Genomic DNA, 72,089 nt, shown 5'->3' on the forward strand with positions numbered 1-72,089 from the left:
GGGGACGTGTAATCTTATAATACCCGAAAAGTTACCTCTATTATAACTAATCCTTCGCGCTTTTTAGTCTCATGCAATTTTATCTTATTCGGGTCGATGCAACTAATTGTATTTTTAATGCATGACTCATTGAACTTATATGATCAAATTAAAACACACTGCATATGACTGAAGTGCAGATAAATATATAAGCGATATTTTGGCATTTTGAAACTGGGAAATATTGTCATTCAAACAATTATTTTTGTCATTGTTTTTGTCTACAAGTATGCAGAGTTATTTATTTTCTGACCAATATAAATAGAGCAATAATATATCATACATGTGAAGTTAAAAAATTCGTGATGGATATATTAGACCGGAAACAAGGTATAGCATATGATGAAAATCAATGATGATTATATTGAAGGCGACTAAAGATCTCGTGATACACAATGTCCTGACATAATTGAGTTGTATATTATAAATCTACAATTTTGATACCGTAAGCACATGAACTATTATGTGATACACTGATGAATTATTTCGTTTAATCTTCATGTCATGTGATACACAACATAACGTTATCCGTTTGAGTACTACGTGTCCACCTTTGACTTCCTAGCAATCCAAACTCCCACGTTAAACACAGGTGATGACATTTCAACCACATATCATGTGATAAACCATATACATAATGGCGTAATGTATTGGGATACCATGTGGTAAATAGCTTTATTGACGTATGCAACAGTTGTAATGTTATGTTCATGTGTTTAACGTCAATGATACAGTTAATCGTGTGGTCGATTTGTGTACCACATATCAATTAATGAAATGAATCCTTATAATTTAGATGTTTGAATTTGAAACAAACGGTGCTGTAGATATATATCAACTATATGAGGATAATACTAATTTGAGTTTCAAAGTTCAAGAACATCACGTCAAATTCTCGTAGAAGGAAGATTTGGTTCAGGCAAAGTTTCATCTCCACTGAGGCTCCAATATACAACAGAACCGTTTTCGTCTTCAATTCTATCCGTCATAGTCTGGTTTAATTTATGTCTCATGCAGACAACTTTGATTTTGCTCGTATCTGAATTGTCTGCAAACAAAACTCGGATGCTATGCATAATCACTGTCCTGCATACAGGACATTTGGCCATGGAAGGATGCAATGCACATTCCTCACAACAAACGATGTGTGCACATGGTAGAAACAGCATTCTGGATGTCTGTTCAAAGCAAACTTTACACCTCGTCATTTCCTTTAGGCTCCTATTTTCCTCTTCGATGGTTTTTGACATCTCGGCTATGCTCATCTGCAAGAAAACAATTCGAATGCATTATAAGGAACGGAGTATGAGCATCCGGTATTTATTTGTAAATTTGGCTGGTTGCAACATTGGAAATTTCAATTTGGACATTCATTAGGGAAAGTTTATTAAATATTTGATCGTGCCAAATTTATGTTTTTGTTTATTTATTTTAACTAGTAGATTATTAAACAACATTAACTTTCAGAAACATCAAAATTTCTTTTGTTTGAATAAGCTTCTCTAACTGGAGGAATATCTCTATTGGAAAATTCCTCAGTCGATTATATATACTGGCCCAAAAATTAGAGTTTTCAAAAGTTAGGGTTTATGAAATTCCATTATTGGAACTGCTGACGTTGATGTGTTTGAATATGTACATTAAATAACAAAGTTATGACAGGGATATTAAATCGATAGTTCAAGTAATTAATATAGATAAAGATGGGATATCAAAACACAAGTCCACTGGCGACATGTCTATTGTCGAAAAATGATATCATATATTATATGGCTTTGTGATTTTATGTTTCGTTTGTTGAATTAAAAAACATGTAATAAATTAAAAGCAAAACTTTAAATAAGTTTAAAATACTTATTTAAATGATTATTTGTATTTCAAAATGCACTATGTATTGAACTAACTATTCCTTTAATTGTTCACAATTTAATAATTAATGTACTATTGTATCTCCACTAATGCATTTACAATGAAATAACAAAAACTGTTTAGAACGTAAACAAATGGTGTTCATTATCCTATTTGATTTACCGTAATTACAGTTCATGTAATCAAGTATACAAGGAAATGTTAAATGTTAAATTAAGTTAGTTATCGTAAATAAAAGTCTGCAATGTTTGTTTTTGAGATTTTAGATCATAAGGCCTTAGAAAAATGGATAACTAACCATGAAATCTGACGCAGTTGTTTATGATACCACTGTTCCAGATGAAATAGACATCCCAAAGAAAATGCGAAACGTGAATTCGGTTAAATTATTATTGTTTTTGTTGATATTTTCTTGACATTCAAGTTAATAAGTGATGTCAGGAATATATATATAATAAAATACGTTAAAGACGTTATATAACTAATAACTATTAAAGCGTTAATACACATATTTTACATTTCAGTAAAAAACATGTTTTACAAAATCATAATTATATTATCATTATAATATTCAGAAGCGAAAAATTCTTAATATTTTGAAACGGCGATTAATTTTACTATTTTGGTATTGCAAATCAAAGAAACAGAATTTGTCTCGCCTATGACATCCGGGGTTATGCTTTGAGTAGGACTGGGTTTTGCAATTAATGGGTACCTACCGGCCAGGAAAAGAACAATAAGAAATTAGATATTTATTTCATGCTTAACGATGAAATATGGGGTTTTAACAGTGAAATAACGACAGTGAAAATTTCAACTGCAAAATAAGGAGTGAAAATATCATCTTTCAGAACTACTTTTAAATTCCTTTGTTGTTACATGTACTTGCCTTGATCAAAACAGAATACTGGACTTCAGTAAATAATGTCAAAAAATGTTAAAAAAGATAAGGAAATGTTTTATAGATTTAAATAGATAATTGGAAATTAACAACTTACCGTTTATTACCGGTTATCCCGTTTATCAAACATTTTACTGATCTTTAAAGCTGTTTGTTCGAACATTCATACCAAACAAATTACAGACAAAAACAACTGTTCGAACATAAATAAAATTGTATATCATCGTTCAAATGTATTTTGAACTGTTTGCCGTTATAGTACGTAAAATGAGCTTCCTGGAGAATTCACACAACAATTTACAGATAGATCCGGTATTTTTTACCCCACCCACAACCCATAATGTGTCAATAAACTAGCGTGGCATTTACTCTTTATCTGGAAAACAAACGAAACAGACTGGTCTCTGACAGTAAGATGACTGAATATTAACTTACTATTAAAACACGCGTACATGCAGGCTTAAACTAAGAAGAATGGTTAAAATCCAATGCGTATCCACATTTGTATTGCTAACACATTTGACCTTCCCAATTTTCATTCTTTAAATAGCGGCGTAGTTATTTGGTTATGTACTCATGCCCATCTTAAAATAAAAATTGTTTTCATTATTTTTGGGAAAATATGTGCACTAATAATACTTCATTGTTTAAAACTCCGAAAATAAGCATAAAAGAAACAGAAAATTTGTTTATTTCAGTGAAAAATCGTATTTAATTTCACTCGTGATCATAAACAAAGTGGTTTCTCAAGTCGTGAAAATATGTTTTTCTATGACACTCGTGAAATAAAATACGATCTTACACTGAAATAAACAAATATCCTCTATTTATCTATTATTAAGTCAATAATGGTTGGAGCTCGAAAATGCGACCAGGCAATGCATAATATAAAGATGAAACACTATTCATCTGTTAATGGTTATCATGATTATAGTTAAAATCACGATAATAATGTATTCATAAATGCAGGTTTCCTCGTAATAGTAAGTTCTTAAAAAAACTGTATTCTGCCGATAAGCCTGATAATGCTTAATATTTAACGGTCCAAAGTCGAGTCTCATTTATTTTCTTATACTCGAGTGACTATAAACAAGTTTGGAAACTTAAACGTATGATAACTGCTAAATGTATATACACTTTTTTGGAATTTGAAGAATTGGTTGCTATTCATTTTGGGTTAATACATATATCAGTTATAATGTACAATATCGCAAAATACTTGTCATAACTATTTTAAATCATTTGGACGCTTAACATTCACTATATATCAAAATTCATTTTTATTCGAAAATAATGATCGCTTTAAACATGTAATTAGCGCAATTGAATACTTAATATATGAACTGCGCTTGCGAATATGAACTAGTCCCTACCGTTTCCATACCGATCTCCAGATAAACAAAACATAATAAATGATTTTGTCGATTAACTACTTTAAGGAAAATTATTCGTTGAAACACTTTTTATTATAAAATTATTTCATTCTAAGATGTTTATACTTTTGTTTACAAATTATTTTAATGGTTTTAATTATTTGATAGTAATCTCACATTATCAAAACACAGTAGTTATCTGCGTATATTATCTGCTGTAAGTGTGTATATGTTCGAAATGACTCCGCTTTTGGTGATAGCATATAAACTTTAATAAAAGTGTCATAAATGACATGACTCAGTTTTGGTGATAGCATGTAAACTTTTATGATAGTGTCATGTAACGATTTTTCTCGGCCACTGACAGGTAACAATTTAGTACTGCGCTACATACACATGCTTTCATAGTGAAGTAGACGATGTTTTTTTATCAAAATTCCATCAAAACAATTCAATGTTTTAAACATGGTAGGAATTTAACAGCATTTTATTTCAAAACTCCATATTTGGCCATTCGAACAAATTTTCAAACCTTTTTACCTCTGTTATAGACTAAATTTTAACATAGTTTCTAAAAGTCTACTTAATGTTTCAACCCGACGGAATGAATGCATATGCTTGCAACCAGTTAAACCATTGACAAATGCTGTACCAATAAAAGAGGATAACCAGTTTACCAAATATTTAAAGAAAAACAGTAAAAGGGTGTCTTGCTCTTGTTCTTGGAATTCTTAATTGACTTAATTTCTATATGTAAAACTATATAGTTTATATGTGCACTATATGGAGGAATACAACAAGGAACCGTTTTTGCATAAAAAATGAACCTCTTTAGATAGTGTTTTTTTCTGTGAGATCGTTTAATAAACGTACACAAAAAGATTATGGCATAACATTGCTTCTAAAATACATATCATGATTCAGATAACAAGCATGCACACTTTACTTATAATACAGGTAAAAAATATCAGTCTTGGTTACCATAAATGAGCAGCAGATTTCGTTGTGCAACCCTTTTATTATGTTGTGTTTTATACTATGACATCAATTGATTTGTTATTTGTGGATAAATACATTTTAAATTTTATTTACAACAGGCATTCAACCAGTTAAACGTTGGGAAATTCAATTCTACTCTTGCCAATAATTGAATCACATTAATATAGTTAATATAGTTCTCACATTGAATTATATTTCAATCTATTGTTTTGCGATGACCTCTAATTCGCTTTGCTTGTCCCGATCTAACGTCAAAAACATGATTTGTTGACTAACAGTTAGGTACACAACCATGACGAAATACATTGTAACCATCAAGTGTTTAGTGTACGTGTACTTATCGCTTATCATGCATGTTTTCTAAGTATGTATTTCAATTATTTTTAATAAAGTGAAGCAATTTCATAAAATTAACACATTTTGATACACAATTTACCTTTATATCTCAGCCTTTTGGGTAAAATATTTCAGGTTGACATTTCATATCTCGTCTGTATGTGGTATAATTATTTTATCTCAACGCCCAATCGTCACTGTGGGGAAACTAGTTCACATTATTATCTTGCTTGATCACAATCCCTTTATGATGATTTCGCAGGTCATTCAAATTATTGAAAAAAAAATGTACCATGCCGTATCATTAGATTGGTTTTGACATTCATATTATTGTCTGCACCTCTAATTGTACTCTGAATTATAAAGATAATATGTCAGATATAATATTGACAACCGGTTTATATCCTATAATTAAATTGAGAGCAGGGTGTACGATTATTTATTTATTAACTATCGATATAATGGGGTAGAGACTGTTTGTATGAAAAGAGTAGTGTTCTTTGGTATTTTCTTCCATGGTACGTGTGTGCATCCATGTATGCAAATAGTGTAAACCTATTCCACATAAAATATATTTATTTAGATTATTTTCCTTTGTATAACACTGCTACTCCCAGTAAAGCGCTATTATTTTTGTATTGCTACAGGATCGACAAATCAGGAAGACGTCTATCTCAAGCACAAATTTAGAAGAAGTCTATGATGCATACTATGTTCCGGATGACCCCATTTTCCAGTCGCAAGTATGGCTTGATAGTTCAATTATATAAGTAGCATAGTTTAACTTTCTATACTAATACATTACTATCAACAACATTCCTTATCGACGATTTAAATATTTTTTATTTATTATTATATTAATACGGCATTTTTTCAAAGAAAAGTAAGAACAAGTAATGGCACTTTTGTGATGTAGTCACCTTGTCATGCAAATGCAAATATCTAGTCTGGAAATGATAGAAAAGGCCATTAACCAACCAAAATGTGTTGTCAGAAGGATGATGAATCCGTGAAGGAGCATGGAATAAAGGAAGATGTTTTGAACACGGCGGACAGGAAGGAGGGAAGAGCGAAGACGAGAGACACTCCTAGTGGGCCCACGTGAGCCAAGACTCAATGATGTTGAAGAAGACTACGTTAAAGAAGAGAATTCATCATCACCAGTATTATACTTTAATTAGTGACAGTAATTATTATAGATTATTTTCTAAGTAAATAAGACAAAATAGTTCTTTACTCTACTGCAAGAATTTGACAAGTCTGTTAGTAAGTAAAGTTAATATATAAAACAGTGGAATTGATAGTTGAAAAGTTTGTATTGCTAGATGTGAATTATATGGAAATACATCATGGTGATTGCTATTAAAAAAGTAATTTCTGTCCTGTGCTGAATGGTTTTTGTCGAACCAATGAGCTGACTCGTCAATGATGCCAAATGTGGTATTCATTGCCAACTTCCAAGCCATTGTTTGCCAAAAGGCTTCCGAGTAACATAGGGCAGTGACAACAATCGTTTATGGTTGGATGTATTTTGACTTAAGAATATTTCTGCGAAAATGTTATGATTTAATAAATCTAGAGTGAGGAGCGTTGAGTTTCTGGTTTGCAAAACAGAACACAAATGTGAAAATGGTTTTTCACCATTTCTTATTGTTTAAATTCTTTGATGAACGAAAGGCTTTTGAAACTTTCAGGTGATGGCCGAATGGATTGTCCTGTGTATTAAGCCAAATACTGTACCTACACAGTGATAATTTAGGCAGATAAATCAATTCTAGCAATTTAGTTGGTTGACAAAAGACTCAAACCTAGACTGATAGAGGCCAAGGTTTTTACCAGGGCAATATTATATATATAGGACGCAGCTGAAAGAAGTTGTGACAGACGCCAATCGTTTATGAGCTTATGAGTGAGTCTTTATTAAGAACACAAGAATAGCAACCATGACATTCGATTTTATGAAGACGATAAAACTCAACAAAACCCCTGAAAGCAGTATAAAAATAAATTGTTGTGTTTTTTTTTACTAGAAAATACATGTTTCTGATGATATTAACAACCATTTCTTCCATAATTCTGAAAGTTGCAGTGAAAACGCCTTTCTAGTAAAAATAAGTAAGGATATACAATTGACATTTTATTGTCAATCGAGTCCTTTGGTTGACCTTCAAGGATCTTCGATAAAAGTATTGTTCTGGATGCAACATAATGAAATGGATATACAGTCGAACCTCGCTGTGTCGACGTCGGATAAGTCGACTTTCCGGTTATGTCGACTTTTTTTTCGGTCCCGAAATTATTCCTTCTTATTCTATATAAAACAAATATGTTTGTGTCGATTTCGACTTTTTCGCTATGTCGACCTCGTTTTTCAGTCCCAGTGATCGAATTTCACACATTTCCTATGTTCTTTATGTCTTACTGTAGATCTAGACGTAGGTGTGAAAATATTCATGACGGTTTGCGGCATGTTGCAAAGTGCCGTGCGTGTCAATATAACAAACTGTCATAATTGGGCATAAATGTAATTGGTAAGTGCGAATAATTAAAGTTGTTTGTTTATAACATAACATAACATAACATAACATAACATAACATAACATAACATAACATAACATAAGTTTTATTAGCATTAATGTTGTGGCAACATCATAGCCATACAAAAGATAACATACAATGAAATACAGTGGTACAAGTACACAATAACACAAACTTTTACACAGAAGAAGAGTGAACATTTAATTTCCACCTCTATTGCAAAATGAAAAATAAACAAACTTTGATAACTTTAGGAGTAATTTTGGCGATTTAGTTGTCATAAGGTTTTCGAATTTTGTTAATGTTGGCCATCTGCAGTAAAAATTGCTTAAATACTTTTTTCGCAGTTCTCTGTGTTTAGGGCAAACTAGAAGGAAATGGTATTCATCCTCAATAGTTCTCATGTTACAATTATTACATAATCTTTCGTGCCGACGAGTATTAGTATATCTGCCTATTTCTATTTGTAGATCGTGAGATGAAGTTCTTAGTTTGGTTAAAGCAATTCTAAATGTATTTTCAGTGATATCACTAAGGTACGTTTCCTGCTCAAACTCGTGTTTAATTAATGAATATGAGCAAAGTTTAGGTAGGTTGTTTATTTGTCCATACCATGTCTGTTTATAATTGTCGATTAATCTTATCCTAATAGGTATTATATCAATAGATAACGTATCTTGATTAAGCCAAATGTTAGTCATCCCAAGGCGATTCAATTAGATTTGTATATGATAAGCCCAATTATTACCGTTATACGTAGTGTCATTGCTAATGTCATCACGTAGCATATTATATACTATTTTGATCAGGCTATTATTCGAGGAGTTAAGAATTTTTATCCAGTATCTGATCATTATAATCGTTCTATTAATTTTCATTTGGACCCTTCCTAATTCACCATACAAACATTCTAAATTTGTTGATCGTTTAACACATAATAATTTTCTGCAAAATTTAGTATGTATCATTTCAACATCTTTGGCATCGTGAAAACCCCATACTTCTGCCGAATAGTTAAGAACTGGTGTCACTAGACTATCAAATATTTTTTTTTTTTATAGGTAGGTGCAGTTGGCTGAATACAATAAACAAATTATGCATAGAATATGAGGCGTGCTGTGCTAATCGCTTTTGTGTTCTGTTCCAGTTATTGTTCTTATATAAATGCGTCCCAAGATATTTAAAGGAAGTAACCATTTCTATCTCGGCGTCGTAGAGATAAAATTGGTAGGCTGTGTGACGGCCCTTTTCAAAAATCATAGCTTTCGTTTTTTTAGCATTAATTTTTAACCCCCAGGTGTTACAATAATCTTGGAGAACATTTAACATGCATTGTAGAGAGTTTGGGTTATGTGAAAATAAAGCTGCGTCATCAGCAAACATTAGGAGAAATACCTTTATGTCGTTTATAGTAAATATTCCTTCCTGGTTACTGTTAATATAAGACGTGACGTCATTCACGAAGAATAAAAATAATAAACTTGAACTCGGGCAGCCTTGCTTCAGGCCAGTGCCAGATTCGAACCAGTCTGATCTTGACTGTTTGTATCTAACACAACATTTGACCGCAGAATACATCGCCTTAAGCGAAAGTACTATTTTAGAGCTTGCATTTTCTTGTATGAGCTTTGTCCAAAGCTTAATTCAATCGATTTTGTCATATGCCTTTTCAAAATCAACAAAAATGCAATACAGTTTTTTACCACCATTAAGGGTTTTAGCAATGATAGAGAATAACACGAATATACAATCAATAGTCGATTTTCCTTTCTGGAAACCAAATTGTGAATCGCTTATTTTTTCATTGTTAATTGCCCATTTAGTCAGCCTATTTAATAATATCTGAGAATACACCTTACTTAATATATTGCTTAACGTAATGCCTCTATAATTTTTAGATTCACTAGCGTTACCACCTTTAAATATTGGTGTTATGATACCTTCTCCCCATGACTGCGGGTATTCTGCGCTATTAAACATTCTGTTATACAATTTGAGCAAATATGGGGAAGTAATTTCAAATGAATTCTTAAAACTTTCCGCAATTAACATATCATTGCCGGGACTTTTCCCGCTTTTTTGAGAAAATATAGCATTCTTGAGTTCCCATTCCGAGATAATCCCATCCAGCGATTCATCCGCCAAAAAGGGCACATTAAAATCTTGTTCATTATTTGTAGCACCAAAAAGGTTATTAAAATGATCATACAAATCATCAATAGATAAACCTTTAGAGCTGGGTGTATTTTTCTTGTACTGGTTTTTGATATTTTTCCAAAACTGTTTTGGTTTTGTTTTTGCCAGCTTAGCAATTCTAACACCCTCATTTTTAAGGAATAGTTTCTTTTCTTTTCGTTTAATCCTATCATATGTTGTTTTTTTTACATTAAAGTATTCCTGACGTAACTGGATATTGTCTTTATTTTTTACGAATCTATTTCGAGCCTCCTTAAATGCTTTTCTAGCATTGTAACACTCTGAGTTAAACCATTTCTTTTTGTTTGCTATATTCTTATTATTATTAGTAGTAGTAGCAGTAGTAGCAGTATTACAATCATTAACCGTATTTCGGTTTTTACCCATAGTGTTTTTTGCACAATTTAGCAGTATTTCAGTAAATGAATTAACTGAGTCATCAATGTTTGTATTGTCGATATTGTCACACAATGAGACTAATCCGTTACTGTGCGACTGTAGTAAATTTATGAATGAATCACGCTTATCGTCCTCCCACGCGATGTGTATACTGGGGATATCCGATAGATCACGTGATTTAGCTTCCGTTTGAAAACAAATACCCTGCAAACATACTTTAATTGCCGAGTGGTCAGAAAATTCTGTAGGGAGGAGTATTTCAAAATCGCTCAAATAAGAGAAATATCGATAATTTATGATAAAATAGTCTACCAAGCTATTTCCGTTAGTATTATGGAAAGTAAAGTCGCCTACTTTACTATCCTTATGTAATCGACCGTTTACTATATGAAGGTTTGATGCCTTACATAAGTCTAGTAACCTTTTGCCGTGATTGTCCAAACATTTATCCTTACTTATTCTGTTTGGAACTTTTGTCAACATTTGTCAAATTCCTCATTGTCTATGTAATAGTCAAAATTTAAGAAGTCAATTTCATCCGCAGTGCGGCTGTTAAAGTCGCCATTTAGTGCAACTATTCCATCAGTGCTATATTTTTCGATTCCCTGTTCAATTAGATCGAAAAAATCTATATCAAATTGTTTTAAAATAATAGAATTACTTGGTGGTAAATATACACTGCATATATATAAAGCTTCGTTTCCTGAAAGGATACTTCTACATATCTTAATCCACAGAATACCATTTTTATGCCTTTCAATAATTGAAATCATATCTCTTAAACTTTCCTTAAAATAAATGGAGATACCCCCACTAAAACGACCTTTTCTTGTATTTTTAGACTTAGTACCAAATAAATGCTCATAATAAAAATTTCCTATGTCTAGATTTATAGTGTGCTTTTCTGATAACCATGTCTCTGTTAAAATAACTATATCATATTCACAAATAATGTCCAAAAAGTCAGTATCACCAAGTGTTCTACCAAGTCCATTTATATTCCATGATATAATGTTAATATCTTTCCTACGACGCCCCTAGTGTGTAGTCGTCTGGGCTCTCCCTCTCGTCTGCTGTCCCCCGGCGCGCGCGTCCGTGGCTCGTGGCACCGGTCCGTTTTACGCCTCCCCGTTTACGAATAACTTTTTACCAACGAAATATGTCCGTTTTCCCTTCCGTTCTTCCTCCTTTTGTATATGATACAATGCTTTTCTGGCATCCCGGATTTTCTTGGGCTGTTGTATCCCCACTCCGTAACCGGCTTTTTTAATGTCGTCCCTTTTCTCGTACGCCATTTTTCTAACGTCCTCTCTCTGCCTATAATAATGGAATTTTACTACTATTGGCCGTGGTTTTCGTGTTGAATCCTTTCCTACCCTATATGCATTGCCAACTACAATCTCCCGGACCCTTTCTTCTTCCATATATTTATTAAGAAAATCTTTAACTAAGTGTTCGCAGTTGAGACCTGCTTCTTTCTTTGCCAACCCTGGGTCCTCTTCAAACCCATAGAACATTAAACTGTCCCTCATTGCTCGTGCCTTGTTTTCAAGTGATTTATTTGCGTAGTCGTCCATTTGTTCTTGCACAGATTTAAGACCATTTTCTATATGGCTAATGTTCTTTTTTGTTTCTTTTAGATCAGTTTTTGCCTCTGTAAAAATAGTTTTATTTTGTTCTACTATGTCGCTCATGGTTTGGCAGGACGCTTCTATTATGTCTACCCGCTTATCCAGGTCCGACACTTTTTGTTCAAGATCTATGACCTTTGCGTTTATCCTAGTAACTGTCTTGTCGATGTTGTCGATTTTTGGCAACGCTTGCTTAAGACACTGAATTTCTTCTAATATCGTCGTCGCCCATGGTGGCGGCTGGTTGGGTGTGGCACTCGCTCCTGCCGGTTGGTACATTTGTGGACCCGGTGTCATGTACGGGAAATTCTGTGCCATATTCATAATAGGTGAAGTCATTAAGTTGTTCATTGTGCTCAGATTTTCATTACATCAGGGACCAATGTACTGACCGCTATGACCATTATATTGGCCTAGATTAACTCTCTTGTTTATCTCCGGGGCGCTCGGTACATGTTTATTGCTATAACCGGTTTGACCACTATTGTCCAAAGGAGAATTTGCTTTCCGTTTATTTTTCTTATTTTTCTTTGAATTTTCGGTCTTCAAATTATCAGACATGAATGCATACTATAAAACACAATTAACTAATGCAAAAAACACACTTTGTAATCCTTTTTTAACCACTTTATGTCCATTTTGTTTCGGAGCTAAATTTCCATGATAAATTACGGTTCTCTTCCTTACAAATAATGTACTTTCGAATCGCCTGCCATCTTCCGTTCGTATTCGGAAAATGCTAATTTGCATAATTTATGCCAACCGGAAGTCATAAAGCGAAACGACAACTCTCACGAAAGTAAAACGCAAAAAGACAGAAAATGGACAGATCGTCAGTGTCGGTAAATATTTGTATTTTGTTTGTATTGTATTTTTGAAGTTTATATAAAGAATAATTAATTTGAGCTTTCATTTTTAACTATAAACGTTGATTTTCGTGAATATTCGTGAGCGTCTAAGTGAATAGTAATCGGAAGTGTCCGAAAGCGTCACCAGTTTAAACTTTGTTATCTTGCGGTTTGTCAATAAAGCAGCATGTTTATATGCAAAACTTGAAATTAACTTCTCGCACATTATTACTGATTTTTTTTATTTGTTCTGATTTTATTTTGTAAAGGCCTCAAAACAGAATGTGTTAGATTTGGGACCAATAACAAAGGCATTTTTTATTCTACTCCCAATCCCATGTAATGTTTAACTTGCAATTCAACATTGTAAGCAGAATGAAAATGAAGTTTAGTTTGTTGTTGAATATTTTAGAGAAAAACTACGGTATCCGATACCCTTATTTAACTGGATCAGCACCCATTTGAAAAAATGATTTGTTAATGTACCAGGCAATGTCTTTTGCTATGGATGACTTCTTTACTCAAACACATTACAAAAATGATTATTTTAAATATCTTGCATCCCCAGTTCCTTCAAGTGAATCATCTACACAAAGCCCTTCACGAAAGAGGCATCTTGAAGAGCCCTGCGCGGGACCATCTAAGGAAAGGAAAAGTATGACCCATAAATATCAGTAAAATTCCTCAAATGTTATTCATACAAAAACTGTGCATGGTTTCAGTAGAATTTATTAGAAAATTTAAACAATGACTGCCAGAGATGGTTGCGATAACTATGGAAGTGAACCTGAGACTGGGCGGAGCTAGGTGTGTTCACTAGGTTTCAAACCAATAATGACTGGAACACAAAAACACTCAATGTCAACATGTCAACAGCATCCTGCCAGTGCCATTTAGTATCATTGTATCAAATGTAAGCCAGGTTTAATAAAAACAAGGTTAAATGGTTTAAGTTACAAAACTGGTTTCAAAGATCTTAATATCCTCATATATTCTGTAAACTTATTAAAATATGCATGCTACTTTCAAAGAGAAAATGAAACCCTTATTAAAAGGAAACTGCTGACCAAATTGAATTAGTGATGATAATAAACTGATATGCAACCTTCTCTTTATTTCCATTTCAGAGCCACAAGCCCCAGTGCCAAAAGGAAAAGGTGCCAGCCGAGGGAAGGGGAAAGGAAAGGGGAAAGCCCCTGCTGCCTCGGCAAGGCGAAGAAAGAATGATGATGAAGAGTTTGAGGAAGAGCAGGTTCTTTTGAAAAAAACAACAGGAAACCATGAGGGTATGTCATAAATATTCTTGACTAGTGATGTTAAAACTGTTTGAGACAACAGTAAGTTGAATCTGGTCAATGTTATTCTATAATGAGAAAATTCAAAATCAATGTAGAGTAATGTGAAAAAGGGTGTCCCCTTTAATTGTATACATGACCTAATTACAGGCTGAGGTTGGTCGACTGACCAAGCGGCAAATGGCAGATATTCTCTGCCAAGCCATCAATTTTGACCCCCGCCTCATGATGCATGTGATGCAGCCAGCCGCACGCCAGCCAGGAGGATATCACCCTCAACCAGGTGATGCTGTTCCAAATTGATGCATTTGCGGGAGGTGTCGAGAAATGCCCACACAATCTGAAAGGCGGTGCTGCGGAAAGGCCAAGTGCCTTTCTCTTTACCCAGTAAGTGTTTCCTGTCATTGGTTGCAATAGTATTTTTCTCACGATCAAGTCTACTTCATATTTAAATAGCAAATCCAGTAAAAGAATATGGTTTTTTAATGCCTTATTAATCATTTTATTGTTTTTGTATTTCATGTTTAGTATGTGTACCAATAAAAAAGAAATATATTTTCCATTATAACCTTTGACCTTCTTATCCTACATGAGAGAGTCCTTGCCCTGGCCCGCATCTTCCGGAGGGACCTGCTTGTGTTTGAAGATGACGTTGACCTTATGAGGGCAAACAGACACCAGGCTTACCGCCAATTCACACTTTTGAGTTATGGAAGGCTTGGGGCTGGGGACAGGAGGGTGATTCCTTCATGCTGTGTCTGGCGAATCAGGGACAAGTTTCCTGATCCGTTTGGCCAGTACAAGGGATATATTCGCAGTCGCCTCGGCTAGAGTTATGGAAACAGCTTGCTGCTTTTTTTTCTTATTTATGTGAAAAGCCATTTATAATTCCATAAATCTAAAATTGAACCTGTAGTCTTTCTATAACATCCTATGGTAACAATATTAATTTCTTTACTTTTGAATATCTTTCTGTTGAAAATGAATCTTATATTTGTCTGAGACCATGCTGGAAATCATAAAGTTGTTTTGTATTAAAAGGATCATCAATTATCAGCAAAGTCACAACATCACAAGTCAGGTTAAAGGTTTATTGTTCAAACAAACTAACTACTATTTCAAAAAATAATCATGCATACCATTTTATATCAGCTCTTCATAATTATTGCTATTTTTTCAGATCTGCTCTGTGACACTTTGCTCTCCTTTTCATAATGCCATTATGTTATGTTGACTTTGCCTTCAATCATTAAAGCTGCACTCTCACAGACTGAACTTTTTCACAACTTTTTTTACTGTTTGTCTTGGAACGAGGCATTCTTTGCTATATAAGGCTGTAAAGAAGTTTTTTTCGCAAATTCTATATTAGGCTAAAAAAAGATATTTAATGCATTTTTTCTTGAACCGCTAGTAACGGGTTAGCCATTAAACATTAATTTTGGAGGGGAAATACGAATCTGTGGTCTGATCTTTTGGCAGCAATCTTTTATCATTGGTTTGCAGATATTTGTGCCAAAAATCGCTCTTTCAAAGACAAAAAAAAATAGTTGTAAAATTGGTATATCTTTGAAAGTGCAGCTTTAATTTCACTTTCAATATCTTTGAATAACAGTTATTGATATTACTTTGTCTGACTTTGAGATTCCCATGTGCCATGTACATACACTTTCTTTTCACTTTTTTTTTACACATTACAACCGACTTGTTGTTTTGCACCAGCATGACCCTAAAGGTACTTGCTCATCTTTTATACCAAACATTAGTTTTCTCTGTTATGGGTTTAGAAAATTGTTTTATCATATTTTTTCTCTATAGTATTGGAATTGCAAAACAAATATCTTCAAAGTATAAATAAAAGTATTTTGTTTGAAATAAAGTGCAAACCCACGCCAATCAAGTCTGAAAAACCGATGCCTTAACCACAAGGCCACAAGGAAGTAACCAAAGAAGTTGATATTTTGATATCCTAACACTGAATTGATAATATCCAATGATAATGTCAATAAACCAATCACACAACAACAAAGCTGTAATAAAGGAACAAAATGAACTGATTTTGATGACACTTTATTTCTTCATACTAAAAAAGTGCATTTTTGCAAAAACATGAGCGAGTTCCTTTAATCATTGTACATAAGATTTTCCATTAACCACATGTACATTATTGAAGTATTTTATGTACAGTGTATAAAGTAAATCAAACTTGTTTTAATTTGCCTCTACAAATGCTCAGTTAAGTGTTGTGTTTGTTTTTATTCTTGAACAAGATTATTCGTTTCAGTTAACTTTGGAAATCTTTCTTTTGTAAAGATATTTACATTTTTTGAAGTGTAGTATAGTCTTGTATAGAAAATAAAATATTTCAACTACTTTTTGCCTTAAAAATTGTTTTTCAGTGGATCAATGGAGTATTAAAATGCTATTATCTAGAAGCATTTAGATTTTTCCTGACAATAATTTATTGACCAAATATATAGTGTCTCAACTCAAAATAAAAGTGCTTTCAGTGGATTTCGGGTCATATTTATCACAGTGAGCAATAAGGAGCCATTACTTTAGGTGTTTGGCAATATGCTAAACTTCACACCCTGGATCATGACACCAAATGACATGTCATTTTAACTAGAAGAATGACTTATTGTTGAATTATGACAATGACTTATTTGATTTGGATGACAAAAGTCACTGCACCTTGCATAAATGATAACAAATTTTGGACATGACTAAACGAAATAAATAAAAGCTAACAAACATGACTTGGAAGCAATGAATGAAGGAATCAGGTTTCCCTGAAATAACTATAACTGTCTGCAGAAGGTCGGGGTATCAATAAATAATATAATTTATTTGGCCAAGTGCAGCTTAGAAATTCTATGGTATCAGTTTTAAAGTTGGTAGTAATAATTAAAACTAGTAAAACAAGAGATGTTTGTCAAACATTATGCCCCCCCCCCCAAGCGCCATTATGTCAGGATTATATTTGGGCAATTTAATAAAATATGCATGGACCTCAAAATTAAGTTTTAGGGCCATGGGTGCAGGCAGTGTCAAGTTATTACACAGACAAGCTTTTTGCATTAAAGCTCACTGTGACCTTGACCTTATGACCCCTTAAATTAAAAGGAGTCATCTACAGGTCAGGCCCAATCCCCTAGTCATTTCGATGATCATAGGTTTACGCTTTGTTGAGATATCACTGGGAGAAGCTTTGTTACCTTTTTCAAGTGAAAGGTCACTGTGACCTTGACCTTTGACCCGATGAAACCCAACATCAACAGGGGTCAGCAACTGGTCAGGCCCTACCTTCCTGTCAAGTTCTCCAGGAATTGTCAAGTTTGCTTTCAAGGTCACTGTGACCTTGACATTTGACTTGATGACCCCAAAGTCAATAGGGGTCATCTACTGATCACACCCAACCTACAAGTTTTAGGGCCATGTGTGCAGAAATTATTACTGTGACCTTGACCTTTGACCTGATGATCCCTAAAAGCCATAGGGGTCATCTACTGGTCAGGCCCAGCTTCAATGTCAAGTTTGATGACCATAGGTCTAGCCATTGGTGATTAATCACTCGGACAAGCTTTAATATCCTTTTATCATTATCTTCAGGTCAAGTTTGGTGCCCATCCTTCAAGGAATTGTCGAGTCATCACTCGGACAAGCTTTGGTCTACCGACGGACTGACATGTGCAAAGCAATATACCCCTGTTCTTCGAAGGGGGGGGGGGGCATAATAACACAATTTCTTACAAGTAGTCATAGCTAAATGATTTCTATAGGAGAACAGCTTTATCTGACTTTATTTCACACAATATAAAAATGAGATCAAAAAGCAATAACTATAATTGTCTCTTAGTAAAAACCAAATACAGGTTCAGATTCTGTCCGCACGATTATCTATGTCTACACTTCCTGCCCTTTTCGTCATTGCCTCAAAACATCAAATGTTCATTGTCTTCACTTAAAGCGTGACTTCTGCTCTAGAACGATCTCCTTTGTGGCCTTAGGGGGTAGTTGGGCCAGATTCTTTGAATTCCGCCTGGGGTCCCCCTCCTCCAGCACCCTTTTCTGGCTCATCCCAACCCGGTCATCCAGTCTCAGTCTCAAAGACCTCTTCAGCATTGTCCTTATATATTGGTATTTTTTTGTTCTTTAACTGGATACACTGACCGTCGACCGCTTTTTTTTGTTAAATACCCGTCTCAATCTGCAAAGTTAGTCATAACAAAACCAGAATGATACAGGGGCCAAATGGATAGCATGCAAGGCAGTGGGAGTAAAATGCTTGTAAGAATAATGATTGAAGTGTCAGTTCACAAACGCATTCAAAAAAATGATTAGCATGTTAAATTGTGTAAGTGAACTTTTGCTATGAAAGCAAATTTACTCTGGTTCACTCCATCAAATATTAAAGCTGTGATATTTGATTTTGATAAAAAGGCATGTTTATTCCATATTGGTTTTGATCAATGAGAAAAAACATTACATTTGTTAAAATCTTACATTCTGAATGACCCTGAATTTTATGCAAAATCTAATGGCATACCTCATTGATCCATTTTTGTTGAATTGTACTGAGCGATCCTGATGCAGGTTATGATCCAGTGCAGCTAACAAATTTCTCATTCGGTACACAGGTGGTGTGTAGGCGAAGCGCTTTGCACAATACATCAAAAGATGTTGGTGAAAGCCTTCCAGTTCTGCAGTGCTTCTGGAAAATCAGATACCATATTTATATACAATTGTTCAACCATATATATACAACAATGTGGCTTTTATGTCAGAACTATGTGAACAGTTCTGGGTCATGCCACAGATGCTACATGGAAAGTGTATAATTATAGAGGCTGCCCAGTTGTTTCAGAGGCTATGTCGGTTAAAATGAAAAGGTTTAAATTGTATGGTCATTGGCCATTGGATCTAATCATAAGGTAATGAAAATGAAGTGAACTTTTTTTACCTGAACTTCAGATAGTAGGCAACTTTCTTTAGTAGACGTTTGTCCATCACCACAGAAGAAAGGTCCTTCAGAACTGCAGCATTTTTTATCCTGCGCAGCCATGGCTTGTCAAGATCTTCTGCAGCCAGTGGACCGTGGTGGTATTCATTACAGCCATCATCCCCATAAGATATGAGCCATTCGTGCTCATCTGTGACATGGTGTAGCACATTCACCCATATTCCCTGAATACATAGAAAACAAAAGCTTAACATTCTGAAAAATACTATGAATTTCAATTTCACCAAGATACATGAGTTTTTCTGCAACACAACTTTTTCTTTGACCTTTTTATCTATGATTAATTTCATTCATTTGCCATCATTATTTTTTCTCAGTATCCAAACACAAATAAAGTACATGTAACACATCAAGAAAGAACTGCACAAATTACCATGCGGTAACGGCTAGCACATTCAGGAGCCTGATGTGCAAAATTCACCATGATATTTTGATCAAATAATCTGAGGACTCACCTTATCTCCCAGTGCTAATAAAAGTGGGTAAGCTGTCAGTTGCTTGCAGCAAAACTAAGGAATGCACTGGTAATGGAGCCCAGGTAGATCTGTTTTAGACTGACAATGCATTAAAATGAACAAAGCTGTCAATAAGGCTTTTGATCCGACAACACCAAATTATCTTGTGCATGTATCTCTCTTTAAAGTGATCACAGAGGAAAAACATTTTAAGCAGTCTCTACCTTAAACTGGGCCTCAGTTTCCGCAACCTTGCATGCATACCAGAAATGGTTCACTATGTCTTTGATCCAATCTCTCAGGATGCGGTTGTCCTTCTTCAAAGAGAGAGCTGAAAGGAAAATATTATAAGATAATAATGTTATCAATACATAACAATTGAAATTCAAACTTAGTTATATGAGTCAATAAATGCATGTATATATTGAGCAAACTTATATTGTATTTACCTTCGTCAGTTTTTTGCCTAAATTTTTGGCCACATGCCAAATATCATGCGAGTGGAAAATACCCTTCTGCTCTTTGTAATCTGTACCTGAAAATGTCATACAATCAATAAAGTTATAGAAATAGCATCGAGTTAGAACATACATTACTTTAAAGGTTAAACTTGACATTAAATGAACTTAAACACTTGGAACATATAAGCAGCGAACCGCTAGATAATGCTTTATAAATCATTTAGAGCTTTGTTAAGACGCATTAAAAACAATTTTTAATTTCTTACTCATCATGGCAGTGATTCCCAAATGTCCATCAGTCATCAACTCCTTTACACAAACATCTTTGTCCAGCAGCTCTTCAAGACAGGCTTTCAGTGCTTTTTTCTGGCAGCAGATTTCCTATCAGTTTCACGTTTGTCCATGGTATTCAAGGTTAGAATTTTCTTGGAATCATTCTCCATCAAGGTGTAGGAGCAGTACTGGGCACAATGGCCTGGGCTGTCATTATGTCCATCTCCTGAAAAGGCAGAATACATATGGACATTATGTGTGTGTCCTTATTACTTTTTTGCCACATGTCTAAATTAAGCAACATACCCTTTAACTGTAAAATTGAAAGTTAAGTGATATGCATTTTTTATTGAAATCCTTGTGTTTTAATCATGTTTAACAAATTTCCCAAAAATTAGGGTAATACAATCTAAATGGTTTGTTTCACTGGCCCAAATAAAGGATTGACTGTTGTAATTGTCTCAGATATAGACTGTTTCTGTCAGATTATTTATATGCATAAATCAAGATAAAACATTTGTGCACATATTTATTAGATATTCATGGCAATTTTTAATAGTGTTGATAGAAACATTGAAGCTAAAAATCAAATTGAAACAGACAGCCAAAAAAACATAGAGTGACATAAAACGACATAAAATGTATTGTATAGTTACCAAGAACTATGACATCTTGGCCATGAAAGGACTGTATTAGATCCTGTTGATGTTCTTGCCAGTAACTGTCAACTGTTGGTACCAAGTAAGCCCCCTGAACACGGAAGAACTGTTGTTCTGAAGGAAACTTTAACTTAAGCATATCAGCCCAAAGCTTCAGTTTGCTGAAGTTGTTCCCTGACAAAACTGTAGTGGCAGATATCAGGAAGTCGCCACTGTGCACTCTGCGATTCAGAAGGGGCTGGGAACACCATCGGCCATTGCTGTGACCCTCTTTACAAACCTGGTTGTTGAAAAAATGAACAAAACTAAGCTTACATTCAGTTTTGTTGATCAGTGACAACATTTGAGGCTAAAGTGTATCAGGGCATACACAGAACTAAGCAAAATCGAACAATTTAAAATCATGAACATGTAAAAAATCTTGATTATGTTCATGTTATGTCTCGAGTGAAATCTTATAAACATGAAGGGTGTGACATGAGCCTTTTACTATGTGTTTTTTAAAGCTGCGCTATTACAGATTGAACCCTTTGTTAAAAAAAATATTTTGTTGTGGAACAAGCAAATTTATGCAAGAAAGGCATGGTTACCAGTGATATAAGACTGCTGACAAAAACAATCAAAGCACAACTTTTCTTTCTTAAGTTTAAAAAATCTGTGATCTGCTGTTATGTCAGCAATCTTATATCAGTGGTTTACAGATATTTACACAAAGATTTGCTCATTCAAAGGCAAATAATGTTGTCAAAATGGTAAATCTGTGAGAGTGCAGCTTTAAAATACGAATTGGAAATTATAAACAAGAGCTGTCACAGAGACAGCGCGCTCGACTATTCCACCGCTTTTCAGTGAAAGGACTGAAAAGTTTTGGCGAAACATGCATGGGTCACTGTTAAATAAGATTTCAATGCAATACATGATGTGCGTAGATATTTAACATAAATGTGGTTACATGCAAAATTTCAACTAGAATTTTTAAGTGTAATAATAAAGGGCCATTATTTGCACAACACAGTTATCTAACTTGATTATTCAATTAGGTTGGGTGGTTGAATACCATTGTATAAATTCTCAATACAATACATCAAGTAGTTGCTGAGATATTATCCTATGTGAGCTAACATGCAAGACCTTAACCAGAATTTCTTAGTCGCATAATAAAGGGGAAAAATTATATAATAAAAAGATAGAGTTATCTTACTTGATTAAAAAAGAAGGTTAAATGGTTGGGAGCCTGTGTGTAAAGTTACAATGCAACACATGATGTATTTGCTGAAGCATTGACTTAAAAGTGGTTTCATGCAAAACCTTAACCAGAATTTCTAAGTCAAATAATAAAGGCATATTATTGGCATTAAATGCAAAGTAGAGTTATAAAACTTGGTTAATTAATTAGGTTGGAGGGTTGAGTACCATTGAATAAAGTCTCAATGCAATACCTGAAGTAGTTGCTGAGATATTAACCTATGTGTGCTTGCACGCAAAACCTTAACCAAGGGGTGACGCCGACGCTTGGGTGAGTAGTATAGCTCTCCTTATTCTTCGAATAGTCGAGCTAAAAATGACATGTTTTGTCATGTGTTGGCATGCTGTGTAAACTTACCCATTCAAGATAGACAGCTGATCCCTTGTAGGTGTCTTTAATCTCCACCTCATGAGATTTACAGGTTCTGCATGCAGGCACTGCTCTGCTGGCTAGAATCTTCAGCTGGTCCATGAAAACGAGCAAAGTATCATCTCCACATAAAACACCAATGTCACCATCTGATTGTATGTGATTAACTCCATCAATCAAATCAGTCAGATCTTCTTCATCGCTGTCTTCAACCATCTCCACAATATCCCTATCAAGCTCAATTTCTTCATACGAGACATCTGGACAATCCTTCAAATAAGGAGGGCTGAAACAAAAATATAAAGACATAAAATGCATAAAAAGATTGCTTATTTGAGAAGGAAAGGACTAATAAAAGTATAATCTCAAACTGTACAGGCTGAGGGGTAAAGAGGGGTATGGTCAGTACTTTACACCTTACTTTGATCAGTTGTACCAAGATTTACTTACTTGGATAACATTTGCAACAAACCAACCATTCACCCATATGATGACTACCAATCCCCCTTAATTACAATACTATTTGTTGGCATTGCTTGTTTTTACATATTCTAACATGTTGTTCTTATTCTTTTTGCAGATGAATCATTTCTGTATTTCATAATAAAAAATGAACTGTCTATATGAAAACTTAAGAACTGCAGTCAAACGACCCATGATCAAAGCGCCAGAAAATACCTCGTCCAGGAATTGAATCATGAATGACAACAATGTTCCTGCGAACCAGATTATGTAAAAATCAGGACACAAGAAAATTGCATCTTTAAACAACCATAGCCACATAAATCCAAATCAACACAAGGAAATACCCAACATCCTGTACTCCAATGAAAATACATGTACAATGCTCAGTCTATGCACACAGTTCGCCAGCAAGGCTCAAGTTCACACAGTCACTGATTCCACATGAAATCTCACTTTTTCTGTAATACCTTTACAACATTTTGTTGCTCCAATTCATGGAGGTAAAACTCACTGTGCATATCCATCAAAATGACAAACATCCATGATGTAATCCAACAGCTGGAAAGCGAGTTCGCACTACTGAAAGCGACTGTGATGCTGACTAACAGTATTTTCAAACTTCAACCGCTAAATGACATGTACACACTCGTGTGATTACTAATGACGTCACGCAGTTGTGGTATTGCTCTAACTATAATTTGCTTGATTTAAATGGATTGATATATGTCCTTTTTGTTTTTAAGGGAAACCTTTGAAAATCGATTGATAATTGAGACATGAATTATGTATTTTATTGTTGAAAATATGTTGTACTATTTTCCTTCCTGTGGATGAGGCATCCTAAAACATGTGTAACACTTAATGTAAATTCTTCGCTCTAGGACACGAGAATGTGTATTGAATAAAATTTGACTTAGATTTCCACCGTAATTGAGTTATGTTAAAAAAGCCTCGTTTTTATCGTTTTAAAGTGAACTCGTTCAATAAATTTGATACAAAATAAACACTCATTTCAGATCCTCTATTTATTATGCTGGAAATCATTCAATGAACAAAGTACAAACACACATACAAAACAATATGCAGTATTTCAAATATAAAGGTAAGAAACATACATATTGCTAATATTCTCTTTAAAATGCATGTATTATCAAGGACAACGGATCATTCTAATGCACTCAGTTTGTTGCATATCATTGAAATAAAAAAAATACAATAAAATGAATTAATATAGACTGCAACGCCTTTTGCAATGGATATGCATAGATTAAGTAGTGGTTATCGATATGTGATCGGGTCGTGCCGGAAAACCGTTACGGCCCATCGAAATTTCACAACTTAAAAAAAACACCCTAAAGTAAAATTATATTATATTTATCCGCATCGTTTTCGACATGTCGTCATGTGTTTCAACATCATTATGTTAAAACATTGATTAAGATCGTCGTAAGAGTGAACTAGTGGTATATGTATCCGCTGCTCACCCTAAACATTTTGGGTTCAACAGGAATACTTTCGCATGACCTCTCAAAATGGAAACAGTACTGGTATCTTACAAGGAAACGTATTCAAAGGTTAATCAAATCCGCTTCCAGCCGTCCGCTCAATCAGGCTATAATAAGATAGTTTGAACAAGTGATATTGTAGAGCAGATATTGTCCGGATGGAATGGAAATCGATGCATCCACCTTTGTCGTCGACGAAACGTTAACGGTAATAATATTTCTTTTCCTTTGTGTTAATATTTTGCTATGTAAGGTCAGATAACTCTTACAGTACACTTAACTACCTTACAAACTAATGTACACAATGAATACAGTCTGAATTGGTATGACATTTATTTGAAATTAAATTTCACCACAACAATTATTTATTCCAAACAATACTAAATTAAACCCACAGTAAAAGTGCAAAAGTCACTAACCACAATGTTAACACTGCTCAGAGAGATACAAACATGCAAAAATCGCACATCTAGCCAACGCAGCACACTAGATATACTGATAATTGATTGGACTTCCGCCCTGGGACTGTCAGTGAGACATTAACTCACCGGTATAACAGGCCACTGGGAGTTTTAACCATAACCTCACATATGTCTACATAGTATATAGGTTTAGCACAGTTGTAATCAAAGTCCATAGCTCATAAACACACGATTTATCATGAGATAAGTTACACTTTACCCTAGCTTACTTATGAGCTAATTAACTTACAAGAAAGTTAACATAAAGAGTCACTGGAATGACATAAACCATCCTTATATACTGCAAAATTTACCGATGGCTATTGTGATTATATGGCAAATGGTCATAAAACATCACCGTTGACCACACGCATGGTTAAAGAAAATGCATCTGTTTTTAGACACAAACGGTTTATACAACGTTTGAATAATAGTTTAATCAAGCGCAAGTTGGATAAAAATATACTGTCATTAAATGTGTTTTTCTGTAAAAAATATTAAATAAATACCAATAATAATACTCTCAGACAAGCTTGCACACATAATCATGGAAAACAATCAAAGTATATCCTCTAAAGAGCAGTTATCATAATAAAATTTATGCAACCAAACAAGAATCGCATATGAAAATAATTCATGAAAAAAAAGAGAAAAAATAATGAGACAAGTAAAAATTATCAATTTAAAAAAAATATCAAAAGAAGATATACTCAGCAAAAAAATTCATGCAACAATGCGTTTTATTTGATACGGGTAGTGTCTGTCAACAAAGCCACAACTAGTACCTTACTACAAAATATCAGCTGCAAAGCGACTTTTCACGATTTTATCATTTTGTAAGACTATTTGGAGATCAAATTTCAGTTGAACATACAGAGGAACCCCGTTGGCTCGATATCGCAGGGATCGGCCAAAATACTTTGAGCCTCGCGAATATCGAACCAAGCGGGTTAAGAGTTAATAAAAATTGATCCTTTAACATAATTCCAAGGCAACGAGGAAATCGAGCCAAGCGATATCGAGCCAACACGTTTTGACGTTTTTACCGAAACGCGCCAGATCTAACAAATCGACGAACATTTTCACTTTTCCAGGTTAACCCCTTTGTGCTTTAGACATAACGATAATTATGGCATTTACTTGAAACTCTTTTTAATTTGGAGCAGAATAATCGCTAAAAACCTCTTTTGATGCGATATAAACCTAAAAAAATATAAGATCTCAAAAGCTTTACATATTTTCAAGTGATGTACCAAGTCACAATCCTTTCCTGGCCGAGTATATAATGTTTTGTTAGAATTTTCACAGCAGAACAATATTAAAATTTCGTTAAATCTGTTTTCCTTCACGCTTAGATTTACGTCCAGTAAACAATGAGATTGGTGAAGAAAATGGCTGTTATGGCAATACTACTCCAGGTAGCTGATGTCAAGCCGGCTGCATTGCAAAGGTTGGCGTTACACATGCAGAGTTCCCCGGAGTAACCGAAGGCGGAAGCCTGTTCGCAAGTATCACCGCCATATACGAAGCTGGTTGGTAGGCAATCCCTAACAATTTCTGCAAGTACAAAAAGTTAAAATGTCAGACTATGTTTGGAAACGGATGTTACTAAATGATCTTCGTAGCACATACTGATGCCACAATAATAAATAAATATAGAAATATATTGTGTCCTACGTAATATTTCAGTCAGTTATTGTTTGTGGTATTCTCCTAGTTTGAGTCTCAACCCAGCCCTTGAAAAATTTAAGTAAGCACTTATGAATGTTTTTTTTCCGGTTCCAGCTTCGGGATGGGATATGGGACGTCGGGAATACAGACAGAATACAGGTTTAAACTGCAGCAGCCGATTTTATAAACCATGTTGACTGTTCGGTTTGGAGACGTTGGGATGTAAATTGATTGGTCATTAGTTGTTTAATTCTTACTATGAACCAATTGAGGAGTTTCTATAATAAAGCTAGCCAAAAGATTCCCTGCCTGCAACATCTCATAATTTATACAGGTCGTTGAAATCTCAGTCAAAACCCATTGGATGTGTAATGTGGCTAATGCTAATGCTAATATGGCATACACTATAGTATACAGAACCACGACGTTGAAGTTTTCCGTGTGGAAAAAAACGTTGGAAAAGGTTATTTTAAGTCAATTACTAAATTTTGCTATACATTTGATGATTGTTATGGACATTTCAATGATTCGGTTTTCTATTTCTGAAGAATTACTGCCTGATCTTGGTATTAAAAGTATGCCTGGAACCACGGGTCGTGGTTGGCTGGTATTTAAATGATTTGTTGAATTTAAATATTGAGAAGGTTTTTACTTGCCTATTTATCTTTATAACATAAAAAACTGACATTTTATGCTATGATCGTAACGGTACCGCCTTTGTACAGTCACCAGCCTCCTTTGGCTTGAAGTAGGAAGCTGAAGACACCACATATTTAATAAAAGCCTACGAGACGCTTAACGTGTTACATCCAACGTCACAACACAAAAGACCCAGATGACGTAACTGGTAAAATATCCTTATTGAAACATGCTGGGTGACCCCAAGTAGGTCAATTATATTTTAAAAAAATATCATGGGACATACATACCTCCCCCAATTAAAAAGTGTTCATCGTTGATTTTTAGTTTCGAGCAAACGCCGATGCAACCCGAGGTATTTACTCCTTTGGAGCTGAATGGGTCCCTACAGTTCGGCGTGGTTATCGAATTGCATTGGTAACAGGTCAAGGACAGAACCTCTGACACTGAAAATAAATAATACGCAACTAGTCACAATTTGATGTGCATAGTTTTGTTTCATGTAAAATTATTTTACGGTATGCTTTCAGGTAAGCCATTGTTTTATGGTGAGGATATATTGCTATAAAAAAGCGAAACTTTATATATAAAAAGAAATAGCAAATCTGTTAACGTAAAGAGGGTATCTACCTATTATTTCGCAGATAGGCCATCTTGCATAAATTGTTTTTTAACATCAAGCGTATATTTACAAAATGTAAGGTGAATACGCTCGATCCCTTTTGAATTTGAAGATCCCCATGTTGCTGACCCATGATTCAACGTGGCCCCGACAAAATTGTCAAACAATGGACATAGAACGCTAGGCTTAAAGTTGTTATGCTTTGTTATTTATAATTTCATAAAGAACCTTCAGACCTTTCTCTTCTATAGATTCTTGGTTTAGAACAAAAGATCCGGTTTAGATAAAATATTTTCCAAGGTAATTAAAATCATCAACTGTTTCAAGATATGCATTGTCATATGATCATTTTTCATTTTCACATAAAATGCCCTTTTTCCAAAATACCAGTATCTTCATCATTTCTATGTTAACTTCTAGTCCCCATTACAAACAACAAACATGCAACAAATGTAAGCTATTTTGTTATTCATCAACAGTTTTGCCTTAAACCACAATGTCGTCCGCAAATAGCATCAGTATAACAGTAATATCATCTAAGGTAAGTCCGCATACAGACATATAGTAAAGATAGCTCAAAATCATCGAAGAAACCGGCAAATAAAATCGGGGACAGTATATCCCATTGTTTAAGGCCGTCAGCACAATCAAAGTAATCAGAAAACGAGCTTCATTTTAACGCATGATTTCACATGGCAGACATATTCGTAACAATTCTAAGCATTTTCCCACCTACTCCTGCTTTATAAAGCATGTCAATAAAAGAGCAGTACAATAGTTTCTTATCATGTTACAGTTTTTGCACAACTGCATTTAATATAATTATAACATCTGAATTAGACCGACCCTCTACGAAACACAAAATTGAGAATCGCTTGGTATATTCTTATTTTCGATCAAGTCAGTCACCCTTTTATTTAATTTTCCGGTAGAAATCTTTGCAAAACAACTTACTAATGCAATTCTACGTCAATTACTTGGTTATTCGGATCATTCTTTTTGAATACAGGAACAATCATGTCTTTCGACCACCCCAATAAAAAGTGTTTAGAGTTAAGAATAGCATTAAATAAATCAACTAGATGAGACGAGAAAATATCAACTGCCTCGATAAAATACTCATTAAATATTTTTTACCAAACACCTTACCCCTCTGGTGTGATTTAACTACCTTTTTATTTCTTCAGAAGTAGTAGGATTATCTCGTTCCTCGAACCTACAATTGCTAAAACAGCCTGCTTCATGGTTCTTAGCTGAAGTTATATAATTTTGCAATGATGAAGAATAATTGTAGAAATCATTCATAAAAACATTGCTATTTGCACAAGGTATGTTATGTTAAAATAGTTTCAATAATCTGGTGGCTTAGAATGCCTCAATCTTTCAATTTCCTTTATTTTACTGTTTTCGTAGACTCTTCGTTTACGTTTAACTACACGCTTGTAGGCTATATTATATCCAATTGTAATTGATCTGTTATTATCATTCTTCTCACAATTAAAGACATATAAAGCATTTTTGCACAACAATTTGGCCTCACGGCACGTTTGGTCAAACCAAACGTTGTAAAATGCAGCGCCCCTTTTTAAACATATAAAATCATGAACACTATGTTCAATACTTTCGGCACAATATAAATCAAATCTTTGTAACACGTTATTAAAGTCAGTTAGCTTGCCAAATAACCAACGGCGAAAATCTTTTTTAAATTCGTCACCCCATTGTACTCTTATACGCTGGGATGAAGGCTCAACAAAACATACAGCATTATTGTTTTGGATAACAAATGACAGTGAGCAATGATCACACCACTCACTAAACACATCGACATTAAATGTGTCAATACACGTAAAAGTTCCATCGTTCAGTTAGAGACTATATATAACGATAGAGCCCAAGTGACTCATGAACGAGAATGTCGAAGTATTTTGACCTATTCTACTGTTGGCTATTCACAAAGAACATGATTTACAAACGTCAATCAATTTTTAATCGTACTCATTATAAACCTTGTCATCAGTTAATCTAGACGATGTCAAATCAGGTATATAGTATTCATGGTCTATAAAAATAACAAAATTATCGCACACTATATAATAATGTATATTTCCTATTCGGGAATTCATATTACCTGTTATTAAAACTTTTTCCTGAGACTAAAAAATATCAATATCTTGCTAATGAATATGAAAATGATCGACACTGACAATATTTAAAGCAGGAAAATGTTATAAAGGTTGAAAAGTCCTGCTTCATTAGCATTTATTTTAACCCTGTATACAAGTTGGTAAGTATCCGATTTCAATATCATTTAATTCTACCCTGTATAAATGCTGATAAGTATCCGCTACCATTATTATTTAATTCTACCCTGTATAAATATTGATAAATATCCGCTTGCAATGTAATTTTATTCTACCCTGTATATGTTGATAAGTATCCGCGTGTAATATCATTTATTTTCTACCCTGTTTAAATATTGATAAGTATCCGATTGCATTATCATTTAATTATACCCTGTATAAATTTCGATAAGTAACCGCTGGATTTCCTTTGATTCCTCCCTGTAAAAAATATGATAAGTATCCGCTTGCAATATCATTTAATTCTACCCTGTTTAAATGTTGATAAGTATCTGATTGCATTATCATTTAATTCTACAATGTATAAATGTTGATAAGTATCCGATTGCATTATCATTTCATTCTAACCTGTATAAATGTCGATAAGTATCCGCTTGCAATATCATTTAATTCTACCCTGTTTAAATGTTGATAAGTATCTGATTGCATTATCATTTAATTCTACAATGTATAAATGTTGATAAGTATCCGATTGCATTATCATTTCATTCTAACCTGTATAAATGTCGATAAGTATCCGCTGGCAATGTCCTTTAATTATACCCTGTATAAATGTTGATGAGTATCCGCTTGCAATATCATTTAATTCTACCCTGTCTAAATGTTGATAATTATCCGATTGCATTATCATTTAATTCTACCCTGTATAAATGTCGATAAATATCCGCTGGCAATGTCCTTTAATTCTACCCTGTATAAATGTTGATAAGTATCCGATTGCATTATCATTTAATTCTACCCTGTATAAATGTTGATAAGTATCCGATTGCAATATCATTGAATTCTACACCGTATAAATGTTGATAAGTATCCGCTTTCAATATCATTTAATTCTACAATGTATAAATGTTGATAAGTATCCGATTGCATTATCATTTTATTCTACCCTGTATACATGTCGATAAGTATCCGCTGGCTATGTCCTTTAATTCTACCCTGTATAAGTGTTGATGAGTATCCGATAGCATTATCATTTAATTTCACCCTGTATAAATGTTGATAAGTATCCGATGGCAATGTCATTTAATTCTACCCTGTATAAATGTTGATAAGTATCCGCGTTCGTTATCATTTATATTTTTCCTGCATAAAAGTTGTCGATAGATATCTGCATTCATTATCATTTTTTCTCTACCCTATATAACAATTGATCAGTATCTGCCTCAATGAAAATAGCAAAAGTCTGTTTAATTAAAGAAGTTAATGCGTTATATCATTTAGAAAACAGTCAAATATATTTCGACTGAACTCTCTGTTTTAAAGCTGCAATCTCACAAATTAAATGTTATGAAAACTTCATTTTCTATTTTTTTTGGCTTGGAACGAGACAAGTTATGCGAAAATGCATGGGAACCGGTGATTTAAGTCTGCTGACAAAAATCAGATAGCAGTTTTGTATATTTATGTTCAAAAATTGATGTTTATTTTTTTTCATTTCTCTTAAACCGTTAGTAACGCATTAAGCCATAACATATAACATCTGCGATCTGATCTTTTATCAGCAGTCTTATATCACTGGTTAACTGATATTTACCCAAAAAATGGAACATTCCAAGACAAAAAAAAGTTGTCAAATCGGTAAATATGTGACAGTGCAGCTTTAAATTGTTTACCTTCTTCATTGTCAACATTAAACATCTGCGCGTATACAGTTTCGAAAAATACTTCTTAATATATTTTTTTGTTAAACGTCTTGATAAAATCCTAAACTAAGCGCGCGTTTGCATTTCAGTACAAATAACAGCATTTTAAAAGTTTTATTCATGCAGAAACTAAAATGTATGTTTCAGTCGGCTTCCAAATGACTTCTTACCGTGAAAACCGAAAGTTCAAATACGAAACTTTAATTTCTGGTGCTCACACGATGTAATATATTTGATAATTCACTGAAAACAGCATCAGTTATTATATATTACTACAGCGTTTTAATCGCTGTCCTCACATACGTTTTAAGATACAATAAAAAATTATTTAAGTAAACATGGATAGAAACAAATACTAAAAGCGTACTAATTACCTGTGCAAGTTGTGAAAAACAAACAAACTAAGTATTTAAAATCCATGTTTTATTCGTCAAAAATAAACTTCAAACTTAATTAAAACTTCTATAAAACGGGCAATCAAAACCGATATCTATTTTCAACAAAGCGCGTATTCATTCCATGCATGAGTATTTGAGTCTTTACAAATGAACAGCTTGATGAGTTCAATGATAAAAACAATATGATTTGTAATATTGTTCTGATTAATAGTTCAAATGAGTTAAACATAATAACGCATTGAAATTCCTATTTTAGTCCCTTTCAGATGTTTTATGGATAACGCCCCTTATTCTAGTCCCTTTTGATGTTTATTGGATACCGGCTTTTATTCTAGTCCCTTTGAGAGGTTTAATGGATATCCCCTCTTATTCTAGTCCTTTTGAGATGTCTTATGGATATCGGGCCTTTTTTTAGCCCCTTTGAGGTGTTTTATGGATACCGGCCCCTATTCTTGTGACTTTAAGATGTTTTATGGATATCGTCCCTTATTCTAGTTCCTTTAAGATTTTTTATGGATATTGCTTTTTATTCTAGTCCCTTTGAGATGTTTCATGGAAATCGGCCCATGTTCTAGTACCTTTGCGATGTTTAATGGGTACCGCCCCTAATTCTAGTCCCTCTGAGATGTTTTATGGATATCGCCCCTTATTTTAGCCCCTAAGAGATGTTTCATGGATAACGGCCCTTGTTCTAGTACCTTTGCGATGTTTAATGGGTACCGCCCCTAATTCTAGTCCCTCTGAGATGTTTTATGGATACCGGCTCTTATTCTAGTCACTTTGAGATGTTTTATGGATATCGCCCCTTATTCTAGTCGCTTTGAGATGTTTAATGAATAGTGGCCCTTATTTTACTTCCTTTTAGATATTTAATGGATATCGCCCCTAATTCTATTCACTTTGAGATGTTTTATGGATATCGTCCCATATTCTTGTCCCTTTAAGATGTTTTATGGTATCGCCCCTTATTCTTAAGGATATCGCCCCTTATTATTGTCCCTGTGAGATGTGTTATGGACATCGCCATTTATTGTAGTCTCTTTGAGATGTTTTATGGATATCGCCTCTTATTCTAGTCCATTTGTGATGTTTTATGGAAATCGCCCCTTTTCTTGTCCATTTAAGCTGTTTAATGGAAATCACCTCTTACCCTAGTCCCTTTAAGGTGTTTTATTGTTATCACCCCTTATTCTAGTCCCTTTGAGATGTTTTATGGATACCGGCCCTTATTCTTGTCCCTTCGAGATGTTTTATGGATTTTGCCCCTTATTCTAGTCCGTTTGAAATATTTTATGGATAACGCCCCTTATTTTAGTCCCTTTGAATTTTTTATGGATATCGCCCCTTATTCTAGTCCCTTTGAGATGTTTAATAGATACCGCCCCTTATTCAAGTCCTATTGAGATGTTTTATGGATACCGGCCGTTATTCTAGTCCCTTTAAGATGTTTTATGGATACCGGCCCTTATTCTAGTCCCTTTAAGGTGTTTTATGGATATCACCTCTTATTCTAGTCCTTTTGAGATGTTTAATGGATACCGGCCCTTATTCAAGTCCCTTTGAGATGTTTAATGGATACCGGCCCTTATTCAAGTCCATTTGAGATGTTTAATGGACATTGCCTCTTATTCTAGTCTGTTTGAGATGTTTTGATGATATTTCCTCTTATTCTAGTCCCTTTGAGTTGTTTAATGGGTACCAGTCCTGCAGATTCACAAAATGTTAAAAGATGCTGATCTAGAGACACAGCAAAGCGCGATAATTGGTAATAAGAATCAAAGGGCCGATTGTTCAAAAGTTAAAGTTAACAACGTTATTATTTTAAAACTATTAACTGCTCTTGAATTTATTTGCGACCAGAAACATTTCTAACCAAACTTGCCGAAATTCCTGAAAAGGTTCCATTTCTGTTTTAAATGGACGATTTACTCCTTGGGTTTTATTTCTTTAGAACATTATCAATGCGGCTTATGTGTGAAATATTATCATTTGGATCATATGCAGCTAGTAATTGATGCATAACAAAACGTCCCATGTATGGCCTATTTTATAAGCCATTATGTTCTTAATTGGTACATCATGTGAACAATACCATATGATATATGCCATATGATTTTAACATGACATGACTTAAAGGTACAGTTGAATACTAATAGTTATGCGAAAAGCAACAGAGACAAGCTAAGTAACAACAAGTTTAAACATAAACCCGGTTTAATGCCAAAGACATGGAACATAAAACAAAAATTCACAAACATGAAACACTGAAGAACAGCACAACACTTATTTTCCATTTTAATGCATTTTCCGACAGTTATTTTACCAAAGGGAGAGTATTGTGCATCGTCTCTTATAGCCATTTTGTAAACAATACGAATGGAAGTCAAAACAAATGGATATACTCTCAGACTCAAAATACATTTCAATGGCAATACAAAGCTTTTTCGGTGATTGATCATAAAGCGTTTAACATACCTAAAATGGGACACACATTTGCCCTGCACTAATGATTATTGATTAATGTATACAAAGCGTATTTTTGGGGCCAGTCGTGGGTATCCGGCGATGATGCCACCATATTTGATGTAAACAAAGTTTATTTACATATTTAGCTACTAACCTTGTCCCTATACATAAATATCAAATGTGTTTAACGGAGTATGTTAATTTATGTTGAGGCAATTTATTAAAAATAACCTTTTAAATCTGTGAAAATTGAATACCGCTTTGTCCCCGCAGCAAAACAATAAACACGAACAACGACACCAGTAGTCGTAGTAGTAGAAGTAGTAGTAGTAGAAGTAGTAGTAGTAGTAGTAGTAGTAGTAGTAGTAGTAGTAGTAGTAGTAGTAGTAGTAGTAGTAGTAGTAGTAGTAGTAGTAGTAGTAGTAGTAGTAGTAGTAGTAGTAGTAGTAGTAGTAGTAGTAGTAGTTGTAGCAGTAGCAGTAGCAGTAGCAGTAGCAGTAGCAGTAGTAGTAGTAGTAGTAGTAGTTGTAGTAGTAGTAGTAGTAGTAGTAGTAGTAGTAGTAGTAGTAGTAGTAGTAGTAGTAGTAGTAGTAGTAGTAGTAGTAGTAGTAGTAGTAGTAGTAGTAGTAGTAGTAGTAGTAGTAATAGTAGTAGTAGTAGTAGTAGTAGTAGTAGTAGTAGTAGTAGTAGTAGAAGTAGTAGTAGTAGTAGTAGTAGTAGTAGTATGATTGTCCCTTTAATTCATATTTGGATGCTGACGGATAAGATAACAACTTGATAGATATATAAGCTATCGTCACCACAATATACTGCTGTTGGATTAGGATATATTTAACTAAAGGTATGACAATTTTAGTGAATTTAGATTTAGATGGCATGTTTATTTATATATATATATATATATATAATATATATATATATATATATATATCATGTTACTCGTTTATTTAATACTGATTCAAATCGTTATTTTCCTATTAAAATTAATAAGTTTAATGCTTTGAACTCCAAGTCGTTCTACTTTTAAATCATTGTTGACTTTGGCGTTGCAGTAATTCTTTAAATAGTCGTCAATAAATGGTATCGAATCGCCGATGCGCTAGGGTGGAATTATTATCCATTCAAGCCCTTGTACAGTTTGCATTCATTTCGAAATATAGTGTTAAAGCCATATGCACACTTACAGCTGCACCAAGAATTATGACAACATATATTAATATGTATTTAATGAAATAAAGTTGCTCATCAATTTTACAGAACACTGATAGAACTAAGTACAAATGTTTCTTATACTATTACTTCAAACAATGGGAAATGTACATATACACTGTCGTTGTTTTTTAACCAATTTGTATGTCACGCTGTTTTCGAAGCCCTTTATCACTGTTGACGATAAAAATCATATTTGAAATCAGATAAATATTTCTAATTATAATAGTTATTTATAATTTAGTATACGTGATCACTATACTATGTATACAATTAAGTTAAGGTGTAACTTTTTGCGCTCTAAATACCTACTAAGTATACCTATGTGTGTAAACAAGATCAGCAACCTTTCAATTTACAATCATATAGTAATGAGGCTGAATAATGAAATGTTCAAATGTAGTCTGTCTTGATTTGTTTTCAGTACATTGTGGTCGGGACCGTCGGCCTCATATCACAAATAAATTCAGTACAATCAGTTTAAACAGATAACAACCGTCTAATATTTAAACAAAGCCATGATATATATGAACAGCTTGGGTGTCTTTACTCGACTTCGTTATCAGTGAATCAATATTGTAATCATATGTCAAGATGTTGATACTGTACCGGTATGGTCTCCGGCCAACTTAAAGTTTCAATCATATTTCCGAATATAGTCATATGAACAGATAAGTAGATTGAGCAGAGAACCTCGAACCCATTTTAAAATTTAACAATGTAACAAACAAAACAACTGTAACAAAATGTGGCTAGTATGCATTTTGAGATTACGTGCTACCTTTTTCATATTGTTGATTCTTTCCGTACATATAAACACTATACTCGTTGCTCGAATCTCATTTTGTTGGAAAGAGACTTTAACATCAACTTTACTTTGTTAAAAATAACTAGACAGTCTAAAATATGAAATATTTATTTTTCAGGCAAGTTTTAAAATGAATTATCAATAGACTGGTTAATAATATATATCAGCTAAATATTGACCAAATACAAATTTGCAATCGAAGGACACGTTTATTCAAATGGCTGCAGACATATGTTGCTTAATCTATATTATTAGGCATGTGAACGAATTGATTTGTTTTCTTGTTTTATACTGTTCCTTTTAAGACAGTGTGTGTTGTGTTATCTTGCCTGCATGGTTGTCACCACAGAGGTCATTTAATACCAACATTTAAAAACAGAATAAAGAGCCTTTATAACTGCCTGCCCGGTTTCGATTTTCGTGGTGGCCCCGTTTTATAATTTCCCTCAAATACACCACATGTTTTGGAAAGCTATAATATATTTTAAGTACTCTAAGACTGCCTGTCATGTGACAGTTGTGGTGACAACATTGTTCATGTTAATCTTTTAAATGATCTGCAATGACGATTTAATCCACGCTAGTTTGTATAAATATTTAGGCGGGCTTGCAGATCCATTCTTATAATCAATGGTTTATTTCAGACAATGCGAGCCTTTATTGTTGCCTGCCTGGTGGTCGCCGCGGTGGCTGCGCCCTTCGACTTAGCCCTGAACGGGGAATGGGAAGCATTCAAGGGGACATACAACAAGAAGTTTATCTCCGCTGAGGAGGAGGGACTAAGGTTAGATCATGAAAGCTTATATCATATAGCTAGTAATTTTCTGTATTTGTACAAACTCGGCCGTTTCTTGCAATCTTCGGGATAGACTTCGTTACCTTAAATAAGTTCGAAATTTTGATGAGGCTGCGGGCGATAAACTCAATTATCATATATTTCAGTTGACCCATTCGATTACGTTAACAATGCATGAAATGAAATATTTTGATTCGTCACAGAAAGTGGAATTTAAAAAATTAAATTTCATGATCGGTATAATTTTATTAATTTTTTACCTCCATTGAATATTAAATATGTCCTTGTCCGAGTTAATTCATATACAACATGTTTTAATGTGGGTGTCGTATTATTTCCGACGTCATATATGTGGGATAATGGCCGGGATATTTCAATTGGTATCTCCGCTGAGTAAGATAAACACAGGTTGTTTATTTCAGGACAATAAAACTATACGGTAGGACACTAAGTCGTACGTGCTGCAAAATGGTTAGAAGTTTGTATAAGATTAAAAAAAGATCATACGTGTACCAATGTTTTAGACAGAACACAAACAAGTCCAACAAACTAAAACCAATACAAGACAAATAAACAGTTTATGTTTGAGCGATTTGAACCCTTTAAAAATGAGCAAGGCAGATCATGCCCGTTTCGATATTCGTAGTTTACATCAGTATACTATCTGACATGAGCAATAATGCTTGTAAATATATGTAGCGTAATCTTTAAAGATAACCTCGCTATATAGAGTAAAAACTGCCTGGTTTCGAATGAATATGAACTAACGTTAAGCTTATCTAAACCACAAAATGAAATTTTATTTAAAAACACAACATCATATCATTTGTATAGAATATTTTTTTGGATGACATCCTACAGTCCGTCTGACCGTGATGAACATACGTTCTGAACCAAGACATGAATTTATTTGAGAATGAATCTGAGGCTTAGTGCCGTTTTCTGATCGCTGCATACTCAATATCATTTTATCATATTCACAGACGCATGGTCTGGGAGGATAACCTTGACTACGTCCAGTCCCACAACTTGGAAGCTGACCGTGGTATGCACACATTCTGGCTCGGTATGAACGAGTACGCTGATATGGTAAGACTGGCAAAATATTTCAAAGGCTTCACTAAACATAACAATAATGCACAGGTATAATGTTCTTACATTATACACACAAGAACCCGCCAATGACCTAGGATTATGACGTTCGGCTTTACTGCTTTTGAATTTCCATATCAATAGAAAATGATGATAGGACTAAAAGGGCAAAAACCGAGAATATATTTTGAAATGCAAAATAGTTATTTTTAAATACCGTAAATAGAAAACCACCGCCTCAAGTAAACCAAACCACTTCAAATAGTCTTTATTAACCTCATTTCATGTGCTATTTTTAAGGGCATTGAAGAGTTCAAGGCCATAATGAATGGATTCAACACCTCTTCTAGCGTCTCAAAGTGCGGTAATTACATGGCACCCAACAATATTGAAATATCTGATCTCCCGGATATGGTTGATTGGAGGAAGGACGGCTATGTCACACCTATCAAGAACCAGGTACTGGGAACATTTGGTATTGTTAATTTACGAAGTGCATTTTGTAATGCTGATTTACTACATTTGATATTACTGATTTACGAAGTGAACTTGTATTTGATTGATGAATAAGTGTACATGCCTGATGAACTTTAATTGATGAAGAAAGGCTGATAATGTTCAACCTGAATATAATTTAGAAATAGTGTAGGCCTTATTTTGTTATTCCACGGAGCACCCTTGAATTTGCCAACTTTGAAACTTGTCTGATCAAGTCAGTTTGAGATATGAATTACTTCCTTATGCCTGCATGTGTTATTGTATGAGCCGTTTAAGATTTGATAAACCGCATTTATTCAAATTTCTGCTTAATATTTTAGTTTAAGTTGAGGAGATATTTGCTTATTGATTATACATTTGATTTAATCAAATGAGAATAATTAACTTAGATAAAAGTGTTGAAAAGACATTCTAATAAGGCAAGTTTTAATATTAAACTATACATTTATGTAGTTGTTATCCATTGCAACATTGTCTATCTATTGATTGTATAAATGATCTGACTAGTACGTCTGTCGTGTAGTACAAAACCGAAGTTATAAATTATCCGAATTCAGGGACAGTGCGGCTCTTGCTGGTCTTTCTCAGCAACAGGAAGTCTAGAGGGTCAGCATTTCCGAAAGACACAAAACCTTGTCTCCCTCTCAGAAAAGAACCTCATGGACTGCTCTGCGGCTTACGGTATGAGCTAACTTCTACTGTAATGTTATTTTGTTTCACAAGGTTGCTTTCCCGCGACGTTTTGGATTCTTATCGTATAACGACTTCAACAAGAAGATTTACTACGTTCTAAGGCAACAATCTGGTCGACGCAGAACGCATAGCAACAATCAAACAATCATAAAATAATCGTTGTTATTATATATGAGTGCACCAATAACATTGACATCATTTGAACAACTATTGTTCTGCGTTGCTCACACTGCTCGAATGAATCTTGTTATCAAATCGTCCCTTCAATTTTATTGAGGAGAATCTTCTTTAAAAAGTTCGTATTGTAAATCCAAACGTATTTTTTAAAAAACAATACTAGTCTTATGAACAAAAATATGAAAATATACATACAACCAATGCATGTAAGAAAGTATTATTTATTCATAGCTGTGTTATTGACAAATCATTGAATAAAAAAACTCAACGTGTTAGTACTTGTGCCAAACAAATAGGAGTATTAAAACAAAGATACCAAACGTTGGAACCTTCATCTTTTTCTCAAAAATCGCCTTTGAAGAAAACAATTTGCATTAGCTCGGACAACACAATAACCTAATTACAGCTTTGATGTTGCGTGATTGATTGATTGACATGTTCACGTGATATTATCAAAGTATTTTTAAGAGGTCAAAATATCAACCACTTTATGAAAGCCTTGGCGGCTTTGAGGTTGATGCGTCGGTTTTCTATATTTCCTAGGCTTTACCGGCGTGGTTTTGCATCCCAGTAAAACCATTATACTTTTCTTATTCTGTATTTTTGTCCTCATTCCCAATGCCACTGACCAATTCTGTTTCAAGGTAACCACGGCTGCCAAGGAGGTTTGATGGACCAGGCTTTCGCGTACGTCATCAGTAACAAAGGAATTGACACAGAGATGTCCTACCCGTATGAACCAAAGGTACGTATTTTGCGAAAACGTTCAAGAAAAAATCAGTTCAAGAAACCTGTTTTAGAACATGAAAAACGGTTATTGAACTAACCGTTTTCTAACCTAAGTGCCTGAATTATATAAGTTCAGCTTGGATACAATATTTTTAGCTATTCTCGAATAAAGAATTAGCAAAAGTAAACCATTTTTATTGACTATTTTTAATTTTATTTACCCAAACATGTGCTTTTCCAAGATAAAACAGAGAAAAAAAAATGTAAAAACGGTAAATCTGTGGGATTGCAGTTTTTAAATTGGCTTAATAGTTTAATCCCCCAGTAGACTCGTGTACGAGTGTCCCAGTGGCCGTTTCAAGGCGGTAGTCGTCCCATCTTTTTTGGTAAAGCTATTTTGATGCGTGTGGTCTGTTTGTGTGTATGTGTGTGTGTGTGTATGTCGGCCATGTAACTTTATTTGTATAGTTAATTAGTTTTACTTTTGACGAACTATGGCTCAAGACATATGGAGTTCTTGAAATAAACGTATGAGGCCTGAATACTTTTGTATTAACTTATTTGAAAGGAACTAATTATTCGGTCTTGCCACTTTACTATAACCTTTGTATGTAAATGAAAATATTGCGATAAAGTTTGGTGTTAAAATAAACTTCTTTTCTCATTGATGCATCTTTTTTGACATGACTTTCTGTCAAAATCCTAAGAATGAATATCAGGATATTCATCTTAATAGCGATATATTTCGTAAATATGTCTCTACATTAAAATAGCTTTACAACGTCTTTGTGTATTTCAATATAATGCTACAATTGGATTGGTGCGACATCATTTCACCAATGATATACGACGTTACAAAGTCATCTTTTCTCTTATTAAAACGGATGTTGTAAGAAACATTAGAACAAATACTCAATTCAAGAAGTCGGGGTTACTGCCTTTTCAGTTTTAATGATTTTTCTAATTGAATTTTCTCGCATGCCTTACTGCGTTTTAACAGCAAAAAGTCAAAAAAAATGCGGTCAACCCTTAAAAGCCAACAATGTAACACATACCCTTTTCAGTGGCATAATGGAAAGTTACACTAGCTTGCAGAACAAACGACAGTGAAACAGGCGTTAATTCAGAATCAAACTTTTTTTTATGGGAACACAACCTCACGAATAGGCAGACCATTCATTCATCAAAATGTCTTCCGTTATAGATAAATTACTGCCTTGGAAGAGTCATTGAAACTGGCGTTAACTAGGAGTTTAAACCTCAACCTAAAGCTTGTCCCCAACTATTCCTATACTACCTTTTCATCGATCAGAATGGTCCATGCAAATTCGAGCAGTCAAACGTTGGAGCCACTGAGGTTAGCTGCATGGATATTGAACATGAGAGTGAGTCGAACCTTCAGAAAGCCGTTGCTATGGAGGGACCAATCTCTGTTGCTATTGATGCCGGACATAGGTCATTCCAGCTGTACAAGTATGTGGACGGTTTTAATATGCAGTTTTTATTGAGCTTATTTTGTTAAAACGAATAATCTCAATTACAGAATCAGTAATTTAAGCACACAACTATTAACATTGCACAACTGCACAACGAGTAAATTTAATTGCAAAATGAGGAATACAAATCAAAAAAGGACAAACTTTAATAATACACTGAGCAATTTCAATCACACAATGAGCAAATTCGATAACACAATGAAGAAATTCAATAACACATTGAGCAAATTCAATAACTCAATGAACAAATTCAATAACACAATGAGCAATTTCAATAACACAATGAGCAAATTCAATAACACAATGAGCAAATTCAAAACACAATGGGCAAATTCAAAACACAATGGGCAAATTCAATAACACAATAAGCAAATTCTATAACACAATGAGCAAATTCTATAACACTTTAAGTAAATTAAATAATATAATGAGAAATTTTATAAACACAATGAGTAAAGTTCAATAACAATTAAAAATAAGAAGGAATTAGCAAATTAAATAACACAATGAAAAATTTAATTTAGCAATGAGTTATTTCAATCACCAATGAGAAAATTCAATAACACAATCAGCAAATTCAAAACCCAATGGGCAAATTCTATAACACAATGGGCAAATTCAATAACACAATAAGCAAATTCTATAACACAATGAGCAAATTAAATAACACAATGAGAAAATTTAATTTAGTAATGAGTTATTTCAATCACCAATGAGCAATTGAATTACACAACTTCTAAAACAAGTTGTCTGTTAAAGCTTTACACAGATTATGGTTGTATATAATAAGCATTTCAGATAAAAAAATACCTTATCTTACATCATCTTATCTTTTGTAAGAAGAATGATACAGATGTTAGTTATTCGATGATATTTTCAGGCGTGGAGTTTACAAGGAACCAGAATGCAGCTCCGTCCGTCTTGATCATGGCGTGCTGGCTGTAGGATATGGCACTGATGGTAGTTCCGACTATTGGCTCGTTAAGAACAGGTGAGATAAAATAATTGAAAACAGAGTGGACATACCCCGTGGTTTATGACGTCACATTTGCTTTGTTTTCTTATTACGCTCATATCTTATTATGTTAATATCTACTGTCTTTGGAAATATTTATTGGAAAACATGTTGTAATGTGACTCATGGCAATAAGGAGAGAGGTTGGCCATTGTTCCCCTCAAAACTGCTTTTCGCAATAACAAAATCGTTTCTGCTATTCGTAATAACAAACCACAAACAATACATATTTATTTGATTGTATAAGCCTCGTGTGTAGTCTATGCCATATGAATATAATATGCAGTCAGAGACTTCCGTTTTTAAGTTACATGGTAAATACATATATATATATATATATATATATATATATATATATATATATATATATATATATATATACATTTTTTTGGACCAGTAACACAATTTGCTTTTCGCTATAACAAACACTAATATATACATTCTGAGCATTTGCTCACGTCTTTTATTGAAACTATAAAATGCTCAACATATCTCTCAGCAACCGAAGAAAGTACACATTGTTTACACTTAGTCTGTGCTATGTTTTGTTAAAATTGATATGAACATAACAAACTTATAGCGATAATCCTAACTGAATCTAAATGTATTTTGCTTCCTGCAGTAACCAAATGTGAAGTCACAAACCACGTGATATGTCAACACTGTATAATAGGGTACCATAAAGATTTTATGTCGACTTAAAGCTAATACCACACTGACTTGATACGAATTAATAAATAGGGAATAATTAGATAATATATATATATATATGTACTAGTACATTAAAACAATATATTTAAATGTGCTTTTAATGATTACGGGGTAAAGGTGCTAATATTTTTACGTTTATATATCCAGTACATTTTTTGGCTCTTGTCATGTGTTTTTTAACAGGGTTTATATTTGAGACTTCGAAATTATGGCGTGTCACAATAGTTCTCATTATATTTCTAATACCAACTGTGGTGAAAACTAATGGCATCAGACCGAAAATTGATTGATGTTCTATAATGTATAAATACCAATTGTAATGCTTTGGTGTATGTGTATGATCATTATTTTACAATACGTCTGTTAATTTCTTTACAGCTGGGGAGAGTCTTGGGGAAACATGGGCTATGTCGAAATGGCAAGAAACGACAAGAACATGTGCGGAATCGCAACACAAGCCTCGTTCCCGACGGTGTAGATATGATGTTATTTTGTCTCGTCATATTTATGACATCATATGCGATAAGAGTGTTATATATAATTTTGTTTACAAAAGAATTTGAATTTATGCTTGATCCAAATATCTGTGATAAAATGTAAATAAATTGTAAAGTATGTTTTTCTTGTTTGTTGCAAATTAAGGTTACTAGATTGGAGAGTATGTAAATGTTGAGAAATTATTCACAATTTGTGTGCAAATTAGTCTTTAAAATACTCTTAATAAAGCTCTATCAAAACATTTGGAAAACAAGTTGCAGCAAAACATAAACAATAGCAGTCGAACCCCGTTGAGTCGTACTCCCAGGGACCGGCGAACATTCCTAGAGCCTCGGAAAACTCGAACCAATGGGGGAATGCCTACCTTCTATGAAAATCAGTTTTCTAAATCCAGTTCGAGCCAAAGAGAAAAATTGAGCTAAGCGAGTTCGAGCTAACGGTGTTCGGTGTATCTGTGACTAGTGTACGACACAGACGATACGACCAAATGAAGATCACTATGGACCCTGAATAAACAATAACCATACACAAAAACAACCAGACATTAATGTAATGAATCAAAAAGGTATCTGCTAAGGCAGATATACATTACAACATTCGGAACTCCTCGGCCATTTTTATCGAAAACAACCTCGGATGTATTTGGACGGTTTACATACTCAAAAAGAGGTACGTTTAAGTCCGCTGCAAGTAGATCGCGTAGTTATTTTATTTAGCAGTTAAACTTTATTACTTTACTCTCTGGAATCTGAATTATGTTTGCAATAATACACTTCATTGGCAATCAATTTAAACTTAGATCAATAAATACAACTCTAAAACACTACATTTAATTAATGATATGATTCAAATGGTTACGAACTACTTCAAATAATATACCGGCATACATCCGAAAATGTTTTCGATAAAAATGGCCGAGGAGCTCCGAATGAAATTACAATTCATTGGATCTGTCCGCCGAGTATCTACGATAGTCCATCAAACCAGAAAAGGGACGCACGAACTATAATAATAAACGTAAACTCATCCGTGCGTTATGTTCATTTAATTCATTCAGCATCAAAATAACCATAATAACGCTTTGTTCAATCATTATTATATTGGTATAGATTTTTTATTCCCTTGTTATAATGGTTTAAACAATGGTCGTGTACAAAGAGCTCGTACACGTCCGGTAACTCTGGCCTTGTTCATATATATACCTTTTTTATTCCATCATGATTATAATGGTTTAAAAAATGGTCGTGCACAGCAATCTCGTACAAGTCCGGTAACGCTGGACATGTTCATTATGACCTTCTGCGAGCTTCACATAACTTATTGGTCTAGGGTCCTGTGCTAGACCATAACAAAATAACTCTGTTTTGTTTCCAAACAGACACCCGGCGGTAATTCATTTATAGGAATTACTGTAAACAAATGAAGGTCCATCGATTCTGGATGTTAGCTGTCTGATTGTGGAGAGACAATCCGAGAAGATGAACATTGTGCTACAAACCCCATTCCTTTGGAAATAAATTTATATTTGATTACATGGTTTTTCACGCATAGGTCAACAGTAAACTGAGAGCTTTATTGCGATCGATAAAGTTTTGTGCTGGATTTGTGGATTTACGTATGGTCATGCCAATTCAAAAGGTTTGTTATTTCCTTGCATTGTGCAGGTTTACCTCGCTTAGGTCATCAATAAAGTGAGAGTTTTATTGTAATCAATAAAGGTTTGTGCTGGATTTGTGGATTTACATATGGTCATGCCAATTCAAAAGGTTTGTTATTTCCTTGCATTGTGCAGGTTTACCTCGCTTAGGTCTTCAATAAACTGAGAGTTTTATTGTAATCAATAAAGGTTTGTGCTGGATTTGTGGATATACGTATGGTCATGTTAATTCAAAATGATTGTTACTATCTAGCATGGTACCACGATAACTGTATGGGATGCATTTGAGTTTCCATAAGTATGGCCAAAAAAGGTAAGATACGCGTTGTACAGCTATGTATACAGTCGAAACGCGTTGGCTCGATATCGCTTGGCTCGATTTCCTCGTTGACTCGAACGTGATGTAAAGGAAATATTGCTTTTACCCCATGTAATTATTCCTGCTTGGCTCGATATTTGCCAGGCTCGAAGTATTTTGCATGTACCTGGAATATGGAGCCAAAGAGTTTCGACTGTAATCATTGAATAAATTGGCATAAGTTAAGCACTCACCATTTCCCAATACAACGCTATTATGAACAAACAGAAACATGAAATTGTACATTTTTTTCCTTAAAACTTCACACTAAAAGACCTGACACAATGCTGAATATTGTTAAACAAACCTTATACAAAAAATAGATGGGTTACTGGGATGGAAGCCCTTATCACATCTTCAAAAAGATAACGCGTTGTGAAATTATATATCTACAGTCGAACCCCATAGGCTAAACTTCGAGCCTCAGAAAATTCGAGCCAAGCGGGATTGTTTACCCATAGTGTAAAGAAATCGGTCTTTTATATCTAGTTCGAGCCAACATGAATTTGAGCCAAGCGAGTTCGAGCCATCTGGGATCGACGTTATTAAGTTAATATCATTGTAGACGTTTTAGACGTTGCATGATTAAACTAGTAAATTATTGTCAATTCAAACTTTAGATGATCAGCACAACTTAATATGTATGGATTTTTGTTATCGCTTTCGTGAATCTAAAACACAAATTGTTTTCCTGACATTTGATATACAATCAGACGAGTTTCCTTGAATTAAGTCTTTTATTGTTTTAATCCCTTGGCAATATTATAAATTGAGCAATGAATTTCTGAAATAAATTTTCCTCAAAGTAGTTTTTAAAGAAAGCCAGACAATCGTAATGTTGTTGTCTCTATATCTGTGCGTATGTGTTTATTTAAGGAATTGATTGCGGGATTGATGTCATTATCGGGGTATGAACGCAGTTGGGGTGGTCTAAGTGTATGGAGTCCAAATGACTCCACGCGTACATTGACCGCCCAAACTGCGTTCAAATGCGGTACATTTAAGGAATGGATGTTGAGGTGTGTTTTTTTGTAGATTGTTTCACGATTAATACACAAAAGATTACATGAATATATAATTCATTCTATACCATAAAAAGTACTAATTAAGGAATGCATTTCATGATTGATGTCATTATCAGGGTATGTACGCTATTGGGCTGGTCAGAGCGTGTGGAGTCCGATAACATGTATATTGTTATGTGATAAATTGCGATCCGAAGATGTTGCATTCATCGATTGATAAACGAAATTGCCGAAATGCAGTTCATTTAAGGAATGGAAGTTGAGGTGTAATTATAATACAATAAAACATAACAATTTAATGGCATTCTTATTTAAAAATAGGCTCACAACAGATGAATTTCTAAATTCTGTAGTTTTGTAAACGAGATTGAATTTTAGGGAAACACTCCTGGTCCAATGTGTAATATCTGAAAATAATAATAAAAAAAAAAACTTTCAAGATTAAAGACACACAATATAGGTTCATGCAAAATATCTTATTGCATTATCATGTTAAACTCATTTGAATTTAAATTTGATAAAACACCTAAAACTAGTGTTGGGAATCGGTTGCAATTTTACTATCGATGATCGGTACCACTCAAGTAACCGAGTATCGATAGTACAATCGGTTTTTAAAATACTAGATAGTACCTTTAAAAAACTTTTGTAGTTTTATTCATGTACAGTATTAAACTCTTAATCATTATATGCATATACCTTATGTCTATAATTTATATAATATAAGTTATTAAGTGTTGTTGTATAAAAAAATAATTCATTTTCTTGCCCATTGTGGATTTCAGTAGCCATTTTGTTAAAGATAACATCTGAACACTTACTATTTTTTTTAATTATTTTTTTCGATAATCGATTTTAACTAAATACTATTGATTGTCGCCGATTTCAAGTCCAACCAATCGATTTTCGATTATAATCGATCATCGAAACATCACTACCTAAAACGCATATGATTTTAGTAAAGATATGAGATAATATGGGCCTTTATGAATGTTTAATTTTAATTAATAGCTACGTGGCCACAAATCCCTCATTTAAAATAGCGCCATATCAATTATATTTTTTACATATTCAGTCAAAACGGCACCCCATTAAAACGGTTTCAATTACATTCTGTTGAAAAGAAGTTAAATATATAATGTAGGCCATGTTTATTATTTAATATATATAATGTGACAAGAAGTCCGTTAGTGCGGTGACGTTACGAACTGACAGTAGATGAACTTCACGTGGTCAACTATCTAAATAAGGCAAAATGTGAAAGTCATTTCCTTCTTTGATCAATTTGTTTGCAATGTAACAGGATAAAATTGATAATTGATCAACGCCATAAAACGAAACGGACACCAATAAAAGTTGTTTTTCAGAAAATAATTTTGCAGCAACATGACAAGATAAATGGAAGTAATTGTAAAGTTGGAATAAGTCAAAAACGAGTTGAAATATAGCTGCAGAATCCCCACATAGGCATTGTATTAAAACTGATAAATGAGATGTTTCTTCAATAAAGCATGGCATCAGAAAAGCTTCAAAAATATTGCATTTTAAATTGTTATCATCGATTTACGATTAATTTTGTTTTCTGAAATACTTGAAATGTTTGTTTAAATCGAGCACATTTTCTGCACTACAGTCGAAGCCCGTTGGCTCGAAGCCCTAGAGACCGGCTAAATAACTTCCAGTCTCGGAAATATCGAGCCAAGCGGGAAAGTTTACATTCAGTATATAGAAATCGGTCCTTTACATCCAAAACCGATGGCTCAAACTTGCTTGGCTCGAATTATTCGTTGGGTCGAACTGGATGAAAGAATCGACTTCTTTATACTGAATGTAAGCATTCCCGCTTGGCTCGAAGTATTTTCGCCGGTTCCTGAGAGTTCGAGCCAACGGGGTTGGACTGTACTTTAAATGTACGTGCGTTTTGTCGCAGCATCAAAAAGGATGCATAAATATCGAAAACAATGGATCTTATAAAAGATACCGTGTTTAATTTGAAAGAAAGGTGCATAAAACACGATATGTGTCTTTGAGACGATAGTTGATCACTATAAATATTTACGGACCAAATAGTCATATACTTTTTGTGCATTTTCATCCATTAAACACACGGTTACAAATGTTGTTAAAAGTAATTTATAATTTCTATAAATGCATTATTACGGAGGCAGTTCAAAATCTATGTTTCTTATGCATGTGCTTATATTGATTTTAAATACGAGTATCATTTTGAAATTCTAGATTAATTTCGGCAAATTTCTTTTCAGTCGATAAAGGACTAAACCCGACAATCATAAAGGCCAAAATAATTGGAATCTACACATACCTAGTTCTTAATTAAGTTTTAATTATAATAACAATTATGTTATGCAACGTATAAATGTCGTCATAATAGCTTGAAAACGTTATTATCATATATATTGTAAAATCAACGAGAATCTATAGGCAATTAAGATAGTATAAATATCTATATTGATGCTCTAACTGATTATATTATCATTAATAAAAATCATAGCTTTAGGCATTCTTACATATTCTAATAAGTTTCTTATGAAGTTAATTAAAATACAGGAATGTGTTGTTTGAAAGATATTTCAATCTTACTTTAATAACAAATAAACAAAGAAAAACTACAGAAGTAAATATTTCCTCAAATTTAGTGTTACGCCGCGAAACTCCCGTCTTTTTAACAATTATTATACGTTCCATTGTATATTCTTTATATGTATGATCGAGAGAAATTCTTATATTTCGCATGATGTGTGTGTGTGTGTAAGCTTTTTACACTCACAATCGGGCCTTGCCCATTCGGCGAATGCTCCATTAAGATTGTTAGTCATTTTAGGTTTTTGGAGCATAGTCCAAAGATATCATGTAACACAGGTTAGAGCTTGCCTGGTTCTTTAACGTGCACCAGTGTATATTGATAACGGATGGAATAACTCCCGTGGGGCCATCAGTGCAATACTTGAACAATCAACTGGCGAGTAAAGGTAGTTAAAGATGCCCTCCTACGCCTAAAAAGATTAACACAAATAATACAATTGTTTTAATATATAAAAAAGGAATGAATAAATCTCGAAAACAATGATTCTTATGAAGGATACCGAGTTTAGTTTAAAAGAAGGGTGCAGACAACACGGTTTTTCCACCTTATGAGACGATAGTAGATAACAGTAAATAATTTAGCACTCACCAATCATTTAATATTTTTTGCGTTTTTAGCTATTAAAAACACGGTTACAATACTGTTATCAGTGATTAATTTGTTCCATAAATGCCATTTTTAGTAAGTAGTTAAAGGTTTATCACTCAAAATTTATATTTGTTATACATGTGTATGTATTGAATTTGAATAAGAGTGTCACATTAAAAAGGATATGTAGTAAGGTTTCGCTTTCTGATTTGGTTAATTCTAGGTATCTGTTCCATCGTAGCAAATCATTACATAACCTTCTTTGAGTTTAAAAATATGAATAAAACTGATATACATGTACTTATTTTACCACTAGTTATTTGTGTATCAAATTTTGCAATTAATTAGATTAGTTTGACTTAAATGTAAAGGATTCTAGTGACGTTTTATTAAAATCATTACAGGAAGATGTCGTGTGAAAGATTCAAAATGAACAGTATGTTCTTGATTCTATTATGATCAGGGTGTTGTGTTATTCACCTTGGGGTACGATGTGAATGAAAACAAATATCAAAGTAGGCTTATCAGTTTCCCCGAGAGAAACATTATAAGCTCTGCTTTCGTTTTAATCCGCTTCAATGTATCCTGCATATTCGAGTATTTACTGCTCGATATTTGTGACAAGATATTTGTTCGAAGATTTGTTTAGCATTATCAGTCAAATCAATGGAACCTTTTCCTGTTGAGGAAAGGAATCTGCTACAACCTCGAAGACATCAAGCCAAATTCAAGTCGTCATTATAATGACTTTAACCAGAGTATAGCCTTTTGCGCATTATCGACTCGGTGTATGTAAACCACGTGATAAATTACGTCACATATACTATGTCGGAAGGCAATATTTTGCTTAAAATGAAGGCATTTTTTGAGAGTTTAGTTTCTTAAAACACCTTGAGCAACCTTTTCGCAAAATCGGTGCCTGATGAAGCACTGTTCAAACATTATTTCTGAAACAAGTTTTTTACTGTTTGAAGAAATAATTAAACTAGTAATCAAACTCAGGCAATAAAAGGAAGCCGGGTCTCTTTCAGCAGAATAGACTGCACCTTGTTTCATTTTAATAGTTTGGAAACGTTCCATATAAGAATGCCAGAAATGATTTCATACGTTAAAACTTTACTCTTGTATTGGTAAATTGATTATTATTTACTGTCAGCGAAAATATTTTTTGATGCAAAGTTAAACTTGCTTGCAGCAGCCTGACAGGGCTTTCTATTTATTGTGAAACATGATTAATTGACTTAAATTTGACTTATTTATTTATTTAACTATAGTTTGTAAGCACAAGACGTATGACTCCAAGCACATTCCACCCGAAGGGTGTATCAGTTCAAGTTCAAGCATCCATCAATAAAGTTCCGATATCAAGTACTTTTAAGAAGGCGATGGGTTTGAATGACATGTCATTTAGACAATACACAATCCTTTCTAAAAACTCACGAACCGTTTTTGCATAATGTCAGTCAGTTCCACATCTAAGTATTCCATTGGAATTGAAGGATTTAAGTGGTCACAGCATTATACTTGTCTTATTTGTGGAAGATTTCAAGCGTGTTTGCATGAAATCATGCAATTGTACATAATTATCAGAGATTTCCATTTGTAACTGAAATTGAAATTGTAATGAGATTGTCTCCTCTGGAGAAATTTGAATTGATTTAGAACAACAGATATCATAACATGTCCTGCATTAGGTCACGCGGATGTACTTTACAGAGTCGATTGTAACTGTAAGATAATTGTGTTCGTCGCAGTATTCAAATTTTCGCTTCTGGTGGAATTCGGATTGATTGAGCACGAACAAATGGCTACAATCACTTGTCAGAAACCTCAATCTTTCCTGCTCAGGTTATGCCGATTGTTTCTGATATATATTGTAAATTGTCATAGTGATATGATTATCTCGTCGTCGAAAAACATAGCTGATGTCACACGGGCGATTTGAAAAAATAAAATGAGGGCCTCGCAATACCTGTTGCATAATGCCAAAAAGTTCATCATCGAAAAGAGAGCCGGTTGTAACTTAAATGTACTACAGGTACAGCACTACGAATGTCTCTTGTATTTCTGGTATATAAAGCAAGGTCCCAATTAATCCAATCAGTTGTAATAACACTCGATTTGGCATTGACACCGACAGCTTAAACCAACATCTTACAAGAAGCTTGGCAACTCATATGTACAAATGTTAGTAAAAGCAATCGGTTATCTTTAACACGCAACGGAATCATATTTAGTATAAAGGTCCGATTAAAATACATATCATCATCATCATCATCATCATCATCATCATCATCATCATCATCATCATCATTTTGTAATGCTTTTGGTGTATTCTTAGCTTTAATATCCCTGAACTATTCCGTAAACACTCAGTCAAGCTTGTTCGTAGTATTTATAAGTCTGAGGTCTACGAAATAAAAGCCATCCATGAAAATAAGCATTGTGCATTTATCCATTACAATAGGCATGAGTTTTTGCATTGAAACAGTCCATGAAACGAAAATACAACCTTTGGTTGGTCAATAATTATGACATATAATACATTTAATATATTATATAATATATATTACTGGCACTGTCCTCTTCAAAAACATTCAAGTTGATTCAACGCAAACGTGAACCTTATATTAGTTTCGCTTTGCTAACGAAGACTTTACTCCTGTAAACAAATAACCACCAGGTCCCGTGTCCGACCATTGTCAATCATCGATTTCTTGATTCAAAATGAGAAACGTGGAGGTTTACTTCTAAACTAACAGCAGTATACAGATATATTTTGGTATCTTCAATAAACTAGAAGAGTAGATTAATACCAACTTTTAAATATATTGTTTACATTTCCTGTCTGGTAAGATATAGAGGGCATTACGCCACTCGTGGAAAAACTCGTCTGGTGCTCACTCGGTGAACTATATAGCAATTATTAAAACGCAGGATAATCAACATGCCAAACCATTACCATGTATGGCTTTTGTTCATGCAATAATGGATCTTACAAAATAGCTTCCTGGCATTTGATATAAATTTAAGTGCGTCATTTGACTTATTATTTTATTGTGGGTAACGCATTTGTAATTTTAATAACTCAGCAATAAGATTCTGAAATATCAATGTTAAAAGTATTGGTTGCATTACTATTGCAGTTTAATAATAGGAATAATTACTTAAAAGGAGCCACCATGACCTTCTTTAACACAACTAAATTCGAGCTTCATATTGCCCTAGGGCCCCGTGCCAGACAATAATAAAGAAAGGCTGAGTTGATTACAAAAATATTCCAATCGATTATTCATTTATTGACGCAAACGAAGCTCCATCAATTCTGGATAATAAAACACGAATGATATCAATGACCATACACAAAAAAAAACATACATAAAAGTAATTAACCAATAAGGTATCATTGCGATACTATTCCTGGGGAATAGTTTTATATTTGATTACAGTTTAATTTATGGTCAATTATACGGCGATTTGAAAACGATGATCATGGTTTTGCATGCTAAGATAATAGTTCTATGCATTCGAGGTTGTCAAATACTGGTCCAAAATGGTAGGACATAGAGGTTATCACGCCATTCGTGTAAAGTAAATTATGTGGTGCTCACTCGGTGAACCTTATTCCAATTGTTCAAGCGCACGATAATCAACATGCCCTACCATTAACGTGTATGGCCTTTGTTAATGCAACAATGTATCTAAAACTGCTTCCTGGGTTGTTTAATAAAAAGGGAGTTTTACTAGAAAGAAACCACCAGGAACTTATTTAACAGGACCAAATTCGAGCTTCTTGTTGCTCGAGGGCCCCATGCCTGACAATGATAAAAAACGATTTGTTGATTACAAACATGTTCCAAGCGGTAATTCATTTATAGACACAAAGAAAGCCCAATTCATCCTGGAAAATAAAACTCGGAGAATATCATTGCGCTACCTTTCCTAGGATTTTTAATACAGTTTAATTTATAGGCAATTAAGCTGCGATTTGAAAACAATGATCATGGTTTTGCATGCTAAGAAAATAGCTTGATGAATTCATGGTTGTCAAATACTGGTCTAAAATGGTAAGGCATAGAGGTTATCACGCCACTCGTGCAAAATCACTTCTCTGGTTCTCACTCGGTGAACCTTATTGCAATTATGAAAGCGCAGGATAATCAACGTGCCCTACCATGTATGTTTTTTGTTGATACTAAAATGCATCTAATTTCTTTCTGACAATTGATATAAATTCAAGTGCGTCATTGAACTAGAGATTTTTTAGTGGGTATGCACTGGTAATTTTATAAACTGAGCTATACAATTCTGAAATAGCAATCTTAAATGTATTGGCTATATAACAATTGTAGTTTAAAAAAGGGATTATTACTTAAAAAAATCCACCAGGAACTTAGCAAAGAGGACAAAATTCGAGCCTTTTATTTCCCGAAAGCCTCGTGCCAGAAAATAATAAAATAATGTTGTGTTGATTACAAACATAAACAAAGCATTAATTCAATTTAAGACATAAACGAAGCTTTATATATTCTGGATAATAGAACATCATTGCGCTATATTTCCCTGGGAAATAGTTTTATATTTAATTAAACTTTAATGTGTAATCAGGGTTTTCTGCAATTTTAAAACGATGTTCATAATACTGTATGCTGCAATGTTAGCTATATGGAATACGTTCTGGTCCCAAATGGTAAAATATATGGGATATAACGCTACTCGTAAAATAACACTTTTGGTGTTATTCGGTGGAATCTAATGAAATCTGACAATGACACAAACATATTTTTCTTCTGTTTAGTTTTTTATATGTGTTAAGATTATATGAAATGACTTATAATCGTGGTTCTTCAGAAAAAATCTGCCAAATTGTAAAAAACAAACGTAACGCCATTTCGTAGAATTGTACCCTAGCACTGTGTGCGCTTACGTTTGAACGTTGAATTGAAAGAGAGCTAAAATTTCAAAACAGTGAAAAAATTTCACTGTTTGTAACTGATAAATCTCAACAAACCACGGGGAAACCATATTCTTTATTATCATGCTCTCCTGGAAGAAATTGTAAGGTTTGCGTTATAGATTGACAAAGTGACATCTCCCGTACAATGCAAAGTTCAAATTAGCAGCCTAAGCAGTAAGCTTAATTTCACCATTGAATAAGGTATACAGCCAAATAGATTAAATCAGATCTAACAACGACTCAAAACATCTTAATCATTACACAACCGGGAGCGGTGAAGGAAGAAGGCCCATATCTGGTTATTATCATGAGAGAAAAGTCAACGAGAAAAATATTCGTTTTGTCTTCAGTCTTGTTTTGCTTTAGTTGTGAAGTGTATTTCGAGAAAAATGCAAGTTTCTACATTGAACTTATTATGCAATCTTTATAATAAAAAGAAATCGAATATATGATTTAAACACTGAAATGGCAAACAGTGTGAATGGTCTAAGACTACCTACCATTCACACGGTCTGCTATTCTAGTCGTAATAATATTCTTAGGGAATTTCGCAGGCGTTGAAGATGCAATTCATCCATTAGATGAAAGATGAAGGCAGCAAGCCCATGGTTACATCACATTTTATTGAAAACAATTATGATTTTAAACAAAACTCTCCTCAGAATATCATATTATCACAATTTCTTTGCTGGAATCATCAAATTAATTCAAAAGTCCAAAAAACACTGCGTTTACACGAAGATATATTTACTTTGATAGGGCATTTGTTTGGTTTGGTTAAACTATTATACCGTTGGAATTTAATGGTTATGTTTATCAACTTATTGTTTTGCTTATCAAGTTTATTGAAGGCCCCGATAAAATGATCGGTTTTACAATCTTTACTCACTTCTTGACCATTTTAAAGTGAGAGTGATTAAGTTGTACAGGTGTCCGCCTCACATTCAAATGGTCGTAGTTTATAGTTTATAGTTCATTTCAAATGCATAAAGGCCATAGCCCCATGAGCATACAAGAATTATTCATATATACACATATCATGACAATTCATAGATCAGTGGTCAAATACAAGCTCATAGATACAATTTCTTACAATAACTAACACTATATTATTATATAATACAAACTTTATTATATATAATACCATAATATTATCACAGTAAGGAGACAGTGGCTTCAATATGGATATAAACTTATTACATATGTTAAATATAAACAAATGCATTTCTTAGTTTAAAAGCTTTATGTACATACATCGATGATTTTCTACATGTAGCTTTCGTATCACGGGCAATAAATTCAAGAATGGTCCTGACTTCGACATCCACCGTCGATCAGGTTGCCTTTCACAAGAAAACAGACTCGATGGTGAGTCCGAGACAGGCTTCCCTAAGAGTCAGTTCGACCTTAACTTTGTGTCTTGATATTATTATAATGAACTATCAGGATGGATTTAGTAGTTTTATATAAATATCATACGGAACATATGTGACATTGATATTGTCAACACGATAACAGATTGTCACCTGAGGCGAACAAAATTAAGTACATAAAAAAAGGTTTAAAAAGTTTTTAATTGATTTAATGAAACGAGTTTAACAGGGTTAATACAATATAACATAAAAACATAATTATATCTAGAAAAAATTTCCACCGTTAATTTTCTGTCGTCTGGTGTTTTTGTGTACACATGAATTATGACGTCATTACTGTATGAGTATAAGGGAGGCAATCACGTCATGATTTAGCTAAATTTTTGAAGCAGTTATTTGCCCTTAAATAACATTCAAAATGTCACTGCGGTCACATGACCTGACAGTGAATTTTCGCTTGGTCACGTCTCAAAAATGTTGCAAATATTTCTGACAGTCAAAATATCTCTTTTTCGGGTAATGGGATTTTACCAATGTAGACAAAAGTCAGGTTTAATAAACTTTTTTGTCAAGCATGTTACCGTCCTTGATAGTGAATCTGAAATTCTAGGAAACCTACCTGATATAAATTGTCAGAAGCATCCTATATTTTGAAGGTTTCTTACCGCATACATTTTCATGAAAGCAAAAGTGTGATTTGTTGTACATACTTCTAAAAGGACATTTATAATTGTAACCTGATTATTCGATAAGAAAACAATCAAAGGAAATTATGAACCTCATTAATTGTGTCAATGATAAGTTATTTTACATGTTCTTTTCCATATGTATATGTTTAATTTATAGACATGTCCTTTGAGTGCCTGTCAGTGAAGGTTTAAGTATGAATGCATTTACTAACAGAAGGTTTAAAAGTTTTATATGTAAATGTATCGTTTTAGTTTTAACATTGATAGATGATTTATTTTCAAGAATAATGCTTTTTCTTTTGTTTGTTTACTTTGAAGGCCATATTGGAAATCAGAATATATGTCCTCATATGTCTAAATGTGTAACCATCGGTAAATAGAGCTTTTATTTAATATTATTATAGTTATTATTATTATTATTATTATTATTATTATTATTATTATTATTATTATTATTATTATTATAAATATATTACATGTACTTAAATCATTGTGTTGATATTCAGTATTTAAACTAAACGAAACCTCTATTGAAAACAGTGATATACAGTCAAACCCGGTTGGCTCGAACTCACAGGGACCGGCGAAAATACTTCGAGCCTCAGAAAATTCGAGCCAAGCGGGATACTTTGAGTATAAAGAATCGATCCTTAACATCTAGTTCGAGCCAACAAAGAATTCGAGCTAATCGAGTGCGAGAAAACGGGGTTCGACTGTATCCTTGCGATCAAATTTATCATTACTGGTCCATCTATCATCAACAAAAGAGGATTCATGAATTTCTGCTGTTGGCTCATGCAAAGCATTAAGCAAATGGATGCAACATCATTTGGCATTAAAGCTTTTAATTATGTTTTGTCTCTCAAAATAATACATTAAATTTTCTCATCCTGCGATAAAACGAGAAAATGAGCAATGGAGTTCTTAAATCAATTTTGTCTGGATGCTTTTTAAATGTCAGTGGGCAGATTCATCATTGTTCAATCATGGAGGGGAATCAGGAAGGGAATACAGCTCTGACAAGTTTTGAAAGCAAATTTCATTGTTCATTGTCCTTGAAGTCGATAAAGAGACAGTACCCGACATTTATCAAATATGAGATATTCGCCTGATAATACATATACTACTTGTAAATTTATTTGAATTTCTAACAAAAGTTATTAAAATGCAGTATAGCGTAAACATGTTCTAACAATAACCTGACAAGACAATTATGTTATTTTTCTTTAATTAAGAAAGTTGACCAGAAGATTTAAATGTATCTTCAGGACGCATAATGTAAGAAAGACTTACAAACAACTTCAACAACAAGCCTTAGGAAAACGTTGCCTATTCAAGTTTGATTTTCTTGCAACCATTCATTGATCTCTTAAATATAAAAGGTTTCAGTCACCCTGACTGTTCAAATGGTTGTGAAGAGATCGATATAATTCTAGAACTATTTTAATTTAGTCACAAGCGCGTTTTTCTATCATTTTATGTAGCTTTGATATAATCCAGGCCCCAATATCAGGAAAATACTTAGTCAAATCTCAATCTTAATATCAACTCCCTTTTCCACCCTACACTATGACATTAATAAAAATTACTAATGCTTTACTATTTTTCAAAGCATATTCTCACATGCATTATGTTGATTAACATGATTGCTCAATATATTTGAGAAATATATTTCTAAAGCACAAAATGTACTTTAGTAAAACTCAAAAATAATAAATTGGACTCAAGTACATTTTTTTGCTCTCAAGCTTTTTTTCTATAGAATATTTACCAAATTTTCATAATCAACATAATGAATGAGAGAATGCGATTTTAAAAAGGGTAAAGCATTTATAATTTTGAATTATATGATGTTTTAATAATAAAAAGAGTTGAGACTAAAATTGAGATTTGACTTAAGTATTTTCGTGATATTGGGGGCAGGAACGATAAAATTCATTTTTTGAATCAATTGGATTTTGTCGTTACGTACATTCTGGCACTGGGTTCAAGGCTTCTTCTTGTCTTTGAATAAGAGCATGTTATCAGTTTAAAAACGTGTAAGGTTGATGTTCTAACAAACTTCTTTAAGATAATTCAAACACTCTTTATGCAGAAGATAAAGGGAAACAGCCCGACTCATTCTGAAACTAGAGATATCGGCCTTGTCACATAGTGATTAGTTGTAAGAAATACTTTAATTATTTTGAAGTTAATGTTGTAAATCGTACAAATTTGTATGTTCCCAAACACGTTATAACTTATTTTAGACTGCTTTTTTAATGAGAATGTAAAAAGTAGGGGCTTTCATTTGTAAGTTCCTACGGAGCATTAAGCAAGTGAATGCTGCAACATTTGGCATTCAGTATTTTAATTATTTTTGTCTCCAAAAATAATACATTTAATGTTCTAATCCCCCGAATGAGCAATGGAGTTCTTAAAGTTAAATCAATTTTCTCTCGGTGCTTTCCAAATGTCAATGGGCAAATTCATCATTTTTGAATTATTGAGGGGAATCTCGAACGGCGTACAGCTCTTTGAAGTTTTGAAAGCGAATTTCATTGTTCATCGTTCTTGTAATCGATTAAGAGACAGATCTCGAAAACATGAGGTATTGGCCTGATCCAAAATATACTACTTAAAAATTATTAATTTCTAACAAAATTTATTAAATGCAGTATAGCGTAAACATTTGCTAACAACTACCGGCCAAGACAACTATTATAATGTGTTACATTAAGGAGATTGATTGAAAAATCGAAATATATCTTTATGTATTAACTAAACAATAACTACAAACCACGCCGACAACATGTCATAAGAAAGCGGTGACTATTAAAGTTTGATTTTTTTCGCAACCATTCATCGACCTCTTAAATAAAAAAGGCTTCAGTCATCTTGACGTTCAAATTGTCCTGAAGAGATCGATGCAATTCTAGAGCTATTTAATTTCAATCAGAAAGAAAGATGTTTAATATGTAACTCTGATATAATCCTGGAGTGATATAACCTTTTTGAGACTTAATTGGAATTTATTGCAGCATTTTGCTCATGAACACAAACGTTTATATTGACACTCAAATATTAGGGGTGTCTTTCTTTCTTTAAATGAAAGCATGTCATCAGTTGGATAACATGCTTTGTTGATGTTCTTACAGAGATTCCTTAAGCGGATTCCAACGCTCTTTATTATATCGATAAAGGGACATGTATTAAAACCAGATAAATTTACCTTGTCACACAGATAAAGTATGTAAGAAATAATTTAATTATAATCAAGGTGATGTTGTAAATCATACAAACGTGTGTGTTGACAACAACTTAATACTTATGTGAAAACATACAGAAACAAGCTCAGTAGCAAAATGTTTAAACATAAACCCGGTTTAATGGCACTGGGTAAACGCCAAAGACATTGAACACAAGCACAAAACTCCACAAACAGCACAATGCATACATACTATATATAAAAACACTAGGTATGTTTATCAAGGATTGTTAGACAACGCCTTGGAACGGTCAGTAAAATGTAAATTTACCGGGGGTTTAAACCAGTTTACGTGCACAAACCTCACTCTTATCCCAACAATCATTAATAAAGGAAAAACGTTAAAGGTAATGCTGTTTTTTGTAAGATTGCTAATATAAGGAGAATGCATAAAATAGGGTATTGATGAATTTCAAGTGTGAGTTTATGCAGACCATCAAGCAAATGGACGCGGCACCATTTCGCATTCAAGCTTTTACTCATTTCCGTATTACAATTAATACATTTAATTTGCATTATCTTAAGCATATTGCAAAGCACTGAGAATACAGGCAATGCGATTTTCGCCTATTTACGTGTGTCATATCTAAGCAGCGATCATATTATTTATGAAATATAGTACGTTCAATAACACAATGAAAAACACTAATCAAACCGATATTCGAAAATTCAGAAATAAACCCTGTAGAGGGGCAGAAGGCATGGCACCAATATCACGAAAATAATAAAGTCAAATACAAAACTCAATCCCAACTCATTTTATCACATAAAAGCATAGTATTTTTCAAAATCTTGAATGTTTTTATATTTTTTTGAAAACGTAGTTCAATCACCATATGCAATGATAGAATGCGGTTTAAAAATGTGTAAAAACATATATTTCTTTTCAATAGATGTTGATGTTATATGGTAAAATGTGTTGAGATTGAGTTTGAGATTTGACTTAAGTATTTTTGTGATATTGAGGCCTGGGTCACCGACAATGAACTATATCACAAAAGATCACATACACATATACAAACACAAACCATCACATACACATATACAAACACAAACATCACATATACAAACACAAAACATCACACACACACATTTAAAACACAAAACAAAATACCAGCAATCAAATCATACCCTCATCAAAACTGTTTTAACGTTAAGTGATGGGATTACCGCCTTGAAACGGAAAACGAAACAACAGTGCACCGGAACTAGAGTGTATAATTCAGAGACGTGGACACATATTTTTGCTATTATAATAATAGTAATTATAACAATAATAATAATAATTATAATAATAATAATAATAATAATAATAATAATAATAATAATAATAATAATAATAATTATAATAATAATAATAATTATAAAAATAATAATAATACTTTTGATAATATTATTAATAATAATAATAAAAGTAATAATAATAATAATAAGAAGAATAAAAATTATATCATTAAATTAATAATAATAATACTTTTGATAAAATTAATAATAATAATAATAGTAATAGTAATAATAATAATAATAATAATAATAATAATAATAATAATAATAATAATAGTAATAATAATAAGAATAATATTATTAATAATAATAATAATAATAATAATAATAATAATAATAATAATAATAATAATAATAACAATAATAATCATAATAATAATAATCATAATCATAATCATAATCATAATCATAATCATATTAATAGTAATAATATTAATAATAATAATAATAATAATAATAATAATAATAATAATAATAATAATAATAATAATAATATTTATAATAATAATAATAATAATAATAATAATAATAATAATAATAATAATAATAATAATAATAATTATAATAATAATATTAATAATAATAATAATAATAATAATAATAATAATAATAATAATAATAATAATGATAATAATAATAAAATAATAATAATAATTATAATCTTCATCATGACTGGTAAAACAAGCTATGGATGCAATTCCAGATAACATCGCAAACGAATTGTATTGAACACCGATAATGAAAAAAAGAAGAATTATGCCTTTGGCAGTTATGACTTTATATAAATATAATAACTATAAACTATAATTGTAGGAAAAAGAATGATCGCTCACAAAACATACTGCAATTTGCTCTTAATACGAAATTCTTGCTCTTACAGAGTATTCGGAATGTGCACTTTTCTACTTTGTGTGTTTCTTGCCATAATAACGACCCAAGGGCGATCTAAGCAAGTACTAAGGAACTTCAAAATGTCAAAAAACGTTCGGATATTCAATATAACGAGCAACGCAACTGCCTATCTTTATAAATGTCAAACGGCTAACCTACGCATCCCGGATGGATCAAATACTCCTATATGCGTATACGATCCAAAGGAAGACAGGATTGTGTCGGCCTCTATTCTCAAACAAGGTTGGTGGGAAAAACGGAACGTAGAAAAAGTCTGGAATTTAATGAAACCAGTCAATGATATGCAGTTTCTGGATATTGGATGTAATATTGGTGCATTTACAATTGCAATCGCTAAGCTTGGTAGGCGTGTAACAGCAGTGGATGCAAACAGAGTAAATTTAAAGATGCTAGCAGCATCTTTGCGACTTGGTGGGCTGGAGAAAGATGTTACTTTGATATGGAACGGTGTGTCTAATGAAACAAAATATGTGTATCTTAAACAACCAGGACTAAACGTAGGCGGGACAAAGATAGTAAAGGCAACAGAACAGGATCCAGAAGATCGTGAAAACACCGTTATAACAGTACGGTTGGATGACATGCTAAGCTTATTTGAACCAAAGCCCCTTTTCATTAAAATGGACATCGAACTCCACGAGGCTATAGCACTGCAGGGGGCTGTTGCTTTCTTCAAAAAGTTCGATGTTCATTACGTTTTGATTGAATGGGTACATTACAAGGAACACAAATCAGACGATGGAGACTTTATCCTAGATTTCTTCAATCAACGCTCATTTAAACCCTTTATACCATTGCGTCATGAGATTCTTAAACTTAGAGACGCCTACACTACTTGGCCGAAGGATGTGTTGTGGATCAAAAGTAACAGATAACACAATGAATAATACAAAGGAACTCGGACAATCTCAATATCAAAGCAAATACACTACTTAGAGGGATCAAGGAACAGTTTCTACAGACACTAAAAGAGACACCAAAACGCCACAGAACAAATCAAAGCGAACTGCACAATAATGAAACACCTTTATTAATACATGTTTAGGAAAATACAGGGACATGCTAACTAGCAGCCTACATTTAAATGTGAAACTGATTTACCCTTTCAGATACAATGGTCGACCCCTTTTAGTAAAACTTGTTTGCACATTTCAAAAGAAAATTGCAGGTAAAATGCAGTTATATATAAGTGGATATGATATGAGTGTTTAGTATGTAATTGTACGTCTGAAAACTGACTTTGACGGGGACTTACGCTTTTTTTTTCAAACATGACGTCACTTAAATATGACATTGATTTTACTCATGTTTATGCTTGATTTAAATGGATTGGTGTATGTATTTGTATTTTTCAAGTGAAACCTTTAAAGTTGGTTGATATTTAAGATCTGTTTTATATTTTGTATTGTAAATAAAATGCTTTATTATTGACTATTTTGTGTCCTGCGGATAAGGCAAGCCTTATACAATCTAAAGTACATTATTTGTATAAAATGCATGAACTAGAATTGAAGAAAATTCTATTTAGATTTCAAATGGAAAGTCATTATATTATGAATATATTCTCCAATTTGTATTTATTTTGTTTAAAAAAATATTAAACAAGTTCATTTAAAAACGATTAAAACGAGGATATGTCATGTGTTATCGTTTTTAAATAACATCTAATATATGAAATCATTTAAGATCATGTATCTTATATACAGTATTCGATTTGTCATATATCCGTCATGCATGCATTTAGTTCAATTTACAATAGCCTAACAGCTAAAGTTTACAATACATATGAAATTTTGTCTTTTGCAATCTGACATTAATTAATAAAACAGGCCTCAATTTCTCTAAACTCCATATGCTTAACAGGCTTAAATAGCTATTTTCAGTAAGACAAAACACATACTTAATTGTGATTTTGGTAAATGAAATATGATTTATTGTGATAACCATCAAATAATTCATATTCAAATATATAATAACTCTTAATGAAGTTAAATTCTACGCGAATTATAGACAAATAAAAACAGTGAGATTAGCTTTATCCTTTATAAGGGAATTAGAAGTTTCGAGAAACAAGGGCAAGGCGAAGAGTTAACTAAAGAATATGATTTGTTAGAATTGCTTGTTAAAAATGTTGGTTTGTTTGTAATTCATCATATATATATTTATCGATGGTGTTATATCAATTTTACGTTGAATAAGGTATTGCAAATTATGTTTTGTAGTACAAGGCCTCCGGCCCAAATTTCAATTATCGGAACATTACACAAAAGTGGTGACAAATCAATGCATGTAGAAAACATATAAACACCTTTTAAAGCTGCACTCTCACAGATAGACCGTTTTTACAACTGATTTATATATTTATTTATAAAAGCAAACCGTCCTTACTATCTCGTAATACTATTTGGTGTGTTTACTGCAGATAAACTGTCTTTGAATTTGGATCGATCGGACAATCCGAATGGACGAGATTGATTTTCGGTTTTGGATCATATCTTTCCGTTAAGCAAAATAATATTTGGTCCTTATGTGTGTAGTTAATAATAACCCGTCTTTTCACTCGCAATACAATTATGTAAATATTTATTTAACTGTACTATTTTATTGGTTTTTCATTAGCAAAAACCCGTCTTTCGTTATATTGTATCACTAATTGATCGATATCTCTGAAATTAACATTAACCTGTCTCCCTTTCTATTAATAGTATTTGGTCGAAATATTTAGCATTATCAATCAGCCGTGCTTTTACTTCCTCATTTTGATTGGTGCGTATTTATACAAATGATCCGTCTTTCTGTTTCGTAATACTATTGGATTATTCAGTTCATAATAAACATTTCCCCACATGCTTTTCTATATAATATCATTTAATTAATATTATGTCATAAACATTAGCCCGTTATTCTATATTTCAATAATATGTTTTTGCATTAATCCGTCGTTCGATATCTTAATACTGTATGGTCTATATGAATGTTATAAACATTAACTCATCCGTCTATATCTAAATACTATTAAAGTGGCACTCATATTCAAAATCAATACACACGCATGTAAAACAAACATTACTTTTGACTGATAAACCTTTTACTACTTGCTTAATAATGTATTTATGGAAAATATTAATTACTGATAAAAAGAAAGTAACTGTGGATTTAATTGTAGAAAGTGCAAATATATTTAATGACTTGGTGAATGCTAAAAGATTTACTGTGGTCTACTATAGTCTCATAAGGTAGAATTACCGTGTTTTATGCTCATTTCTTTCAAATCAAACTCGGTATCCCTCATAAGAACCATTGTTTTCGAGATTTATTCATCATCTTTGGAATAAAAAAACAATTTTAATAATTGTAGTAAGTCTTATTTGGTAGTTAGAGTGCATCTTTAAGTTTCTAAAGAATACTAATGAAAATAAATAGTTTGTAACAAACATTAGCCCGTCCTTCTATATCTTAATACTATTTGATCCAAATATTTACAATAAACACTTACCGAAAATTTATTTCACTTATTCATTTCCTTACCATTTTTCTTATTTAATTTTATCGCAAATACTTATCAAATTTATATGCTCATGTGAAAGACGTTACTAATGTTGTTAGAACTTGCTAGAACTTGTGTCCTACCAATTTGCTTTTTGTATACTCTTTATCATTGTAAACAGTTGTAAATATCAATAATGTTGAAAGAAAAAAGGCAATAATATATGTTTAAATCAAATTAACCCTACCCGTTGTTCGACATTTAATACTTTTTGTTCCTTGTGTACAAAATTTGTAATAATCCGTCAAACAAGAACTTAATATATGCTGTATGGTCCATATCAATGTTATAAACATTAATCTGATGCTACCGATATTTTGAGGGGTCAATGCTAAAAGGTTCTACGTGTCATTAAATAAAGAAGAAGATAGAACCTTTTCGCCTTCACATCTCGATATGTAAAGTCTGTAATACTCTAACAATATTTAGAATGAATAACCGGGGTGTCCGGTTAGCACAGTGGTTAGCGCACTCGCTTCTCACCAAGGCGAACGGGTTCGATTCCCGGCCTGAGCGCATGTGAGTTTGGTAAGTGGTCACCAAGCCGGACAAGTGGGGTTTCTCCGGGTACTCCGCTTTCCCCCACAACACAAGACCACACTCTCGCGCAACATCGTGCCATCGAGATTGACTTAGTATAAGCTATTATGGCTTCCTTCACGATCATTGTAAAATATAATGGTTAAGTAAAATTTAGAATGACCATTTCGTACCATCAGAATATCACTTCTATATAAGGCATATAATTTCGTTTGAGTTATCTCCCTGCTACAATGATAACTTAACCATTTCGTACAATGTGGCTAAATAGATGGCAATGAAAGTGATATAGAGTGTATAATCAGCACGAGAATAGGCTTAACTATCATGAGCGGATATAATAGGGATATTTGTACAGTGTTTTGATCCGGGAAGTTGTATTTGACTCGAGTGGATTTTTGCAGATTCGGATTTCACGAGGCGCTAGCCGAGTAAAATCAAAATCTACAAAAATCAACGAGAGTCGTATGCTACATTCCGGATCACAACGTAGTACTAATAACCCATATATTATATACAGTACTGGTTAGATCACTTAAAAGCCACATGTTTTCATAATCAATGCCATTTAAACGAGGCACTATTTTGTTTGATGACGTCATTTTAACATCGCCTTGTTATGACGTGCCGTCACAAGAGTGGAAAACGGCCGTATTGCACTGAAGTGGAATACAGACTGCCGTATTTTGCGATATGTATTTCATGTGGATATATATTACAAATAAATGCTATATACAGCCCTGCCATAACAAATGTATGGTGTTATACGGTATCTGTTTCAGTAAAACCAACATCTACAATGTGATTTTCGATGGTTTGTAGATACTTATCAGTAAACTAAAACTAATATGTCAATTTGATATTATTCACTGTTTTGAAATTTAAGCCCGCTCTCGGTTCCAAATCCATCGTCAGCGCACACAAGTCTGGAAAACATTTTCAACGACGACATTTCCAATGACGTTACGTCCGCATGCAACTTAGCGCGTTTTTCTTAAATAAGTGTAATTTAAAGGATTTTAGATCCAGTTTTAGGCATATAATGAACGATAACAAGAAATGTTTGAATCAGTTAATGATTGCAATATATTTCACTTCGCGAATAATAAATATGTTTACACTAGAGATATTTAGATGTGTTTGTGGTCTACCTCAGTCGTGTTGTAGAGTATATATATCTTGTATGTTTGCGTCTAATAAGATGATCATTGCTCCTTTAAACAGTCATGTTAATTGTAATTTGTATGACTTCTGGGATTGTCCCTGTTTTTATGGTAGTACTCAGGTGCACGTACATTTTAGAACATGACACTTCCTAAAATAATATGGTTGTGGGTTTTGACACTGAAATCGCTTGTTATGCAGTTCAGTATACCCAGAGTCTGTTGTGCATTTCATGCTGGTTATGTTTGTTAATTGAAGATGTTGTTTTCTTTGTTGATGTGTTACTTATTATGTCTACACACTAACCTTAACATCTAAGCAATCCGGGTTTCAATTACATGCCAAGACAACCTGCAATTAATCTAAAATGTGTTTATATATGTCTGCCAATACAAATCGTGTATGTCTTTTTATCGTGTCACTTGCTTACAAATCGGTCCAATAACAAGGCACCGTGTAAATGTGAGTTTATTAATAAAGTAGACCACGTGATCTTTATCTACAGTCAGTTGGTCATGTGACTGCTAAAGCGAACTTCTTTTCTATTTTGCATGTCAGAGAAAACGCACAAATAATATTTCAGTATCTTATCAATAGTCCGCCAACAACCAACCTCAACAATCACTCGCCCATAAAGTTCCATCACTCTACATAATAACGACAGAGGCAAAACAAATAGGCCAGAAAATGTACATGTGATGTGAAAATCTTTTTCAACCGGCAAATGCTGAAAACTATGCAGCATTCAACGCTAGTTAATTCCATGTCTGTGGTGAATGCCAAAATAGCATTTACAACATAAATGTAGACATACAATTGTATATTTGCCGGTGTAGTTCTGAACATCCATCACTATCAACATGAATACAATCCATTTAACATGTGGCGATTGTTTGTAAACACTCGTGATCTTGAACCATGACCTGTGTACTGTAGTCTCTGACTTGCGGAATATTTTTTAAGTCATCAGATAATGTTGGTTACTGATCCATGCTTATGCATTTTTTCTGTTTTTATTTGATATTGACGCTTCGAAATGCAATTACCTTGACTAAAAGCGTATTGAAAAACAGTTAAGAGAACTTTAATTATGGCGATTTAAACATGGATACCGGGTGTGTCGATGTCAACAGGGAAAAAAAGTTGTCCCCCTTATTTTTAAAAATACGTAGTAATTTTAAGGTTATCTATAGTGTTTAAATAAACATAAAATACCTGATAAATAGAATACTAGTTTAATGCCGTGGATGGAGGAAGTTTATCTGGCAAGGCGAAGGAATTTATTGAGTGAGCAGATAAATTCCAACGCCTTGCCATATAATCTTCCTTCACGGCACTAACCTAGTATTTCTCTATTTATTTCTTTATAGCTCAGGTTGCTACATGTATACGGAGTGTTATATTTTTATCTATCCTATATACAGGGGCGAAGCTAAGCCTAAACAAACGTGTAGGCCCGATGGTTCTAGGTGAGTTGGGGGATACCCATAGTAAATATTTCTTTTTAAATTAGGAGCAAAATAATGCAATTTGGGAGCATTTCAAGGCAAAAACAAACGGCAGAACTACATCCATTTTACATGCACATTACACACACTTAGATACATATGCAATGGTTACAGTAAAATCAATCAATACAACTGCACATAGTTTAAATAAACGCCCGACTTGTTTTTGTTATAATAACGTTATATACAACTTTTGTGTTGTTATTAGTTTTTTATTGCATTTTGGGGTTATCTAAATTTTGTCATTTTTCAAAAAAGTTGTAGGCCCAGGCCCAGAAGGCCTATATGTAGCTACGCCATTTGTAGAAAGCATAGAAACATTTTTTGGACAGTATTTCAAGTTCTACGTGTAAGGGATGTCATGCCACAAATTGGCATAAACGGACACCATTAGCCGTAACATGTCCGATCGAATTGGTTTACAACGTATACTTTGATATTTGTTTTAATGTATGTGCATTTAATAACACCACACAGAGACAGTCTTGAATGCCAACACACAAAACAACGATGACTCGTAAAAAAAATACGTATATATATATATATATATATATATATATATATAAATTATCATTTTATTTGAATGAAAAATAATTAATCGCAATGACCTAAATATATGTGTTTATCTTATAAATGACGTACACAAATCAAGTTTTGTAAACAAAATAAACAATGTGTGATGAATTTATTCATTTCATTTCCATCCTTTAACGTGAATTATACACGTCCTTTATACGTATTTCCAACGTATAGAATGCAAATATTATATTAGGAAGTAAATGCATTAGTTGAAAAACATGCAGGCCATAACCGAAAAATATTTGTGCGTGTTACCCTAGGAAGTTGTTAAACACAATTCTCTGTAAGTCGAACAAATCGTTATAGAAGTAAAATATCTGAGCTGGGAAAATTGTTCCATAGTTCAGCACCGGCCAGGGCTATTGAAAATTATTTTTTTTGACGACGGATGTTCGTCAAAACTTTAAAACAGAAATGAGATAGGATCGTCCTTTATGTGAAGGGTTCTCCATGTATTGTCATGCCTTTTTTGGAATAAACAATGTTAACATGTGTACGTTTGTCTTTTGAATTCAATGAGCTTTCAATGAAATGCTATGCTACTGGACTGGTGGGACATTTGCTATTGTTTTGCATGTGTCCTGAATAAATGTATAGCCCGTAGATTGATATGAGGGTTATCTAGAGTTCATCTAAACTATATATGAAATAGAGCACGTAAATAATGATGACATTATTCAGCCCTGGCGATAGCCTTGTAGGACATGTAAACAATCTGTGGAAACACGATGTACGCAGCTCTTTGCAAATTTATGTATGAATTTATCAGTATTTTAGGAAAGTGTGTTTTACTATTTATCATATAAATATTACATCTTGCACAGTATTCCAAAAACATCTTGAACACAAACATCAAGTATTATTATATAATTCCTGGGTAAATAATGAAAGCGGTGTCCTACACAAAAACATAAACATATGTACATTCAATTAAAAAAAAACCCACGAAGATTGTCAAAAATGTAAACCTTAACAACAATCACAACAGTGAACACATTTAACTGCTGCAAACGTTGGAGTTATACCGCGGAACATTCAACCACAAAAAAGTAAACTGATGAGAATACTAGTGGTAGATTTTTGAAGAGTGCCAAAGCTAGGTACCTAGCTTTTATAGTATATATGCATTATGTTGTTTGTGGAGTTTTGTGCTGTTGTTCAATGTTTCTTGTTTGTGATTTTTTGTTTTTGTGT

The 72,089-nt window shown here is 33.3% G+C and overlaps 2 protein-coding genes and 2 pseudogenes across 2 annotated transcripts; 2 read left to right on the forward strand and 2 right to left on the reverse strand.

Moving 5' to 3' along the window:
• Positions 1-14,579: 14,579 nt before the first annotated feature.
• LOC128221208 (P2X purinoceptor 7-like) lies at positions 14,580-15,332 on the forward strand (annotated as a pseudogene).
• A 3,049-nt stretch (positions 15,333-18,381) lies between these two features.
• LOC128221657 (uncharacterized) lies at positions 18,382-23,915 on the reverse strand (annotated as a pseudogene).
• Positions 23,916-24,882: 967 nt separating this feature from the next.
• On the reverse strand, positions 24,883-32,791 carry LOC128222634 (uncharacterized). Its single transcript, XM_052931728.1, has 3 exons — positions 32,651-32,791; positions 27,939-28,094; positions 24,883-26,895 (listed from the first exon to the last, which is right to left on the reverse strand). Exons 1-3 carry the CDS (start codon positions 32,694-32,696, stop codon positions 26,696-26,698), a joined length of 402 nt encoding a protein of 133 aa, XP_052787688.1. The 5' UTR covers positions 32,697-32,791; the 3' UTR covers positions 24,883-26,695.
• Positions 32,792-37,804: 5,013 nt separating this feature from the next.
• Positions 37,805-44,842, forward strand: LOC128222140 (procathepsin L-like). The gene is made up of 8 exons (XM_052931011.1): positions 37,805-37,941; positions 38,937-39,042; positions 39,346-39,504; positions 40,101-40,224; positions 41,058-41,158; positions 42,455-42,615; positions 43,519-43,629; positions 44,743-44,842. Exons 1-8 carry the CDS (start codon positions 37,805-37,807, stop codon positions 44,840-44,842), a joined length of 999 nt encoding a protein of 332 aa, XP_052786971.1.
• Positions 44,843-72,089: the final 27,247 nt, after the last annotated feature.

This window comes from Mya arenaria, chromosome 16 (genome assembly GCF_026914265.1).
Source record: "Mya arenaria isolate MELC-2E11 chromosome 16, ASM2691426v1".
In the NCBI taxonomy this organism is placed as follows: domain Eukaryota; kingdom Metazoa; phylum Mollusca; class Bivalvia; order Myida; family Myidae; genus Mya; species Mya arenaria.

What these genes read in the sequence shown, in the direction of transcription:
- LOC128222634 (XM_052931728.1), bottom strand. Translation starts at nt 32,696, where the DNA reads ATGGATTTTAAATACTTAGTTTGTTTGTTTTTCACAACTTGCACAG. An exon ending in GTTTTTCACAACTTGCACAG is followed by an intron (nt 28,095 to 32,650) that starts GTAATTAGTACG and finishes ATTTATTTTCAG; the next exon opens with TGTCAGAGGTTCTGTCCTTG. An exon ending in ACACTTTTTAATTGGGGGAG is followed by an intron (nt 26,896 to 27,938) that starts GTATGTATGTCC and finishes TTGTACTTGCAG; the next exon opens with AAATTGTTAGGGATTGCCTA.
- LOC128222140 (XM_052931011.1), top strand. Translation starts at nt 37,805, where the DNA reads ATGCGAGCCTTTATTGTTGCCTGCCTGGTGGTCGCCGCGGTGGCTGCG. An exon ending in CCTACCCGTATGAACCAAAG is followed by an intron (nt 41,159 to 42,454) that starts GTACGTATTTTG and finishes TTCATCGATCAG; the next exon opens with AATGGTCCATGCAAATTCGA. An exon ending in TATTGGCTCGTTAAGAACAG is followed by an intron (nt 43,630 to 44,742) that starts GTGAGATAAAAT and finishes ATTTCTTTACAG; the next exon opens with CTGGGGAGAGTCTTGGGGAA.